The following is a 72,089-nucleotide window of genomic DNA, read 5'->3' as shown; positions in this document are numbered from 1 at the left end:
GAAAGAGTTATGAAATCTGAATGCAGACTAAAAGCATACTATTTGACATTTTTTTTTAGGGTTTTGCAAGGCAAAAGTGTTAAATGGCTTGCCCGAGGCCACACGGCTAGGTAATTATTAAGTGTCTGAGACCGGATTTGAACCCAGGTACTCCTGACTCCAGGGCCAGTGCTTTATCCACTACGCCACCTAGCCACCCCGCTATTTGACATTTTTAAATTTTGTTTTATGCTTTGTTTTTTTCCCCTCATTGATTTTTTTTCCTTTTGTACTGATTATTTCACAACATGACTATTATGGAAATATGTTTAACATAGTTATACATGTCTAACCTATAACAGATTACTCTGTCAAGGGGAGGATGAAAAGAAAGGAAAGTGAAGAAGGGAGAAAAACATGGAACTCAAAATCTTGCAAAAAAAAGAATGTTGAGAACTATCTTTGCTCGTACTTGGAAAAATAAATTTTAAAAATAAATCTTGTTGATTAACCTTTTAAACTGAGTTTCCTCTCCTTTGACTGCTACTATTTTAGGAGGCAATACTCTTTATAATTTGTTACCATCTGTAAGATTTCACAAATGAGCTTCTATTCAAAACCAGATTTGACCTTGGCTATTGTCATTTTTCTGCTTTGCAAGTTGTATTTTCTGTCTAAGGTCTTTAGGATCTCTTTGTTAAGGCATTTGATTTTTAAATGCTAAATTTGTCAAATCTCTTTATGAAATTATTGTAGCATGTGTGTGTCCTTTATTCTATCTATAGACTATTTTTTCATAAATCAATAACTTATCTAAATTGGTCAGTATGAAGTTTTTTTAACACTATATTTTTTCTCATTTTTATTCTCTTTTAGCTCTTTTATTTTTGTTCAACAATTAAGATTTCTACTCACCAGACAGCTGACTCAGAAATTACTCCCACCTTAATAATGAGCCACTTCCTGTCTGTTAAAAAAAGAATTAATATCATGTTTGCTGATGCTATTCAGCTATTGTGAGTTTTGTATACACCACCTCCCAGTTCTCTCCTCAAAGGAAATATTTGTTATGTATAGACACAAGGCTTCTGTGTAGTCTATAAGTTTTTGGACTTTCTCATTCATAACCCCAGAACCATATTTTCCAACAAATTTTCCACCATTCTCACCTACTCCTACCTTTGCATTGAAGGCATCAAATCTCAAAGTATATATTGATAGGGGGTGGCTAGGTGGTGCAGTTCATAAAGCACCAGCCCTGAAGTCAGGAGTACCTGGGTTCAAATACAGTCTCAGACACTTAATAATTTCCTAGCTGTGTGGCCTTGGGCAAGCCACTTAACCTCATTTGACTTGCAAAAAAAAAAAAACCTTAAAAAAAGCATATATTGATATAATTTAGAATGTCTTATCAAGTTATTCTTGGAATTTTGCTTTATCATCTTCTATGGTAGATTTTGATGCATAGTTCTTTTCAAGATGCCTTTTTGCAAATATTTATAATGAGCACTACAACTTAAATGCCATAAAATGCCATAAAATGATGTTTCTTATTGCTTTTGGACTCATGATAAAGTCAGCCCCTATTATTTCCTTCTCCAAATAGAACAAATAAGTCAGCCTTCCAGTTGGCTACAACTTTCTTTTGTTGTATGATTTCATTTATGTTGAGTATGTCAAGCTTGGTATAGTTCATTTCCCCTAGTAGCATGTCCACATAATGGTCATTGGTCAAAGATCTCTCATTTAGATTGCCAAAAGGTAAACTAAGGTCATATTTTAGGTATGCTAAAAACTATTAGTCTTAATGCTATCCTTTTAATTTTCTTGCAACTATAGAATAATCACTGCTGAAGTAGAAAGATTGTAGGCTATTTTTTCTTTGTTTCATTTGTTACCATGAATGAAGAATTCATCACCAAAAGCCCAGGGGGAAAAATGGTGATTAGCCTCTCAGAGTTTAGATAGGTTGATCCTCAAAAAACAGAATTGGGACCTATTGCTGAGAACATAATGATAGAAAAGGGCATTTATTTTTTGACATGATCTGAAATTTTCCATATCTTTAGGTGACAAAGATGAAGATGTGGAGTGAAATAGATTTGGAGTTAACACAAAAGGCAATTGTCAGAGGCTGGTTGTCATAAGCAGCTATGATTTATTTTAAAAATCAAAATAAGAAAATGATCAGTATTGAAGAGAATGTGGGAAAACTGGAATACTATGCATTGTTGGTGAAATTGTGAACTGATCCAACCATTCTGGAGAGTAATTTGGAACTAAGCCCAAAGGGTAATAAAACTGCATACCCTTTGTTCTAGCAATAGCACCTCTTGGTCTATATCCCAAAAAGATGTACAAAAATATTTATAGCAGCTCTTTTTGTTGTGGCAAAAATTGGAAATTGAATGGATGTCCATTAATTAGGGAATGCCTGAACAAGTAATAATATATGAACATGGTGGAGTACTATTGTTTTGAAAGAAATCATGAGTGGGCAGACTTCAGAAAAGCCTGAAGAGATTATATGAATTGATGCTAAATGAAGTTAACAGAAGCAGGAAAAGACTGTACACATTAGCAGCAATGTTGTGTGATGATCAACTATGAAAAACGCAGCTCCTCTCAGTAGTTCAGTGATCAAGAACAATCCTGAGAGACCTATTATGGAAAATGCCATCCACATCTAGAAAAAACTATGGAGTCTGAATGCAGAGCAAAACATACTTTTTAAAACTTTTTATTTTTTTCTTTCTCATGGTTTCCCCCCTTAGTTCTAATTTTTTCAATATATGACTAATATGGAAATAAATTAAACATGATTGTATATGTACAATCTATATCAGATTTTTCACTACTGCAGAAAGGTAGGAGGGAAAAGAGTGTGGTGGAATAAAGTGGAACTTGGAGCAGCTAGATGGTGCAGTGGATGGAGCACTGTTCCTGAAGTCTGGAGGATCTGAGTTCAGATTTAACTCATACCCTTGATACTTACCAGTTATGCATCCTTGGGCAAGTCTCTTAACCCCATTGCCTCACCAAAACCAGAAACAAGCAAACAAAAATGAAAAATGGGGAACTCAAAAGCTTGCAAAAGGATGAATGTTGGAAATTATCTTTGCAAGTAATTGGAAAATAAAAAATTTAAAAATTTAAAAAAAGAATCAGTGCTTTTCTTCTCTCTCTCTCTCTCTCTCTCTCTCTCTCTCTCTCTCTCTCTCTCTCACACACACACACACACACACACAGAAATATTCTGTATTTCTCTCTCCTTTTCTTTTGTTCTCTGTATTTGTCTCTCTCTCTCTCTCTCCCTTTTTGCAAAGCAAATGGGGTTAAGTGGCTTGCCCAAGGCCACACAGCTAGGTAATTATTAAGTGTCTGAGGTTGCATTTGAACTCAGGTACTACCTGACTCCAGGGTCGGTGCTCTATCCACTGCACCATCTAGCCACCCCTCTCTTTTTCTTTTATTCTCTGTATTTGTCTCCCATTCTTTTCTTCATTCTCTATCTCTCTGCCTCTCTCTATCTCAGTATGTCTTTCTCTCTAGCTCCGTCTCTGTGTCTCTCTTGCTGTCACTGTCAGCAATACTCTTCTGAATTTGGACTTTCTTGATGCATAGATGCAACACCAAAATGAACACTTCTTAGTACATGGGCTAAGGGAATTGTCCCCAAGAATTCAGCTCATGGAAACATCAAGTAATAAATCAAGTAATAAATTTATAAGGAAATCAGTTATAAATTATTAGGAAACCCTTCATCACAATTCATACAATGGGATAAGAGAAGCTGAAGGTAATGAGCTGATTTCCTGACCCCTGACTTTGCTTTTAGGGGAGGCACTTAAAGATATTTATCTTCCAAGGTATTTGAGTTCCTCAGTCTATGGACCTACTCTAAGAAGCATGGCACAGAAAACAATGGAAGAGTCTGAGTGTGTGTTCAAATGTGCTGGTCCTTCCTGTTACATTTCACTTTTGTTTTCCAAAGTATTAATTATAATTTTATTTCAGTGCCTATTTAATAAATTGTTTGGGGCCACACTGAAGGGGCAAAATAAGGAAACTCAGTTAGAAAATGAGGTACAAGAGGTAGCTAGGTGACAGTGGATAGAGCACCGACCCTGGAGTCAGGAGGACCTGAGTTTAAATTCAGTCTCAGACAATTGCCTTGCAAATCCCTCCTCCAGAAAAAAAAAAAAAAAAAGAAAATGAGATAGATATTGGAATATCTGCAACCCTAGACAGGAACTTTGGGAGGCAATTAGGAGGAATAGCAGTTGGGAAGACTGGTACTATCTGATCTTGTTAGTATGTAGAGTCACCATCTTCTGGCTTATCTAAATGTAACATTCCAAGGACTATCACAGCTATATTCATATCATCCAACTATAAGAGGAAGAACTATCTATTCTTGTGTGTATATGTGTATGTGAAGTGGAAGAGGAAGAAAAAGAAAGGGAGGAAAAAACATCAAGGGACCAAGGGAGAAAGGCTATTCTTTCTCTCTTCTGCTACTAAATCAACATGGTATTCAAGCTAGGGGTCAGTAAAAAATTTGTTAAGGTCTTGTCCATTGGATAAACATTGGAGTCCACGTATTTCAATGGTTGGGGCACTAAACCAATGAATCCTCTGTAATCTATAGTCACTAATTCCCAACACAAAAGATACCTACTAGAAAGACTGGCAAAGTGGTACTATATTATTATTCATTGTGTCCAAGAAAGGAAGGAGGGAAGGAAGGAAGGAAGGAAGGAAGGAACGAAGGAACGAAGGAACGAAGGAAATAAGAATTTATTAAGTATTTACTATGTTCCACACACTGGACTAAGGACTAGGAATCAAAATATAAGCAAAAACAAAAACAGTCTTTATCCTCAGGGTCCCCAGAACAGAAGTATGGTTTTAAAGTTCAAAAAGTCAGAAATAGGCCTGAGAGAAAAATGAAAGGGATGCCTCAATATCCACCAGATAGAAGAATAGAAGGAAGGAGTCCTATAAAAATTCCTATTTTCAAAGTGATTTTTTCTCTTCTATTTTCATTTCATGCCTGCTCAGCTTTCTCTGAAATCCCTAGTCTCCTGGGCAGCTTCCTGGTTGATGCTATCTATAACCTCTTGAACTCACATATAAAATTTGAGTTCATACTGTTCCAAAGAGAACATGATATGCTCCCTGGTCAAAGACTTCACCTCTCCCCAAATGTATAAGTTTTTCCTCGTGCTTCTCAAAGAAAATTACAGAATCATAAATTTCAGTCAGAAAAGGGATCATGAAAGTTAATGAGTCAATGGGGCAGCTAGGTGGCAGAGTGGATAAAGCACCAGCCCTGGAGTCAGGAGTACCTGGGTTCAAATCTGGTCTCAGACATTTGATAATTATCTAGCTGTGGCCTTGGGCAAGCCACTTAACCCCATTTGCCTTGCAAAAAAAAAAAACCTAAAAAAAGAAAGAAAGAAAGATAATGAGTCAACTCCTTGCCCCAGGATCACACAGTATCTGTGTAGAGTATGAACTCTGCCCTTCTAGACTTAGGACCAAGTATTCCATCAATTCTGAATCACATATGCATGATCCCTTCAAATGGCTCAGTCCTGACAGAAGATCAGAAATAAAAGAGTGTTTCAATACAAACAAATCATTCTAAGTCTCTGACCTTTATTGTTTCTTTTTGTGAGAGAGAGTTGTATTAGAACTTTCTTAAGGCAACTTCCAGGTCCAAATATTGTGACCTAACTTCTGGATAACTGAATGCAAAATGACCGACAAAATGACCACATCTCAGGGTTAGAAGGAATCTCAGAGGTTATCTGACCCAGCCTATATCTAAAAGAACATCATTAATAGAATCCTGGTCAAGTTGGTGGAGAGAAGGCAGAAAGTTACCTGAGCTTTCCCCAGTTTCCTTTAAAATCAATGTTAAATCAGGTCTTTTCTAAAGGAATTCCAGAATGGCAGAATACACAAAAATATGGAATGAAACAATTTTGTAGTTCAAGATAACTTAGAAGGTCTTCAGGAAAAGTTCTGTCTCCCTTGGATAAAAGGGGAGCACAGCCCAGTACAAGTGGTGACCAGGTAAGCCAGAGGGAGGTTCTTAGTTATGAGCACAGATCAGCAACAAGACCCTATAGTCCTGGTTCAGGAGAGCAGTGGCACAAACAGGCCAGTTATGAGGTCTTCAACCCCAGGAAGCAAGCAAACTGCCAGCCCCAGAAAGTGGGACCCAATAGGTGTGATTAGATTGAATCATCTTAGTGCTGTGGGCAGATTGCCAGTCTTCAGACACCCCAACACAGAAAGTCAGTGACCAGACCCATAGCCTCCAGTGCAAGAAGCTTCGGACAATGATCTCAGTACCCCAAGAGTAAAAAAGCTCAGCTTTTAAAATAGGCAAAAACACAAAAAACAGCCCTGACCATAGAAAGCTACTATGATGACAGAGAAGATCAAAACCCAAACTCAGAAGAGGACAGTAATGTCAGAATGCCTACATGTGAAATGCTTCAAAGGGAAATATGAATTGGTCTCAGATCCAAAAAGTCCTCTTGGAAGAACTCAAAAATAATTTTTTTTAAATTAAGTGAGTGAAATAAAAGAAAAATTGGGGAAAGAAATGAGAGTTATGCAAAAGAATTGTGAAAAAAAGAGAATCAACAATTTAGAAAAGAAATCACAAAAACTGACTAAAGAAAATGACTCCTTTAAAAGTAGAACTGGCCAAATAGAAAAAGAGATACAAAAGCTAACTCAAGAAAACAAGTCCTTAAAAATTAGGATTGGGCAAGTGGTAGAAACTAATGACTCTATGAGGCATCAAGAATCAGACAAATAAAATCAAAAGAATAAAAATACAAAATAAAATGTAAAAATACCTCATTGGAAAAACAACTTTAGCTGGAAAATATATCCAGGAAAAATATTTACAAAATTATTGAACTACCTGAAAGCCATAATTTAAAAAAAAAGAGCCTGTTAGCATTTTTCAAGAAATTAGCAAGGAAAACTGCTGATACCCTAGAACCTGAGGGTAAAATAGTCATTGAAAGAATCTACCAATCACCTCCTAAAAGAGATCCCAAAATAATAAGTCCAATGAATATTGTAAACAAATCCCAGAATTTTCATATTAAGGAAAAAACACTGCACACAACCAGAAAGAAACAAATGAAATATCATCCACAGTCAGGATTTCACAGGATTTAGTATCTTCTATATTAAAGGATCAGAGGACTTAGAATAAGATTTTCTGCAAGACAAAGGAGCTTGGATTCCAACCAAGATTCAACTGCCCAAAAAATTGAATATAATCTTTCAAGGCAAAAGATGGATATTCAATGAAATAAGGGACTTTCAAAATTTCCTGATTGAAAAAAAAACAGAACTGAACAGAACTGTAACAGAGAGGAATAGGAAATTTAATATTCAAATTCATGATTAAAGAGAAGCATAAAAAGGTAAATAAGGGGAAAGCATTGTGTTCAATAAGGTTAAACTATTTACATCCCTATATGGGAAGTTGATACCTGTAACTCTTAAGAACTGTAACTCTATTAGGACAGTTAGAAGGAATATACTTAGAATGTGTGGGTATAAGCTGACTTTGATGTGATGATTAAAAAAAATAATTTAGGAGTAAAAAAGATTCTATGGGAGAAGAGGAAAGGGGGAAGCAGAATGGGGTAAATTATATCACAAGAATATGCATGAAAGACCTTTATAGTAGAGGGAAAGAAACAAGAGAGAAAACATTCTTAAACCTTACTCTCATTGGAATTTGACTCAAAGAGGAAATAACATACACAGGGGTTAAAAAAAATCTATCTTACCCTACAGAGAAGTTGGAAGGGAAAGGGAAAAGAAAAGATGGATTGGGGGGGGAGACTGATAGAAGGGAGGGCAGATTGAGGGAGATGTTAAGGGTAGGAAAGGGAGAGGGGAGGGGGGGGGAGGGAAGGGGAGAAGGAGGGAATAAATAGGAAGAAAATAGGATAATTTTATAAACAGTGATTATAATGGCTAATGTGAATGGGATGAACTCTCCCATTAAATAGAAGTGGATAGCAGAGTGGATTAAAAACCAGAATCCTACAATATGTTGTTTATAAGAAACATATTGAAGCAAAAAGAGACACTCAATAAAGGTAAAAAGGCTAGAGCAGAATATAATATGATCCATCTGTAGTAAAAATAAAAAATAAGGGGTAGTAATCTTGATCTCAGACAAAGAAAAAGCAAAAACAGATCTGATTAAAAGAGACTAGGAAAGAAACTATATCTTGCTAAAAGGTATAATAGATAATGAAGTAATATCAACACTAAACATATATGTACCAAGTGATATAGATCCAAATTCACATGGCAGATGATATGATGGTAAACATAAAGAATCCTAAAGAAGCAACCAAAAAACTTCTTGAAATAACTAACAACTTTAGCAAAATCATAGGATATAAAATAAATCCATATAAACTATCAACATTTCTATATATTACCTAAATTAATTTCCTTGTTCAATGCCATACCAGTAAACTACCAAAAAAATTTCATGGCGTTAGGGAAAAAAATCATAACAAAATTTACTTGGAAGAACAAAAGGTCAAGAATATAAGGGAATTAATTTTTTAAAAATTCAAAGGAAGGTGGCCAAGCTGTACCAGATCTAAAACTATATTATAAAGCAGCAATCATCAAAACTATTTGGAACTGGCCAAGAAATAAAATGATGGATCAGTAGAATACATTAGGTACACAAGACACAGTTTTAAATGACCATAGTATTCTACTACTTGATACACCCAAAGACTCCACTTTCTGGGATGTACAGATAAGCAGAAGAATTTTTAAAGGAATGATGGAATATCTTCTTTGCTTATTGAAAAAAGCAAATGGTATGAAATGTGACTCCTGGTTTCATATACTACAATCCTTTATTGTTTTCAGTTGTATATCTAAAAATTGTTGGGGAGGGGGTGATACTTAAATTCAGATACTTAAAAAAGAAAAATGAAATAATGAAAAAAACTAGACATTTTGAGATTTGTGATTTTAGTCTAGTCCAACAACTAGGTGAGAACTTTAGGAAATACAATGGGAAATCTGGAAGGTTGTGAGCTGTATTGTCTAATAAAATAGAGAGAAGCAGTGGCAGATAAGACTAGTTCAAAGAAAGCTTTGTGAGACACCCAAGAAGCAAAACCATTTCTCAAGGACATTCAAGGATAAAAATAGGTCAGTAAAAAGGAGAAAAAAAAATTGAAAAGATCCACAAGGATTTTTTTTCACAACCAAGGACTGTAGAACCACACACTTAGATTCTAAAATCATAGTCCTGGGTGTGCTTGTGGAGGAGGTAAAAATAGCCCTTAAGAAAATAAAGCTAGAGAAAATAACTAGATTAGATCAATAATATGTAAGAAATTGAAGGCAAAGCAATTTTAAGAATATCAAAGGATAAAGTCACATATCACAAATGTAGAAAAAGTATTGATATTTTAAAAAATTGAGAACTACTGATTTATGTACTTTTCTATCGACATAAATATTTTATCAGAATCATCTATACATATATTGAGCACATACTTAATGAGGTTATCAATGGAAATCAATACAGATTCAACACCTATGCAAGTGGTCCAAAAAAGGAATGGAGTCCCCTTGTGAAGCAAAGAATTTATCTTCATTAAAAAATGTTTAAACAGGAGTTATTTGATGATTCATCAGAAAGGTTGCTAATTAAAGTTTCATGCTACAGGTTCAGTTTTCATTTTAGAAGAGGACCAAGGACATCATGGGATAGTAGGATCTTGACTCATGAGTGAATTGGATTTAAGTGACACAAAGTTAAACAATCAGCCTCACTTCTCTTCTAGTCACCCAAGTCCAGTAGCAAAAAAAAAAAAAAAGTTAAGATGACTGGTGATGACCCAAAATGGAGTGGATGACCTTGGCATCTTCAATATCTGACCAAACTTTTAAGTATTCCACATCACCTGCTTCATGACCATTGGAACAAATTGTTCTCATCTGCTCGATCCCCCCCAGGGAAGATTTCACATGCTTAGGATAGGCATTCTCTAACTCACCAACAGGTTTGAGGCCCATCAGTCATTTTCAACCTGGTTTAGCCTGCCTGCCAAGATGATTTTACTGAAGTGTGACCTCTGCGCGTGCTACTGCTTCTTGAAGCCATGGGTGAGAGTTGGATGAAAGATAGACACTAAAGGTGGATGAACTGTCCTGAAAAGGGCTCAGTAAGCCTTCAAATAAGAAATACAAATCTTCCCTGAATACCCCATACAGGTAGAGGGGTTAGCTAAGAAGACCTCCACTGTACCTTCTGACTCTAAAATTTTTAAAATTTTATTTCTGGTAATTCTGTTCAAAGGTGACTATTCCTTCCCCTTTCCTCCAGAATCAGAAAGACAAGAGAGGGAATCAAGACAACTCCTGCTCCACACTGTATTTTCTGAGTTCATGCCATTTATAATAGAAGAGTTAGTGTTTGTGAAGTTGGAGGGCTAACTGTCAAGTTAAATCATTCCTTTTGAGGGGTAAAGGACACAGCAGTAATATTGGCTTCTATGAATTTTTTTCCCCTTTCCCTCCAGGGAGGAAGAAGTGCTTACTGGCTAATGACGTAGGAATGTGGGTGGATAGACAGGAAATGGAACAGATCTGCCAGTGGTTTCCATGGCAATCTATTCTCATCAGAGATGGCAATGGAGCCACAACATTCAGTCTCTACCATCTTAGTAATCAACATAATACCTGAGGAAGTGGCAGTCAGATTTTCAAAGTGGTTGTGATTTCTGAAGTCAAAAAGAACTAATGGATCTTGTCAAACCTATACAGTTAATCAAAAAACATTCACTAATAACCTAGCATGTACCACTGGGCTAAATGCTGAGAATAAAAAAGAAAGGTCAAGGACAGTGTCTTCTTTCAAGGAACTCAGAAAACAAATCTGTGTTGAAGGTAGTCCAATGTTAAAAGCACTAAAGCAATGATTTTTTTTTTTGCAAGGTAGAGTTAAGTGACTTGTCCAGGGTTACATAGCTAATAGGTGTTAGTATTAAGTGTCTGAGGCCATCTCTATCCACTGTGCCACCTAGTTGTCCCTAAAACAATGTTTTTCTAATATCTCAAAGGATGAAAGGTCCCAAAGGATAGACAAGATCAAGGAAGGCAGTATTATCAACAAATCACTCATGTTTACTTAGCACTCTCAAGGTGTCAGTGGGATTTCCTCACAGTAATTCTGCAAGTTAGATGAAAGAAGAAAGAAGCGCATTTTACAAAAAATAAACCCCAGAGAGGTTAAATAACTTGCCTAACAACCAGTAATTGTCAACACCAATACTGAAACTACAGCAACAACTACAAATATATGTGCCTTCTTTTTGTACATATTATTGTTGAGTCATTTTCAGTCATGTCTGATTCTTTATAAACTCATTTGGAGTTTTCTTGGCAAAGATTTTAAAGTAGTCTGCCCTTTCCTTCTCCAGCTCATTTTACAGATATGTGCAGGGTCAACAGCTAGGAAGTATATGAGACCAGATTCATTCTCTTTTTATTTTTATTTTTTTTAGGTTTTTGCCAGGCAAATGGGGTTAAGTGGCTTGCCCAAGGCCACACAGCTAGGTAATATTAAGTGTCTGAGACCAGATTTGAACCCAGGTACTCCTGACTCCAGGGCTGGTGCTTTATCCACTGCACCACCTAGCCACCCCCAGATTCATTCTCAGGAAGATGAGTCTTTCTGACTCTAGACCCAGTGCTATGATCAATGTATCACCTATCTACCCCATTATTTTATATACTGAATCCCAATATGAAGTGAGATGTCAATTCAACAAGTAATTATATAAATCAGTTAATAACCCAATAGATAGAGTCCTGGGCCTGTGTCCAGGAAGACCAAAGTTCAAATAAACTTTCAGGTTCTTACTAGCTATATGATCCTAGACATAGGGTCTCTGCCTCAGTTTCCTCAACTGTAAAAAGGTAGATACTGTTTTACAGTATCTACCTCAAGGGTCATTATAAGGATCAAATGAGATAATATTTGTAATTTGCTTAGAATAGCATCTGGCACATAGTAGATAACTAATAGATGCTTGTTTCCTTTTCTCACCCTTCTCACAACTATGTGACCCTAGGCAAATCACTTAACTTCTTTCTACCTCAATTTCTCATCTGTAAAATGAAAATAATAATAATAATAATACTGACCACACAGGTTTGTTGTGAGGATAAAATAATATTGTAAAGTGTTTTTGCAAGCACGAAGTGCTAATATTTGTAGTGATGGTGGTGGTGATGATGATGTGGATGAGGAAGATGAGCCTATTTCATTTTTAGCATTCTAGTAGATGCTGGAGAGCAAGAACAAAACAAAACAAGACCACTTCTATTCTTCTGTGGTAGGTACATGTTCATCTGAAACATTTCTATGGATAAGGCCTTGCACAAAATCAAATAAAAGAGGAATTCTTTTTGCAAGAATTCTACAGATGTATCTCTATATAGACTTTATAATGCTGAATATACTATATAATAATGAAATTCAATTTTATGGGATTAGTGACAGTCCAAAGTGATTTTATGATGCCCTGAAAGCAATTTATGGGGCAAGGACAAATGGTGCATCTCAACTACCCAGTGCTGATAGAACCATTTTGATTAGTAATAGGGACACGATTCTAAAAAGATGGGCTGAACATTTCCATAGTGTTCTTAACTGTCATCAAGGGCAGTTAGGTGGCACTGTGGATAGAGCACCGGCCCTGGAGTCAGGAGAACCTGAGTTCAAATCTGACCTCAGACACTTAATAATCACCTAAGGGGTGTGATCTTGGGCAAGTCACTTAACCCCATTGCCTTGGCAAAAGCAAACAAAAAAAGATTGTCATCAATTAATGTTGATTGTATTAACCATTCACCTCAAATTGAAGTCAATCATCCCTAGCTGAAGCTCCAACTGAAGGAGAGGTTTTTGATTGTCATTAGACTCCTTTCAAGTGGCAAAGCACCTGGAGCTGATGCTATTTCAGCTGAACTTTTCAAGGCCATTTGTTAGGCCAAAATAAGCACAAGAAGTTAAGAATCGATCCAATTAATAACAAGAAGACACAGGTGCTCATTTTTTCCTTTTGTTCTGATTCTTCTTTCACAACATGACAAATATGGAAATATGTTTAACATAGTTATACATATATAACCTATATCAGATTACTTATGGTCAATGGGAGAGGAGGGGAGGGAGGGAGAAAAATGTAGAACTCAAAATCTTTTTGTTTTCCAATTATATTCAATAATAGTTTCTACCAATTTTTTCAAGGTTTTGAATTTTTTTGAATTTTTCCCCTTACCCCCCAGTAGAAAGTAATTTGATAGACTTTACATTTGTTGGAACTCAAAATATTACAAAAAATGAAAACTCTTTTTTGTGTGTAGTTGAAAAAATAATAAATAAATTTATGTTTTTAAAAAAGGAAAGAAAACATAGGAGCTCCATGAGCCAGCACCACACCATTCATATGTAGAACATTGCTTATATCAAAAGTAGAAGTTTTGAAAACTGTGGATAAGTTTAGTTACCTTGGCAGTATACTTTCCAGGGAGGTACACATTGATAATGAGGTTGACATGCACATTGTCAGAGCTAGTTCAAAAGAAAGTGTAGGAGAGAAGAGGTATTAGAACCATTGTGCTGACCTCATTGTTTTATGCCTGTGAAACCTGGCTCGTCTAGCAGTGTCATGCCAGGAAACTAAATCGCTTCCATTTAAATTATCTTAAGAAGATTCTGAAGATCATTTGTCAGGAGAAGATACCAGACACCTCTAAGGTCTTTCTACAGGTAAACTGCCAAACATTCAAATGTCACTACAGAGTTCCCAATTCTGATAGATTGGTCATGTTGTTCAAATGTCAAATGCACAATCACCAAAGAGACTAACTCACACAGGGCAAGCTCTCACAGTGCGTTCAGAACAAAAGATAAAAGGACACTCTCAGGGTCTCTCTTAATAACTCTGGAATTGATGGAGCCAAGATGGCAACAGAAGAGCTTCTCTTAGGTGCTCTCTCTCAAAACTTGTAAAATAAGGACTCTAAATTTTCAACAGGAAAGAACCCACAGTGGGATCCAATGAGGTAATTCTCCAGGCCAAGGTAACCTGGAAAATAGCAGAAAGGTTCCACTCCTTGGGGTTAGAGGGGCAGCCCCCAGAGTGAAGGAACTTGAGCCTCCTGGAGGCAGCCCCAGGGCACTGGGAGCTGCAGCTCACAGCAGCCAGGGAAGTTTCCTGACCTACACTCAGGGAGCACTGGGCACAACTTGGAAGATGTGGGGGGCTGTGCCAGAGTAAGCCATGAAAACCAGCCCTCAGGGCACTCAGCAAGCAGCTTGGCCAAGGCAGCCCAGATCCAAGAACCAAAAGCGGACGGAGCCTTAGCAGGAGCCCCCAGGCACCTCAGCCTTGAGTACTCAGCCTAGGTAGGGGAGTAGAGAGTGACTGCCGAGGTCTGTCCTCTGGAACAGGACTCTGGGGCTCTGACCACATTCAGATCCTGATCATAGTCTAGGTCTCCCATAGAACAGCAGGCGCCCCCCACCTTAGCCCCATGGCAGAGGAGTGTGCTTGTGGTCATTCACAGACCAGGAGGAAGGACAGAGCCTCAAACATGAAGATCCTTGGGGGGGGGTCCCAATAATATTCAAAAGCTCAGGAAGCACCCCAAGACCAGGCACATGCTGGGGAAATGAGTAAACAGAGAAAAAAATGAGGAACACCATTGAGAAATACTTTGTCTATGATCCCAAGAAGGATCAAAATACTCAGTCAGAAGATAAGGAAGTCCAAGCTCCTGCATCTAAAGACTCCAAGAAAAATGGAAATTGGGCTCAGGCTATGACAGAGCTCAAACAAGATTTTGAAAATCAAGTAAGGGATATAGATGAAAAATTGGGAAAAGAAATGAGAGATGCAAGAAAAGCATGAAAAAGAAGTCAGCAGCTTAGTGGAGGATACATTAATAATGTATTAAAAACATCATTTGTACAAAAATAAAAATAAATTTAAAAATAATAAAAAAGAACTCTGGAATTTATTGTAAAGCATGGAAGATATAGGCACAGGACCACCCAGCATGACATGCCCTCATCAGAGTGGGGTGCTGTGTTCTATGAGCAAGGCAGAATTGAAGCAGCCCAAAGAAAACACAAGATGTGTAAGTATAGAGAACCCACCCCAGGTTTTCACATGGACTATGTATACCCAAATCTGTGATAAAGCTTTCCAGGGCTCATATTAGTTTGATCAGCCACAGTAAGAAATACTGTAACTTATCTTTAAGATAGTGATGTTGTTTTGGTCTTCTTCAATAAATAATGAAGGATAAGAACTAACCATATAATGCTGATTACATTAAACTCAGAAACTATGGGATTTCTTCAATGAACTCTTTGATCACTCAAGAGAGAAACATCTAGCCATCAATATAAGAAAAACAAAGAATATAGAGTAAATATTATTTTGCATGATTGCTCATGTATAATCTGTACAAAATTGTTTGTCATCCTGGGGTGGGGGGACATGAGAGAGGAAAGGAAAAATTTTGGAATTCAAAATATAAAAATAAAATGTTAAGAATTGTCTTTACATATAATTGGGAAAAGATAAAATATTATTTAAAAATAAAGGATGAATATTGCCAAATTTTGAAATGCATTTGGATGGGTAAAAATACTGAGTTAGTCCATCTTGAGCAAGCATTGCAGATGGACAATAAGCTGAACTCAGAATTGAAGAGAAGATCCATCTGACTGCACTTGATGAATTGTTCAGCCCCTGCAGTAATAGCAAGTTGCCCCCTGTTGTTCAAGAAACCCTTTATCATTATCTTTATCGCCAATATCACTGTTTGGCTAAAAATTTTAGAAGACCCTAATCTCAGAAGACCTAAGCATCAGTAAAAACACACATCCTTTGGCTTATGTAGGCTGAAACACATTACTTATGCTATGTACAGGGGCAGGGATATAAAAGATATCCCTAAGTACAAGTGTGACTGGAAAAGTTGCACTTGTAGATTGGGTGAGATAAAGACCTGCAGACTGGAGGGAGGGGGAAGGGTGGGGAGAGAGAGAGAGAGAGAGAGAGAGAGAGAGAGAGAGAGAGAGAGAGAGAGAGCGAGCTGCCCAGTAATCTTAAAAGAATAAGAAGACCTTTAGCATATTGGATAGATCTTCTCTCTAAAGGATTTATGAAAAAACATAAATAAAGGACCTTACAGAAAAATCAAGGACAGATGGCTTTCAATCTGTAATGGTATTGGAAATATTGATATAAATGAGTTCATGGTGCCACTGAAATATTGAAATCAGTTGACAAAACCCTGCTCTTTATTAAGAAACTTTCTGGCAGACTAAGAATAGCTTTGGAGTTATAAACTGATGAATGAGTTTGTCAAATGGATAATTTGTACATATGGAAAATCTCTGTGAAACTCTTCCAAATTTGTTGCTATCTTTGCTGCCTCTGCTTGGCATCTCCCACTTATTTTCCAACTCCCTACAGTATGGATTTTGACCTCTTCACTCTACCAAAACTGTTCCCTTAGAGGTTGGAGATATCTCTTAAAAGCTAAATATCCTTATGCCTTCCCATTCTTTATCCTCCTTGACCTTTTGGAATCTTTTCATTCCAATAAACATTCTCTTTTCCCTTGAATTCTGCGATATTTAATCTCCCCTACCCTTCGATTTCTTCTCAGTCCCCTTTGCTACATCATTATCTGCCTCCAAGGATATACTAGTAAATATTTAACAGCCAGCTCTCTGAAAATTTACAACAGACTTTTAAGTATAATGTATATTCTTAATATTTTGCTATCCCTTTCTTAACTTTAGACAATTAACAATTCAATCATTGATTCTTTAAAAGACCACTGATGTGGTGGCTAGGTGGGGAAGTGGATAGAGCACTGGCCCTGGAGTCAGGAGCACCTGAGTTCAAATCCAGTCTCAGACACTTAATAATTACCTAGCTGTGTGGCCTTGGGCAAGCCACTTAACCTAATTTGCCTTGCAAAAACCTTTAAAAAAAAGACCACTGAAATTCATCAATTTGTGAAAAATTCACACAGGTCTGTGATCAGAAGTGTAAGGAAGGACATTTTAGTTCACAGATTACTGCAAATGACTGAGTAATAAAATAGAGTTGATCAGTTAAATTTCCTATGGAGGTTTAAGAAATACTTTAAAAAGGTAGCCAGGTAGAGAAGACTTGATAGTTGCAATAGCAACTGGGCCAAGTCAGAAGCAGCAAAAAAAAAAAAAAAGCATCCCTGCTGAATCAGTCCCAGAGAAGAAAAAGTAGGACCTTTTTGAAAGAACTGTTGTGGGAGGGATTGAGGTGAAACTGAAGAAGGACCAAGGATTGGCCAACATCTGACACATGTCCACTGCACATGTTTGGAGACATTAACTTGCTCAGGGTTTTAAGATGCCAGCCCAGATAATTTACCGTCCGGATAACAAAATACATGGGCTGGGAATCAACAAAGATATTGGGGTTCATACCAGATGGTCTTTTATAGCAAGGTGTATGTGACTGGGATAAAATAGATATCCTAATTACCTGCCAGTACCCTGTTAGTTAGGACTTGACTTGTTAGTTAAAAAGTCAGTACAGAAGAGAAAGATTATAATATTTGTCTGGATTCTAATATTTGTCCCTAATGTAAAAAGGGGTAAATATTACAATAATTCTCTCTCTACTAAATTCTCCTGTTTCAATATCTTCTCTTATTCTAAATCCAACCCTCCTTCTACTCTACCACTTTATCCACAATCATCCTCAGGAAGCCTGCCTGGCTTAGATTAAGAGTAAATTTTAGCATGGTGCATGATAGAACACCAGCCTTGAAGTCAGGAGGACCTGAGTTCAAATCAGAACTCAGACACTTGATACTTACTAGTTGTGTGACCTTGGCCAAGTCACTTTACCCCATTGCCCCAACCAAAAAAAAAGTAAGTTTTAACAAAGCACAAGGCAAACTCAGTTAACTTAAAGTCAATATGACCTTATCAGCTTGATGTATTATCATTCAGGTCTCTGTTCTCTATGATTCACAATTGAAAATAATGGCCAGAAGAAAGGGGAAGGACTGCCACACTATATACCTCCTGAGTATTGGGACTTATTCACTTCTCTACAGAGCTGCCTACTCTCTCTGGGCACCATGTAATATTGTTCTATGGGCTACTCTATACTGGCCTTGGCTGGCTCAGTCCTTTTGGGATTCTTAACTAGCTTAAAAGATTTTATAATTAGTGATGAATATCACATTCCAGTGAGCACCAAGAGCCAAGGAGACCCTCCTGAGTGGAAACTCAAAAGGCACAATATAATCAAATGCCAAGTCCTATGGTATATTCTCTATAAGTGCTGTAGATGTTCAAAAGAAAGGGAGCATCAAAAAGTCTACAGACAGCCAAAACAATATTTATGGAGCAGGAAGTTCTTGTACTGGGTCTTGAAGGGTAGATGGATTTGGATAGGCAGAGAGGAGGAGGGTAGAAAGACAACACAATTCAAAGTAAATAGTCATTGTATACAAAGCATTATATTATGTGCAAAAAAGCAATAAAACATGGTCTCTGTTATCAGGGAGTTCAGGGTCTGATAGGAAGATTTGACTATAGAATTTAATAGGATACAGAGTGTCCCAAATGCCTCCATTTAAAACTGCATTGAGACTTTGAGGACATTCTGTATAAGTGCATTACAGAGGAACAAAAGCAAATGCTGTGTAAGTTACAGGGTGGTCTAGGAAAGAAAGCCAATAGGGTCTGGGGACATTACATAAAGCTTCATGGAGTAGGGTAGCACTGGAGTTAGGTTTCAAAGAAACGGAGGGAATAGAGGTAGGGAAGGATTCTAAATATAGTGAACAGACAGGTGGAAAAGTATAATGTATATTCAGTGGTAAAGTATAGTCTTGGCTCAAGTATTGAAAGGAATAAAATATAAAAGACTTGAAAGGTAGGGTGGCACCAGATTGTAGAAAATCTTGAATTCTATGCACAGTTTCAGTAGGTGGATTCAATTAACAGATTTTTTTCACTAAGAAGGGGTAAGAATGGATAAAGAAAACGAGTCAGATCTATGAAAGATGGATGGGAGCAGGAGGGAGTGTAGGAGAGACTTAAAAAGACCTCCTGGGCAAATATTGCAATTATATCACAATTGGTCCTGGTAGGTAGTAATGACAATATGACTGCAATGGGAATAGAGAAGAGGGAATGGATACAAGAGATATTTTAGAGATTCTGGGGCAGAGCCAAGATGGTGGTGTGAAGCTAACATACTCCTAGAGCTTTTCCCTACCAAAGATAAATGAAGCCTCTACTCTGACATTCACATTATAGATCCCACCAAGAAAAAGAGAAGATTCAAAGAAGTTTTCAACTATAGACACCATGGAGAATCTTCAGTGAAGGTCTGTTTCTTTGGGGGGGGAAGGAGAAGAAAAGTCCAGGAGGTGGGAGAGTGGGAAAGCCAGCAGAGGACTTTTAGCCAACCTGCAATCCAGGTCCCCACAGTTTAACAACAGCAGAGGTCCCTGCAGCTAGATAGCAAGACAGCAGGGAAGACCCCAAACCCAAAAAGATCTGAACCCTGAGAACACCTGGATAAAAGACAGGACTTGGTTGAGAACAAACCACTGCTAAGTCAGAACCTGGACATAAAGGAGGGAAAAACCTCTACAAAGGCAAGGCCTGGACTGAATAGGCAACATCTTGGTCAACAAAAAGCCAGGGATCAGACCCCAGCCCCAACCAAAAAAAAAAAATGTTGGATATATACTCCCTACACCCCAGGAAAAGAGCTAAAACCACAAAGATAAACAAAAAAAGCTAAAAGAGCACTCACTAAAGAAAACTACTTTACAAAGATGAAAACAATGCCATGTCTGGAAAAGAAAGTAGTCTATAAATTGGACTCAAATACAAAATCTTATCAAAGAGCTTAAAGAAGAGTTTAAAAATCAAGGAGGAGAGGAAGAAGAAAAATGGAAAAAAGAAATGAAAGTCATGCAGGAAAATTATGAAAAATTGACCAAAGAAATCAACTCCATTAAAAGTAAAAATAATCAATTGGAAAAGGAAACACAGAAGCTAATTGAAGAAAATAAAACCTAAAAATTAGATTTGAACAAATAGAAACCAATGAATCTCCAAGCCTACAAGCTTCCGTTAAACAAAATTAAAAGACTAAAAAAATTGAAGAAAATATAAAATAACTTTTAGGGAAAAGAAATGACCTGGAAAATAGATCCTGGAGAGACAATCTATGAATCACTGGACTACCAGAAAGCCTGGATCAAAAAAAACCTGGAAAACATCATGCAGGAAATTATAAGAGAAAACTGTCCAAATCTACTAGAACAAGATAACAATATAACCATTGAAATAATCCACAGAACCTCTCCAGAAAAAGACCCTAGGATAAAAACTCCAAGGGCTGTAATAGCCAAATTCCAGAACCCTCAAATAAAGGAGAGAATATTATATACAGCAAAAAGAAAACAATTTAAATACAAAGGAAACACAATCAGACTCACACAGGATCTATCAGCCTGAACACTGAAGGATCAGGAGAACTGGAATAACATATTTCAGAGAGCAAAGGACCTGGGTTTACAACTCAGAATGTACTGCCCTTCAAAATTCAGCATATACTGTCAGGGGATAAGATGGATGTCCAATAAAATAGAGGACTTCTAGAATTTCCTTACACAAAGACCAGAACTGAACAGAGAATTCAGTCACCAAATACACAATTCAAGAGTTTCATTAACAAAGTAAATGAGAGGGCAACTAGGTGGCACAGTGGATAAAGCACCAGCCCTGGAGTCAGGAGTACCTGGGTTCAAATCTGGTCTCAGACACTTAATAATTACCTAGCTGTGTGGCCTTGGGCAAGCCACTTAACCCCATTTGCATTGCAAAAACCTAAAAAAAAAAATAAAGTAAATGAAAAGGGGAAAAAAAACAGAACAAATGTTGGTTAAGACCTTCATATACAACCCTAAAAGGGAAGATATATAATTCTTTAGAACTTTACTTCTCTTAGGATAATTAAAGGGTAAAATATAACTGAAGAAAATGAATCTATAAGATATGGGTGTAATTGCATCTTATCTCTCCATTGAAGAGGTCCTGGATAATATCACTATGTTTGAGACAAAAAGCCCTATAGAAAATCAGGGGAGTTAACTTAAACTGAAGTGTTTCATTATCCTTTGACTCACTTTAATCCCATAGTGCTCAGTGCCTTGTCTAATGAGGGCACCATAAACTGCAAGGACCTGAGTCAGTGTCTCTGTAATTTATAGTCATTTATAAAGTTCTCAGGTGAGACCACCAGTCTCCCAGTACTTAAAGATCTTTAAGATTCTTGCAGTTAATTAGATCAGGATTTGACTTAACCCGAGCTTCACTTAACAAGGGGTTAAGTACCCTGAACCTGTGTGAGGGAGGAGAAGTGGGGGTATATGTGAGAGAAAATAGGCCTGGGTAGAAGGGCACAAATAGCTCAAGAAATGATAAGGCTTTGGATGATACTCTAGCTTATGAGGAGGATGGTGTGTACTTGAAAGATACTTAAAAAGGGGGTAAGGTAAGAATGATTATAATTATAATTTGATGTAATTTGAGTCAATGGGCTTATCAAGCAATCAAGCAAAAAAATCTGTGATCACGCCTTGATAATATGAGTTTATCAAGCAATCCAATAATTAAATTATGATTGAAGATACCTGATTAATAGTACTAGAGCAATAAGTAACACCAGAGGAAGAGGCACAAAGATTTATATTCTTAGAGGGAAAGAAGGGAGATTGTGAATGTTGAGCAAATTCTCACTTGGGTTTAAAAATCTAACCTAAACTACAGGGAAGGGGTGGGGGACTGAGAAAGGGAAAGATAAGGGAAGAAGGGACCAATAAAAGGAAAGGTGAATGTATAAGTGAAAATAAACTGAAAGTTAAACTTTTAAAAAGAAAAGTCAAAAGGGAAAGGTAGTAAAATTTTGGTGAGAAGGAATGAGAGAAAAGGAAAGAAAAAAATATAAATCAAGAAAGATAGCATGGAGGGAAATACAGAATTAGTAATTTTAATTAATTATAACTGTGAATGGAATGAACTGTCCCATAAAACAGAAGTGGATAGCAGAATAGATTAAAAACCAGGATCCTACTATATGTTGTTTACAAGAAGCACATTTGAAGCAGAGATATACATGCAGGGTAAAGGTAAAAGGTTGGAGCAAAATATCTTGTGCCTCAGATGAAGTAAAAAAATATATAGGATAGTGATCCTTATTTCAAAAAAAGCAAAAATCAATTTCATTAAAAGGGATAAGGAAGGAAACTATATCTTCTTAAAAGTCACCATTGGTAGCTATGTCATTCCTAAACATGTATGCACCTAGTGGTATAGCATCCAAATTCCTAGAGGAAAAGCTGAGTGAATTACAAGGAGATAGATAGCAAAGCTTTAATAATGGGAGACCTCAATTTCCCTTTTTCAGAACTAGATAAATCTAACAACAAAATAAGACAGAAGTTAAGAAAGTAAATGAAATCTTAGATGTATATAATATAATATAATTTATATTATATTATATTATATTATATTATATTATATTATATTATATTATATTATATTATATTATATATAAATAAATCTTAGATATAATAAGCCTCTGGAGAAAATTTAATGGGGATAGAAAAGAATATACCTTTTTCTTGGCAGTACATGTCATCTACACCAAAATTGACCATGTACTAGGGTAGAAAAATATTATAATCAAATGCAGAAAGGCAGAAATAATAAATACACATTTCTTGGACCATGATGCAATAAAAATTACATGTAATAAAGGATCATGGAAAGATAAACCAAGAACTAATTGGAAATCAAATAACTTCATCTTAAATAATGGGTAGACCAAACAGCAAATAATAGAAATAATCAATAATTATATCCAAGAAAATGACAGCCAAGGCAGTTTTGAGGGGAAACTTTATCTCTCTAAATGCCTAAATGAATAAAATAGAGAAAGAGGAAATCAATGAATTGGGTATGCAACTAAAAAAGAACAAATTAACGATCTCCAATTAAACACCAAATTAGAAATTCTGAAAATCAAGGGAGAGATTAATAAAATTGAAAGAAGAAAAGCATTTATCTCATAAATAAAACTAAAAGTTGGTTTTATGACAAAAGTCAATAAATTAGACAAAACTTTGGTTAATCTGATTTTCAAAGAGAAAGAAAAATAGCCAAATTGCCAGTATCAAAAATGAAAAGGGTGAACTAACCACCACTGAGGAGGAAATTGAAGCGATAATTTGGAACTACTTTGCCAAACTATATGCCATTAAATTGGATAAACTGAGTGAAATGAATGAATATTTACAAGAATACAAACTGCCCAGATTAATAGAAAAGGAATTAAATTACTTAAATAACCCCATTTCAGAAAAAGAAATTGAAGAAACCATCAATAAGGTCCCTAAGAAAAAGTCTACAAGTCCAGATGGATTTACAAGTGAATTCTACCAAACAGCTAAGGAACAACTAATTCCTATTCTACATAAACTATTTAATAAAATAGGAGAGGAAGGAGTTCTTCCAGACTCGTTTTATAACACCAGCATAGTGCTGATACCTAAACCAGGAAGAACCAAAACAGACAAAGAAAATTATAGACCAATTTCTATAATAATATTGATGCAAAAATCTTAAATAAAAATCTTAGCAATGAGAATACAGCAAGTTATTACTAGCATAATACTCCCTGATCAGGTAGGATTTTTACTAGGTAGGTAGGGATGGTTTCACATTAGGAAAACATTCAACATAATTAAATATATCAGTAGAAATCATATGATTATCTCAATAGATGCTGAAAAAGCCTTTGATAAAATACATCATTCTATTAAAAAATACTAGAAAGTTTAGGAATAAATGGAGTTTTTCTTAAAATAATAAACTGTATCAATCTAAAACCATCAACAAATATATGTAATAGGAATAAATTGAGAGCATTTCCAATAAGATCAGGTGGAAAACAAAGGATGTTTATTATCACTATTACTATTCAATATAGTATTAGAAATGCTAGCAGTAGCAATAAGAGAAGAAAAAGAAATTGAAGGAATCAGAATTAGCCATAAGAAAGCAAAACTTTTACTCTTTTCAGATGATATGATGGTATACTTGGAGAACCCAAGAAAATCATCTTAAAAACTCCTTGAAACAATTAACAAATTCAGCAAAGTAGGAGGATATAAAATAAACCCACATAAATCATGAGCATTTCTATATATGAAAAATAAAGCCCAAGAGCAAGAGATAAAAAGAGAAATTCCATTTAAAATAACTGTGGACAACATTAAATACTGGGGAATCTACTTCTCAAGACAAACCCAGAAACTGTATGAACACAATTATAAAGCATTTTTCCACCAAATAAAGTCAATAATTGGAAAAATGTCAAATGCTCATGGTTAGGTTGAGCTAATATAATAAAAATGACAATTCTACCCAAATTAAATAACTTATTCAATGCCATACCAATCAAATTACCACATAATTACTTTACCAAACTAGAAAAAAAAGTAACAAAATTCATCTGGAGCAACAAAAAGGCAAGAATAGCAAGGGAACTATTGAAAAAACGTAAAGGAGGTGGCCTAGCTCTCTCAGATTGAAAACTATACTATAAAGCAGCAGTCATCAAAACTGCCTGGTACTGGTTAAGAAATAGAATAATGGATCAGTGGATTAAGATAGGTTCAAAAGAAGTCACATTAAATCTACTATTTGAGAAACCCAAAGACATCAGCTTCTGGGATAAGAAATCACTATTTGGCAAAAATTTGACAGTTGGGAAAACTGGAAAATAGTTTGCAAAAACTAGAAATAGATCCACATCCCACACCCTTTACCAAAATAAGGTCAAAATAGGTACAGGATTTAGACATAAAGAGCAATACCATAGATAAATTAACAAACTGAGAAATACTCTATCAGATCTATGGAAAGAGGATAAATTTATGACCAAACAAGAATTAGAGCACATTATAAAATGAAAAATGAATGATTTTGACTATATTAAATTAAAAAGTTTTTACATGAGGGTGGCTAAGTGGCATAGTGGATAGAGCACTGACCCTGGAGTCAAGAGTACCCGAGTTCAAATCCGGCCTCAGACTCTTAATAATTACCTAGCTGTGTGGCCTTGGGAAAGCCACTTAACCCCATTTTCGTGTAAAAAAACCTAAAAATAAAAAGTTTTTGTATATTGCCAAAATTAGAAGAAAGGCAGAAAACTGGGAAACAATCTTCACAACTAGATGTTCTGATAAGGACACATTTCTAAAATATAAAAGAGAATTGCATCAAATTTATAAGGTCACAAATCATTCCCCAATTAACAAATGGTCAAAGGATATGGTTTTCAAATGAAGAAATTAAAGCTATATATAATCATACTCCCAATCATTATTGATTAGAGAAATGCAAATTAAAACAACAATAAGGTATCATCTCACACCTACCAGATTGGCCAAGATGAGAGAAAGGGAAAATGATCAATGTTGAAGAGGTTGTGGGAGGATTGGAACATTGATGCATTGTGGTGGAGTTGTGAATGGATACAAAATGGAGTGCAAAATGGAGTGCAAAATGGAACTATGTCCAAAGAGCAATAAAGTTGTTCATACCCTTTGACCCAGCAATTCCAATTCTAGGTCTATATCCAGAAAAAATTATTTAAAAAAGAAAAAGAAAAAGTCATACATGTTCCAAAATATTCATAGCAGCTCTTTTTGTAGTGGCAAAGAATTGGAAATTGAGAGGATGCCTACAATTGGGGTGGGTAATTGTTTAGCCATGCTATACAAGTTATAGTACATAAACACTATGGAATACTATTGTTCTATAAGAAACCATAAATAATTGGTCTCTAGAGAAACATGGAACAACATATAGGATCTGATGCTGAGCAAAGGGAGAAGAACCAAGAGAACAATGCACACATCATCCACAACATTGTGAGATGAACAACCCTGATGCAAGCAGCTCTTCTCAGCAATTCAGAGAGTTCAGACAACTGTATTAGACTAGCTATAGTGTATATTATCTCCATCCAGAGGAAGAAAAACAAAACATACATACCCCACAAAAACCTCAACCCTTCAGAATCTGATGAACACTATAAAAATTATTTCTTATGTATCTCTTTCCCTTAATCCTAATTCTTTATAATGAAAATCACTAATCTGTAAATATGTTTAGCAAAATATGTATGTACAATGCTAACCTGACTATTCATCACTGAAGGGAGGAGGGTAGAAAGGGAGGGTGGAAGCAAATTTTGTAACTTAAAAATATAACATGTGCATATGGATGAAAATAAATAAATTAATATTTAGAAAGAGATATTTTGAAGGTAGACTCAACAGAATTTTGTTTCTTTTTGGAGAAGTCATCTGGCTTTTCTGCCAAAACCTATACCAAATGCTGACCAACTGCCAACCACAGGACAGACAAATAAACCTAGCTAAAGCAGCAAGGTTTTCTGAAGAGATGGTTTGTCATATGTGGGGGGAAGGGGGTGTCAAACTACTCTGTTGCTTTTCTATTTATATCCCTAGCACTTAGTGCAAGACTTTGTGCATGAAAATCACTTAATGAATTCTTTTTCATCCATTCATTTATTCATAACATAAACAGGCTAGATAAGAGACAGGAAGCACATGGTATCATGTATAGCAGATAAGAATAAGATAAAATCCAGATTGGCAGAGTGTGCATATCCAAGACTTGTAAGAAATAAGTTTGGAACTGATTTCTCACCTGGCTATACTGCTTTGGAGCTTCTCTCACTGACTTCTCTATCTCTCTCTCCCCCTTCCTCCCAAATCTCTTTATTCTTCTCTAGAAGATCCTGAATAGTTTGTAGGAAAAAGTAAAAGAGGATTAGTATTTTATCTTTCCCCTGACCTGAGTTATATTTCCAAAGGACAACCCAACAAACGACTAAAAATCAACACAACTACATCTGAATTCAGTATCTTGCCATCTGAATTTAATATCCTTTTTCAAAAACTCATCCAAATGCCTAATTACTCTCTTTTAATTCTAAATCTCTGCCTCAGGTCTTGATGTTGAAAAATGGTGAGATTTGTAGGTGTGATAACTAACTCATGGGATTAATTTAAGATTCAAAATAAAACAGGATAATGATGGCAGCCTTCATAAAATTAAATTTTATAATATCAGGAATTATTGTTTAACATATTACATAATTAGTATCACACTGAATTGTGTCTTCATTACCTAGAATATAATGTGCTATTTAGAAGTGTTTTTTGAAGTATTGTCAGTGAGGTGTGAAGTTTTTGCCTAGTTAGTTCAGTCTTCTGTGAACACCACTCTGAACTAGTTCCAAAGCAGGCCAGAATAACAAAGGTGTGAACAACTAGGCAAGTTAACACCTTCTTGGTATGAATTCAGAGAGGTAAAATCTGAGGGCCAGTGGGAATATAAAAAGGAACACAGATTTGGGAGCAGAATTTTGGGAGCTCAGATCTGGAGCTATAACCTCTGAAGGAAACTTCCTACATCAGAGTGAATCAAGTCCTAGAAACATGGATGTCAATGATATGATTGAAAACTTCAGGACAGAACTCACCTGTTCTATTTGTTTGGATTACTTCACCAAGCCAGTTACTATTGACTGTGGACACAGCTTTTGCAAAGAGTGTTTCTTCCAGAATTGTGAAGAAATCCATGCATCATGGACCTGCCCAATGTGCAGAGGAACCATTCAGCCTAGAGACTTGGAGTCTAATAAGTCCCTGGAGGATCTGGTGATCTTTTTAAAACAGTTCAGACCACATTTACTGCAAAACATCAGTTATGCAACTATCTGTGACCAACACCTAGCAATTCAGAAGCTGTTCTGCGAAGATGACCAAAAGCCACTCTGTGTGTCTTGTTTACTCTCCCAAGAACATAAAGCTCACAGTGTGTATCCCATAGAAGATTCTGCCAAGCACTGCCAGGTAAAACTCCAGGAAGTCCTTAGTAATTTGCTGGGGAAAATGAAAGAGGCTCAATTTTTATTAGATCAGGAGAGAAGGAGAGTGACACAATGTAAGAAGGAAGCACAGATACTGAAGCAGGTTATCATACCAGAATACATCAAAATGAACCCTTTCTTGACAAAGAAAAACAAAGTAGATTCACAAAAGTTAGTTAAGGAAAAAAGAAAGAATATGAAGAAATTAATGGGGACTGAGACCAGATTTTCTCAATATATACAAAATCTAAAAAAGATTATTGATGAACTAGAGAAGAATTTTGAGAAGCCAGTCATGGAAATGCTCCTGAATGTAAGAAGCATATTGGAAAGGAGTGAGATTCTGTTGCTTCAATGTCCAGAAGCTGCTGCTTTAGATTGGACTAATTGTGGAATGAGGGAAATTCTATTAACCTTCCAAAGGAATATTACTCTGGATCCTGAGACAGCAAATTCCAGTCTCATCCTCTCTGAAGATCTAAAGAGTGTTAAGCTTGCAAGTGCCCAAGTTGAACATGCTATGTTTGTGTTGGGTGCTCAGAGCTTCACCTCAGGAAGCCACTACTGGGAAGTAGAGGTGGGAGGCAAGAGTGAGTGGGAAGTGGGGATCTCTAAGAAATCAGCAAACAAGAAGGGAAAGTTACCTGGGGATGTACTCTCCCTCATGTGCCTTAAAATGGGAAAGGATTTCATTCTCTGGATCCCCCACATCTTGGAAGGCATTCATGCAATAGAACCTGTGTACAAGCTAGGCATTTTCCTCCATTATGACTCTGGACATATATCATTTTACAATGTGACAGATAACTCCCTTATCTATAGTTTACCACCTGTTATCTTCCAAGGTCCTCTCTGGCCCTTCTTTTCTCTTGGCCTTCCAAATGAAGGGAACAATTCCAGTTCTCTTACTATCTGTCCACTGAATACTCATTGCTGAAGAAGCCAATGCCCTTCAGCCTTCTCTAGGGCCTGGGGGATCAAAACAGATAGAGGATCCATCATTTTTATAATTACTAAATGAGAATCTCAGTGACAAAAGGAGTAGCAAGAGAATGGCAGCAACAACATGACCAAAAAGGATAATGATCATTGTTGGAAGGGTTGTGGGAAATCTGGGACACTATTACACTTGTTGGTGTTGCTGTGAACTCATCCACCCTTTCTGGAGAGAAATTTGGAACTATGCCCAAAGAGCAACAAAAATGTGCATGCCCTTTGATCTAGCAATACCACTACTGGATCTATACCCCAAAGAGATGATGAAAAAGGGTAAAAAACATCACTTGTACAAAAATATTCATAGCAGCCCTGTTTGTAGTGGCAAAGAATTGGAAATCAAGCAAATATCCTTCAATTGAAAGACTGGTGAATTGTCTTCTTTGGGGGGGGGAGTAAGATTAGGGGAAAAATTATAAAACTCAAAATAAATAAAATCTTTAATTTAAAAAAAAGAGAGAATGGCAACAAGAGATGAATGAATATTCAACTAATGAAAGAAAGCAGGCTTACAAAATAAAGCTAAAAAATAGAAAAAATACCTTGCCAATCTTGTCCAAACTGATTCAACATCTCCTAGTCCAATCTCACCATTTTTATCAGACACATTGCTAGCAGTTTCAATGACCAAAACTCAGGAGGCTCTTGCCCAAGAGGAGGTCAGCTCCATGAATGAGTCACCTGGGGATCTTGAAAGATTTACTGATTGAAAGAATTATGGAGTCTGAATGGAGCTCAAAGCATACTATTTTCACTTTTTTTAAAATTGGTTTTGTGTATTTTTTTCTTTCTCATGGTTATTTCTGATTTTCCTTTCACAATTTGGCAAACATGGAAATATGTTCAACAAGATACTACTCACTATGAAGGGAGAGTGGGGAAGGAAGGGAGACAGAAAATGTGGAACTCAAAATATTATAAAAAATGTTGTGGAAAGAATTACAGAAACTAATGTTGAGCTAAGGGAACCAAGAGAACATCGTATACATTAACAGCAATATTGTAAGATGATCAACTTTGATGGAAGCAGCTCCTCTCAGCAGTTCAAAGAGCTAAGACAACGCTAGGAGACTGGTTATGGACAAGGCTATCCCTATTCAGAGGAAGAAAAACAAAGAAACAAAATACAAAGCCCTTCTGAATCTGAATGAACACTATGCTTACTTTTTAAAAATTTCTCTTATGTATTTCTTTCCTATCTCATACTGAAAATGACTAATCTGTAAACTTGTTAAACATAAGTGTGTATGTACAATATTTGCCTGACTGTTCACCACTGAAGGGAGGGGGGGTGGGAAGGGAGGGTGGAAGGAAATTATGTAACTATAAAATATGCATATGCATGTAGGTGAATGTTGAAAAACTTTCATAACGTGTAATTAGAAAAATAAAATATAAATTTTAAAAAAGAAAAGAAATGTTGAAAACTATTTCTACTTGTAACCGGAAAAAAAATTAAAATTAAAAGATTTGATGATTGACCCAGACTAGCTTTGTTATATCTCCTTCCAACTCCTATTGTGCACTTTACCCCCAAAAAAGAAGTGTTTTATCAGTAGAGGGAAAACCATAGAAGAATTAGAAACAAAAAAAGGGCTTTCAGAAGGTGAAAAAAGATAAAGGACTGAGGTCTAATATGGGGAGAATTGTAGAAATGGGGGGGATATAGAGGGAGAAGAGGGCAAAGATGTTATTCCTGAATCAGTTATTTCCCAGACCAGTTCTTAACTTAAATTAGTCTTTCCTTAACCTTCCCAAGCACAAACATAATCTATCCTATAGTGAAGTTCATAAGAACATTTTTGCAGGAAAAAAAGGAAAGAAACAAAATTTGGGATCATAAGACTTAGAACTGTAAGAGAACTTAAGTTTATCTCACACAATTCACTTGATGGGGTGACAAACCCAGAGATAAGGAGAGGAGAAGAGTTGAGAAACTAAAAAAGGATCTACAGGGGATAGAGGGGAAGGATTCTCCTAGACTCACAGAATCCTTAGGCTCACTAAAAGTCATGTCATATGAAGGAAAGATAAATAAAAAAAGAGAAGACAAAGGAGTAGAAGCAGATGAAAAATGCCTAGAAATGTACAAACAACCTTTCCTTATGAAAAGTGCTCCTTGACACTCCTCAATCAATGAAACATCCCCAAAGAAATTCCCTTGTGAGCACTCTAAGTTTTGGGTTCAGTAGCTCTTCCTAGATTGCACTGAAGTCCATAATGGTGCAGATTTACCTTATAGATCCTGATCTCAGGTGACAACCAGATGTGCAACAATATTATCAGATTCTTCACCTCATATATTGTCACTGCAGCAGCTGGTATCCATGCCCAGTCTATTTCCTAGTTCTCCTTATTGCACCTAAAAAGTAACTTTGATGACTCTTCATTTCATCTGGTGTTCCCTTCAAAGCACAATATAAATAATGCTTTCCCACTAAATGTGGCTGCTAACTTCTCTGACTTCTTCCTCACTGATGAGGATTATATGTTCTGTGCCTTCAATTCTGTCATTATTATTTGGCAGGGATTGGTGAGCTGGGACAACAGATCCTTAGTTAAAATGGAGTTCTTTAGGCTAGGCTTCATTGGAAAAGCTCCGCTGCTCCAGTGACCTCTCCCAATTGACCTCCTCGTCTTCTATCATGAGATGCCCTGTGAGTGGCTACTCTCTCACTTCTGAATTCTGATGAACTAGAAGAAGCCATCAGGTTCCATACTTCCTTTTATTAGGAAACTGAAGTCTATTCCTTTGAAGAATCAACTAAAGAAGAGGTTTCAAACACATGTAGGCCGGTGGGGGAACCAGATTAAAATGTAGTTGGGAAATATTTAACAAAATAAATAATAATACAATAAAACCTAGGTAACATTACATTTTAAAACGAAGTCGATTTGTGTTCAACAGGGAGTCTTGTGTAAGGATTAGTGTCCCCTTTCCTACTTGCATTTGACATCACTAATAATGTGAAAATGGATATCTTGATTTGCCTGAGCCACCCCGCCCCAATTAGTCATATAACCAGAACTGTATGAGGACTGGCAGTATTGACTTTGACATATCAATGATCCCTCGTGTTGATTGAGAGTAAAACTTATTGAAAGTGCAAAAAATCAGCAACTCTGAAGTCAATTAAGCTCATACCAACTCTGAACAGATTGGGTGGTTTCTGGATTTTCAAGAGACATCCCCTATCTTCAAAGACATTCCTGCTTGCAGGTTATGAGACTGTAGACATATTCTGTCTGTATTTTGTGGGTTTTGCAAAAAACCTTATCTACAGAGATTCTCCTAACATTGGTTATAGAACTCTCAAAACATCCCATTTCTGGAGAAATTTCCTTATCAAGTCTTGAACTTTGAACTGCTTACCACCGAAGATGCCTTCTGATTTGTTTTTCAAAAAGTCACAGATGGAATTCTTCAGTCCCTGTTCTTGGGAATGGGGCTCATTGACATTCCTTTCTAAACTCATCTTTCCCCCCAAAAAATCCTTACCTTCCTTTGTTTAAAAGATTTATAAATTCTTCCAGTTAATTACCTGTTATCCTGCTCAGCACGTACAATTTTTTTTCTGTCCTGCTTAATAAAAACTTTAATTTCACAGATATTGTCTTCCTCTAGTTTCCTTTCCTATTAGGGAAAAGGGGAAGGTGTTAAATTTTGAGAACTGACCTTTGCATTCTCTAAGCATCTTCCCTTTGGGGGGAAATAGAGATCTAAATTCCATAAAGAGAACATCTGTGTGGGGTGACTAGGTGGTGCAGTGGATAAAGCACGGGCCCTGGAGTCAGGAGTACCTGGGTTCAAGTCCAGTCTCAGACACTTAATAATTACCTAGCTGTGTGGCCTTGGGCAAGCCACTTAATCCCATTTGCCTTGCAAAAACCTTAAAAAGAGAGAGAGAGAACATTTGTGTTCCATCCAATGTGCCACTTAGCTGCCCCTATTATTATTTTTTTAATTTTAATTTTTTCCTTTTTCTTTTATTGCTCATGAGGGTCTATATTTTGGGGGGAGGGGTACTATGTTTACTCTTAAACAAGAACATTTTAATAATGTATAAAAAAATCCATTTGTACAAAAATAAAATAAATTTAAATTTAAAAAAAGAATTTAAAAAAAGAACATCTGCCTCAGTTTACAGATCTAAAAGATGAAAAATTCCAAGAATGGGGCTCTGGTATGCCCAACATATCTCCTGCTGTCATTTATAGTCAAATGAATGTTTATGAAATCATCCTACTCAAAAGGCCTAAACCTAGAGAATGATTTGTGGACCAAGGAGGCAAAGTTCAGGAACCATCTAGTTAAGCCAGGTAAAGTGACCTGGATATAAGGAAAAGCACAAGCAACTACAGGATGGGAATATGGAGCTAGGTTATGATTCTACTATGGATTTCAAAATCTATCATAGGGCCACAAGTAGATGGGGAATTGGATAGGGAGGTGTTAAATAAGAGATGATGAAATGGGAGATACATGTGTTTCTTTGTGGTCATAGCCCCTAAGGCTGAAGAATGGCTTATCATCTGGCTGTTCAGTATCTGGGGTGAATACAACTAATAGTGGGAGATAGTGAGGTGGCAGAAAGCTGGTAAAGGATACAGTATGGCTATTGAATTGATATTGGTGAAATAGTAAAACTTTAAACCCATGTAGAAGTCTTGTAAACAATATATATAGTTTGAATTCTGCTGGATTTTGTTCATTCCATTCATATTCAGTTACAATTATTGATTCTGTTTCCCTTATTAGATCCTATATTCTTCTCTTTCATCTCTTAATTCTTTTTTTTTTTAGATTTTTCAAGGCAATGGGGTTAAGTGGCTTGCCCAAGGCCACACAGCTAGGTAATTATTAAGTGTCTGAGGCCGGATTTGAACCCAGGTACTTCTGACTCCAAGGCCAGTGCTCTATCCACTGTGCCACCTAGCCGCCCCCCTCTTTCATCTCTTTACGAAAAAAGAAGGTAGAGAAAGAGAAAGAATTCAATCTAATACTTTTTTAAAAGCTGAAGAGGTCTATTCCTACTCTTTTTTTTCCTGATTTTTTACCAAACTGAGAAGAATAATTATTTTTCTCATATCAATAACCAATTGTGAAATTAGGACTAAAGTTTTTCTCTTTTCTATTTCCTCATTCAGAAATAAGTCCCTACAGTAAATCCAGCCTTTGAAGGGAAAGACTGATGATAAAATGAAATCTTGGGTGGACACACCCCACTGGGAAAACTTAGATCTGATCAAAAGGTGAAGAAAGAACTAGTGGATTCTGGTGCATCGTATTTTCCCCCTTTTGTTTAATTACCCTAGATAGGATGGTATATGTATATACTAAGTATATACTAAGTCTGAGACTTAGTAATCACTTCTGTCCTCCAATTTTTTTTTTTTTTTAGGTTTTTGCAAGGCAATGGGTTTAAGTGGCTTGCCTAAGGCCACACAGGTAGGTAATTATTAAGTGTCTGAGGTCAAATTTGAACTCAGGTCTTCCTGACTCCAGGGCTGGTGCTCTATCCACTGCGCCACCTAGCGGCCCCGTCCTCCAATCTTTTATTAGAATAAGCCCATCTTTCATTATAATATTCATTCTCTCATTACTTGTTAATCAATCAGAGTTGATTTCTGCCTTCTTCCAAGGGCATATAAGTATCAAATAGGTTTCATGAGGGGTCCATGGCTTATGAGAGATGGTCAAGTGACCATCCTTTTATTAATTATCTGCTGGCATATTAATAAAATAATTACCCCAAAACTATGTCTCTCAAATTTTATGTCACAAAGCCCAGACCCAGATCTCTGATTCTTATATCTTCTTTCAGTTCTTTCTAATTTTATGAACCTCCTCTGAAGATGATGTTAGCTATGCTTGCTACTATTCTATTCCTAGTTCTAAACTCCCTCTTAACCCCAATACATATTCATTATTATTTCATGTATTTCTATATTAAACTCTTTGTGTAATTGTATATGTGTTAAACACTTCATTGTGAGTTTTTGATAACAGTGAGGATTATGAGATAACCCAGTCCTTCCCCAGGTTTGCATGTACTGCAATTATTCAAAATAAAAAATTTCTTCCCCATCATCCTTATTTCTCCCTTAGTCAGTTCCTTTCCCCCAATCTTTTCTTTTCTCTTAAAGTCAACAAAACAGAGCAAAAAACATACTCAGTCCTGTGTTTGTACATCTTTTAACTTTTTCTGAGGTCCTTCAAAAGAATGAGATTGTGAAAGTATAAATTCTTCTATTAGAATGTAAACACTTCATCATCATTTAGCAGTTTTCAATAAGTCAAACATAAATACCTTTCTAGGTTTGTCTTGATTCCTGTCTTTGCATTTCAAAATTTAAACAGTCTTTTCATCAGAAATGCATGAAACCCCCTTTATTTGACTAAAGTTTCATTTTTTTCCTCTGGGATTATACTTAGTTTTAAGGGGTAAATCATTCTTGATTTTAAAGACTTTATCTTTTGCCTTTGGGAATATTTTATTCCAAGATTTTCTCTCCTCTGTAGAAATTTCAATATAGTGTTATGAGATCCTGATAGTGATTCCTTATAACTTGAAATCTTTCTCACTGGTTGCTTGTAATATTTTTTCTTTTACTTGAAAGATCTGGAATTTAGAATGATTTGGGGGTACTTTTGGTTTGATGTGTCTTTCAAGAAGTGCTTAGTAGAACCTTTCTATTTTTAATATGACACTCATTATAATAGATCTGGAAAATATTTTTAATGATTTCTTGAAATATTATATTCAAATTTTTAATGGGTCATGGTTTTCAGGGACTCTAATAATTTAAAAATTATCTCTTCACTACTTGTTTCCAAATCAGTTTTTTTAAATTGCAGGTACATTATGCTTTCTTCTATTATTTAAGCTTTCAATTTTGCTATTTCTTATTGTCTCATGGATTCATTGAGATCTGATTATCCATTTGATTTTTCAAGAAGATCATTACTGGAGTAAGATCTTTTACTTTCTGTTCCAAGTTATGCATTGTACTTCCAACTTTTACTCCAGAATTCTTAGTCCAATTTGAATGTCATTTTTAAAATATCCTTTTTTCATTTCTTTCAGCCATTCTTATAGACCTTATGGCTGTCATTTCCCCCATCTTTGACTCTACTTGTTCTCGCAGCATTCATCTGAAATTATCTCTTTTTTAATTCATAGTATTTCTTCATTGTGAATAATGATTTTTTTTCACTATTTCTTCATATTTTTCCTGGTATGAAATTTTTTTCAGCTTCTTTAGGCTTCAGATAATTCACCAGAATTTGGGCTTGGCTCTGGTCATGTGTATGTGTGTATGTTGCTGTGCATGTATACATGTTTGTGTGTATTGTGTATTTTGTGTATGTTTGTGTATGTGGGTATTGTGTATGTTGTGTGTTTGTGTGTGTGTTTATTCCTAAATGTTCTTCTGTAAAAGCTAACCAATGCTATTTGGTTATATGACAGCAAAGTTCTAAAAAAAATTATTAATTATTTATTCTGTCCTAGGTACTGTGTCAAATGTTAGGGATACAAATCCAAGGGGGGTCGGGGGGGACAGTCTCTGCTCTCTAGAAGCTTATATTCTAGTTGGAGGAAGACAATATGTAATAGAGAACTGAAAAGGAAAGGAACTTGGGTACACTAGTCACTGACAGCTAACCCAAGAAGCGCACAGCAGAATGAGGTTTGAGCTGATGGTTGAAGAAAAGAGATGTTCCAAGCTCTTAGAACCTTGAAGGAGAGATGTAGCCTGCCTCATTTTGGAAAATCAATTTGAGAATATTTGATATATTAGTAAGCAATTTAATTGGTTAAGCCAAAATGTCAGTTAGTACAGAATTTTCATATCTTTTTCCCTCAGTCTTCTCAATAACATAAGAGATGTGGTCAATGCTGAATGAAAAAAAAAATCAGAAATGTAGCTATGGGGAGTTTGAAAGGAACTTGGCTAAAGAATAACAAAAGAAAATGAGAGATGGGTTTCGAGACCCACATAAAATCAACTAGATCACACCAGAAGTGTTAGTCCTCTGAATACCCTATATTCTCCTTCACATAGAGCAACAAAGTTTTGAATATAGGAAAATTAAGTTAACAGTGGTGCCACTAACAAGCTTACAATGAAGTTACTTCATACAGTTTCATTGTCTTTATAATCAAGAAGTCCACCCTGACATCTAACTTCAAGATGACTTGTTACTATTTCCTCAGGGAACAAAGTTCCTGCTGTGAGTGAAGAGCAATTTTCTATTTGTCACCTGAAATAAATGGAGTAATTCAATAACTAAGACTGACAAATGACCAGATATTTCACAAATTTTATCTCATGTGATCTCCACAACAGCCCTAGGTGGTAGGTGTTTTTATTATCCTCCTATGTGACTTGCCCAGGATCACACAGCTACTAGGAGTCTGAGGCCAGATTTCAAGGTTGGTCTTTCTGTCTCCAGTTGGCAGTTGCTTGAATCAAACTTCTGCTCAATCCCAGAAGACAGCCCATGTAAGGAGAAACTTAAAACCGTCCAAAAGTAGAAAGGACTTTCTTCAAAGGGGAAGAATTTCCCCTTTTTCTCCATCTTCCTAGCCTGAATCAGCACTTGGCTATGATAGAGAGAGGATTTGCCTTTAGGTCTGCTCGGCCCCTGAGGTCCCTTCCTGCTACTAAGAAACTATTCTGTGATCCTCTCCCTCGAGTCCCCTCCTTTCTCCCTCTTTACCTTTCCCCACCTTCTCCCACCTGGCAGAGAAGTAAGAGATTGGGGAATAGGATTAGGGATTGGGGTGTTAGGGGAAAAACAGATGGTTACAAGGACAACCCTAAAAAATGCTGCATCCTTCTCCTGTCTTCTTTCCTTTCCCTTCTTCCACTTCTCTCCCTTTTCTTCTGTTACCTTCTCTTCTTTCCTCCTTCCCTCTTTTCCTTTTCTCTACTCCTCTCTCCTTTCCTGCCTCCATTTTCCTCCTCTTTCCCTCCTCTCTTTTCCTCTCCTCCCCTCCTTTCCCTTAATCTTTCCTTTCTCCTCCCCTTTACTCTTCCCTTTCCCTTCTCCCCTCCTTTCTTCTTTTTTCTTCTCATCCCTTCCCTGTCTGGTCCCAGCCTGCCCCGCCCCGCCCCACCCCGCAGCGCATTGTGGGATCGGGCCTGGGAGGCTTAGGAAGCGGACTCCGCACTTGACCATGGGGATCCAGCCGGTGAGGACCTCCGACTCTTCCTGCCTTACCCCCCCACCCGGCTCTGCACTTGCAGATTTCACAATATCAGGACTCTGAGACCCCTGTTCCCCCCACCCCGGGGCTCACTCTATAACCCCCCCCCCCTGTTGTACTCCTCAGCCCTGCTCTGCATCCCACCTGGATCCCACCCCTCACTCCACCTGCACCCAAACCTAGCCCTTGGATCCCTTGAGCAAGTTTCCCTGCTTGGTTCGATTCCTGTTTTTAAGACAGCCCTGTCACTTGGAGATCCACTCACCCCAGTCCCTAGGATCTTCTCCAGGCTCCAGCAGCCTTTCCTTTCCCAGGCATCACCCCAGTACTGTGGGACCTGGACCCTTAGCTAGTGGCTATCCGTGCTCACGGTCAACCTCCCTCTGCCTTCTCTCCCCCACAGAGCACTGCCTTGCTGGCCTCCCTAGGAGTGGGACTTCTGTCCCTCTTAGGAGTGGCCTTGGGATCTTACCTGATTCGGAGGTCTCGAAGGGCCCCTGTCACTCTTCTGGACCCCAATGAGAAGTACTTGCTGAGGCTGCTGGATAAGACGGCAAGTTACGTGTGGGGATATATGTATGTGTGTGTGTATATGTTGGGAGTAGGAGGGGGAGAGGAGGTTAGAAAAGGGAACAAGGGTTAGCCATGTAGTGAGAGATACTCTTTTAATTCATTTTAGACTGTCAGTCACAATACCAAGAAATTCCGTTTTGCCCTGCCTTCAATCCATCATATACTGGGACTACCTATAGGTAAGAAGAGTCTCTGGTGGGCAGAGGACTAGTAACAGCACTGTTATTTGATCCCTGTAGATAAAAAATAGGAGCCCTTTCCTCCCCCCTCCCCCTATCTCCTATTACTCTATTTCTTCCTCTTTCCCTTGGATCCTATAGTTCTTTTCCCTTCATATTTTTTTCCTAGTCTGATAAATGTCCCATTTCTAGGCATGTTGTCTCCACTTTTTGCCTACCCTTGCCAGTCATAATCCCCTTCCACCCCCAGGACTTGATATCATTGTTGCTGATACTTGCCTGTGTAGGGGGGCATTCACTTTGCACCATCTCTTTCTCCCTCAATCCTTTACTGGGACCCTAGGACAAACTGATCAGAGTTCTTCCAATTTTGTCTGCTGAAATTTAGGGATCTGAGGAGCAAGAAGGGTTCTCAAGTACTGCCATGCAAAACTTTGCTATATCCAGAATGAGCCCATAGAGACTCTCTTCTTTTGCTCCATGACTCATTCTGACCTGGAATACAGAGAATTGGTGGGCTCAGAGTCAAAATTTGCTTTAAAACTCACTGGACTAGAAAACAGGAAGGGCTGGGAGAACTTCCTGGCTCGCCCTCACACCCTGTTTCCTACATGATCACCAGGAAAGCATGTCTATCTCTCTGCCCGCATTGATGGCAGCTTGGTGGTCCGGCCCTACACGCCTGTCACCAGTGATGAGAACAAGGGTTATGTGGATCTTGTCATCAAGGTATGAGATAGGGTCTCAAATATTCCTTTCCTCCCCCTTCCAACGTTTTCCTGGGATTTCTGGGAATCCATTGGGTTTATTAAGGACTGTTAGCCTTTGGGGAATTGGAGAAAAAGAGTATATGCAATCTTTGCCTTGAATTCAAGCTCAGTCAAGCAGCTGACTCAGCCACCAATAACATCTGTAGTTTCTGAAGTATGAATAAAATCTATGAGGAAAAGACCAGAACTGGGATTGGGAGAGATAGGGTTTTACAGCTGGTAGAAATGGTCATATACCATTCTCTTCTCTCTTCAGGTCTACCTGAAAGGAGTACACCCCAAATTCCCTGAGGGAGGAAAGATGTCCCAGTACCTAGACAGCCTAAAGATTGGAGATGTGGTGGAATTTCGGGGGCCAAGTGGAATGCTCACGTATAATGGAAAAGGTATCAGCTCTACTTCTTCTTAACCCAACTACCTAGTTTTTTTTTTAGGTCCTGAGGTCTTCCAGTCATTGCAGGCATTATGAATGTATTTGTTTTAAGCATACCTTTCTGTATGACCTTTATTCTTTGTCCATATCTAAAGCTGGGGCTCCTTTTACACCTAAGAATAGCTCTGATGATATGAGACATATTATCCAGTCTCATCTGCCATAGGGAACAGTCATTGCTAAATCCATTAGTTGCAACAGACATAGATATGACCAGGACAAACATTTAGCTTCTTTCTCTGCTCCCCAAAAGAGCATTCTTAGCCCATTTTCATAGCGAGCTGAAGATAGATTTCATTGCAATTCCTCCCTATCCTGTCCTCACTGGAACAGCTGGGCCCATTAGTCTAGCCCCCTGAGCCCTACTGGTGTCACTAGGGAATGTTGAGTCACACCTGGCCCTGTGCCTGTCTGTCTCACCAGGGAGGTATCTCACTGCCTAAGATTGCTCATGACTCATGATGTAGCCTTAGAACAACACCTCTCTTCTCTGAGAGTTCTGGGATCTGGCAAGAATGAGAGACAGGTGGCCCAACCCTACTTGTATTTCCAGGATATATTACCATCAATAGCCAGATCAGCTTGAATCTCCCAACTAGTCGGGAATAAATATTCCACTGCATCAGGATTCATAATTAAGGGTGATAACTACTTAATAAAGTACCCATGAGATTTCTCCTACATTTTCAGTTCCTTACATTGACTTCCCGTTTATCCTCTCTGTCCTTGACTTCTCTCAGGGAAATTTGACATTCATCCCAGCAAGAAATCTCCAGCAGAACACCGAATGGCAAAGAAATTGGGAATGATTGCTGGAGGGACGGGTGTGTGTCACCCTTGTGTCTGCCCCCAATGCTGCTGGCCGTTGGCATGGAGCTGGTAGAAAGTCACACTTGGAAGGGTTATATGTTCATAGCTGGACTGGTAATGATGGGTTGCTAGAGTTCCTGAGTCTGTTAAAAATTTTAAAAAGATTGAAATCAGGGGGTGTTCTCAACATTCTTAAATTCAGACCTTTTTGAATTGGAATGGGAAAGACATAAAGCAGAATGTCTGTACAGGGAGATGCATCTGCAGCCTCTCACTATATCATTAGATATTTGCTAACAGCTGCTTCTTTCAACACTAGTCCTAGACTGTGGAAATTTTTTTTTGAGAAAGTCTTAGATTGTTTCCTTAAATGAATATTATCATCTGAATTTATATGAATCTGCATGATGTCACTAGATCTATCCAAACCACTCACTAAATTGAGACTTCAGATTTTCTGGGAGTGAATTGTAATTCCTGTCTAGAAATAGAGGAATCCTAGAAAACTAAAGAAGAGAATGAATCAAAATACTAGAGAATGGGAAACAGAAGTAATGAAATATGAAGTAGATAATAGATAGGATTGAAGAGGAACAGGGTTAGCCAGGCTTTTGGCAGGAGCAGCTATTCCTGTCACACAACAACAAGGGGGGGGGTGCTCTTTATTCAGGGATCACCCCAATGCTGCAGCTCATCCGAGCCATCTTAAAGGACCCTGAAGATCCAACCCAGTGCTTTCTGCTGTTTGCCAACCAGGTTGGTTGGATTTGCAATGTACCAAGACTGCAGAATGACTGATGACTGTGAAGCATGCTAGGACTGGGGACTGTTTGAAAATCCATCCCAACAAAATTCTGAGCTTTGAGTCTTTGAGCTCTGAAGAGAAGAACATAAATTGGTTTCTGGAAAGTGGGGAGAATGGAGGACCAGATTCAAATCCCAAATCTGATACTTCCTATATGACCCTGAGCAAATCCCACCTCTGACTTTCAGTTCCTTCAGTTGTGAATTGGGGGTGGGGTGCTTGGAGGGTCTCTTCCATCTTTGATACTGGGATCTTTCCATTTACCTTCTGCTCAACTCTTCAAAATTTTTTCCCCTTGAATTCAGAGCTTTTTTTAGAATAATCTTTCCCCACTTTTTAAGGGAGAATTATAAGGGTTGACAATTGTGATGTTGCTTTAGAGATGAGGCTTTTGCTTGGGTTAGCTTGGTAGGGGGAGGGATGTTAGGTGATTCTCAAGGGCTTACTTTCTCTTTCCCTGGCATTTCAGACTGAGAAAGACATAATCCTACGAGAAGTTCTGGAGGAATTGCAGGCCCGACATCCTGAACGATTTAAGCTCTGGTTCACCTTGGATCACCCTCCAGCAGGTAACTCAACTTCCCTGTCCTTTGTCATACCTATCATTCCTCCCCCCACACACATACACACATTTTTCCCCTCCCCTGGCATCTGAGTCCCAGCCTTCTCTATTATGTTTTTTGGTTTAAATGGAAAAAGCCTTTAGTGGAGTACCCACTTCCTATGTCTGAATGGGTTGAGACCACCCCAAAGATCCATTTAATTTCTTTTCCTGATCCCAAGAACCACCTTGGCAAGGGTGGTACTGTCAGTGCGGTTGTACTTGTAGCCACCTCCTCCATTGCTTAACAATATTTAATAATATATTACCTTTGGTGCCATCTGGCACACCCTGGGTCAGAGTGGGAGTTTCAAGATTGGTTTCCTCTTCTTCCCCCGCTGCAGGCTGGACCTATGGCAAGGGCTTTGTGACAGCTGAGATGATCCAGGAGCACTTGCCTGCCCCAGGGGATGATGTGTTGCTACTGCTGTGTGGACCACCTCCCATGATACAGCTGGCCTGCCACCCCAACTTGGATAAGCTGGGGTATTCACAGAAGATGCGTTTCACCTATTGATGCCTTTAACCTTCTCTAGCTTTGCTCAGTCTAACAACCCCCATCCATCTCCCTATCAGATGCTCACAGTGCAAGCCCCTTGCTATTGACTTGCCATCACTATCCTGTTTTGTCAACCTCTACCAGGCCTTAGACTGGGTGTTTCCTATAGAATCAGCCTTCCTTTGGTTCTAGAGAGAGGCACTCAGCTGGCTCTGGGCAGACTCAGACACTGCCCCCCTCTCAATTCCCAGGCTGGAAGCACTTTCTACTTGGGAGAAGGGGGTCAAGGATTGGCTTTACCTTCACTGTCCAGAGTGGAAAAAAGTGTGTGTGTGGGGGGACATGAAGGGAAGGCCACAATCTGATAATTGAAGTTTTTGCTTCAGAAGGGCAAGATTTTGTTTGTGTGTGTGTGTGTTCAGGAGAGCACATTAAAATGGAGAAGGCAGTACTGCTGGTGAGATGGGGCCAGGCAGGAATGGTGCTCTCTGCAGATTCCTCTTAGTCCTCATAGTAAGGAGTCTGAGATCTATCTTCTGTGTCATTCTTCTGTTCCAAGACTCCTATTTCCTTCTCCTCTTACTGATGGAAGATATTGCCTGCCTAGGATCTTCTTAGACTTTGATTTTGTGTCAGGAACCTCCGGCTGTGGAAATAAATGGGGCCAAGGCCCCCACGTGGCTTCTATGGTATATTTGTGTGTCTGGGGTGGCTTTTGAGGCTTCAGCTACCAGAGGGGAGCTGTCACAGCATAGTATTCTTCGCCAGCCTGCTATGTGAGGGCTGCTGGTGCAGCTCTGAGCATGTGTTGAAGTGTGCAGCGCCACACACACCACCCACTGTTTTCCACTTTAAGTGGCTGCCTCAAGAAAGGGAGAGGGTCCCTAGCTTGGGGAAGGGGAAAGAGAAGGGGGAGGTGGGGAGATGTAGCTGGAGGAGTTATAGAGCAGTCAGAGAGAAAGGACCCTTTGTGAGGTCTGAGGACAAGAATATATACCATTAATATATGTACTTTATATACATTATATAGTTCCTCAGAAAGGAGAGTTTCCCTGCCTTGGAGTCTTTAAAGCAAAGGCTGGTGGGGTATGTTGAGATTTTTGTTCAGGTACAAGTTGGACTAGATTCTAGGTGCCTAAGCTGGAGGCTCTGAGGAAAAAGAGGGAGTGGATGGGGTGGCTAGGTGGTGCAATGGATAGACTACTGGCTTTGGAGTCAGGAGGACCTGAGTTCAAATCCAGCCTCAGGTGCTTAATAATGACCTAGATGTGTGGCCTTGAGCAAGCCGCTTAACCCCATTTGCCTTGCAAAAAAAAATACCTTAAAAAACAAAGAAAAAGACGGAGTGGAAAAAGATGAGGAGACGGAAATAGGAGGGGGAAGGGAAGAAGAGAAGGAGGTAGTCTTTTCTTTGGAGAGGACTGATGGAAGGATGAAGAGAAGGGAGGAAGGTGAAAAGAAGAAAGAGGGAATAGAAGTGAGGTGAAGAAGGATGGGGAAGAAGATGGGAGGGAAGAAAAGGAGAAAAAAGAGGAAGGCAAGGAAAGAGGGAAAGAGAAAGGGAGAAGGGAGGGGAGAAAAAAGAAAGGGGAAGAGGAAGAAAGAAGGGAGGAGGGGAAGGAGCAAAGAAGAAGGGAGAAGGAAAGAGAGAAAAGAAGAGAAGAAAAGGGAGAGGGGAGGAGATGGAAAAGGAAGAGAGAAGGGAAGGAGGAAAGAGGAGAAAGGGACAAAGGAGAAGAAAGGGCAGAAAAAAGGAAGAAAGGAAGGAGGAAAGGGGGAGGAGGAGAGAGATAGGAAGGGAAGGAGGAAAGCAGAGGAGGAGGGAAGGAGGAAAGCAGAGGGAGGGGGGAAGAAAGGAAGGAGAGAGGAGGGACCCAGGCGGGGGGAGGGGCGGAGGAGGGACAGGGGCGGGGCGGGGCGGAGGAGGGAGGGGGAGGGGCGGAGAGGAGGCGGGGCGGAGGCGAGGAGGAGGGAGGGGGAGGGGCGGGAGGAGGCGGGGCGGAGGCGAGGAGGAGGGAGGGGGAGGGGCGGAGAGGAGGCGGGGCCGAGGCGAGGAGGAGGAAGGGGGAGGGGCGGAGAGGAGGCGGGGCCGGGGAGGGGCGGAGAGAGGAGGCGGGGCCGAGGCGAGGGGGAGGGGCGGGGAGGAGGCGGGGCCGAGGCGAGGAGGGAGGGGCGGGAGGAGGCGGGGCCGAGGCGAGGAGGAGGGAGGGGCGGGGGAGGGGCGGGCCCGCGGAGCGGAGGAGGAGGGGAGGCGCGGAGCTCGGCCCCAGAAGCCGCCGCCGCCGCCGCCGCCGCCGCCGCTCCCGCTCCCGCCGCCTCGCCTCGCCTCGCCTCGCCCGGCCCGGCCCGGCCGTCTCCCGCCGCCGGGCGGAGGTGACGCGGCGCCCTCGCGCTCCTTCCGGGGCCGGCGCCTCCGCGTCCCCGGGGGCTGGAGGCTGCTCCGCCGCTGGGGCCGGGGCCGAGGCCGAGGCCGGCGTCCGCGCCCGCGCCGGGGATGTAGCGCCGGGGGAGGCCGCCGCCGCCGCCGCCGGAGCTCGGCCCGTAAGTGCGCCCGGGGCCCCGGCCCCAGGCCCCGCTGCCCCGACTCCCCGGCCCCGGCCCCGCTGCCCCGACTCCCCGGCCCCGGCCCCGCTGCCCCGACTCCCCGGCCCCGGCCCCGCTGCCCCGACTCCCCGGCCCCGGCCCCGCTGCCCCGACTCCCCGGCCCCGCTGCCCCGACTCCCCGGCCCCGGCCCGCGGGGCCCGTTCCCGCGGGAGCCATCCCCGCGTCAGCCTCGGAGGAGGGGGCGCGGGCCGCGGGGTCGGCGGGGGCTCCGCGGCCCTCCGGCACCCCGCCTCCGGGCCCGGCCGCGGGCCCACGCAGCCGCCGCAGGTTTAATCCATTTCCTCAACTCTGGGCAATGGGGGCATTTCCATGGGGGGGGCTGGGAGAATGAGCAAAACAACTGTTTCTTCCTATAAAGGACTTAAGAGCGGTATTTCTGTCCCCCAAAGAGTGTAGTGACGGTGGGTTAGAGCCCAAGTTTTGGTTGGAAATTCTTGAAGGGAGACCCCCCCCCCCCCCGTTGAATCTTTTTTTTTAGTTTTTTCCAAGGCAGTGGGGTTAAGTGTCTTGCCCAAGGCCACACAGCTGGGTCATTGTTAAGCGTCTGAGGCCGGATTTGAACCCAGGTCCTCCTGACTCCAGGGCCGGTGCGCTATGCACTGGACCACCCAGCCGCCCCCCAGATTTGAATCTTAAGACTGGAGACTACCTTCCGGAACTCTGTGGTTCCCAGGGTTCGCAAAATATTGTACATTCAGCCTAGGAGACCATTCCTCTTCAAAAGTATTAAGATGATTCCAACAAGTAACAGGAATTAGTGTTGCCATCCATTAGACTTTCGGTGGTCCAACATTAAATACAAACTTCTGAGTCTAACGACCAAGAATACTCCCTAATTTTGCTTCACGGTCCGCTTGGTGCCTCTGAGAATTTCTTACCCTTTCCCGGCACTTCATCTGCATAGAATATCCTACCCTTCCCATTTCTCCATTTGCAAAAAAGTTTATAAAGTCTCTTTATAAAAAATCCTGCAAAAGCATTTTCTAGACTGGCATCCTTATGAACAGCTTATAGACAACCTTCATCTCAGCTTAAGGTGTGCATTTTCTGTGAAGCCTTCCTCACCCTGTCTGGAAATTTTCTAGGTATTCCTCTAAAGCCTTTTAGCTCTTAGTGATTGGACTAGTTTTTTGTCTGGTTTCTTGTTTATGATTATTGGTATCAGTATCTTTTTTCCTCATCTAAGTTTGTAAATCCCCAAAAGACAAGAACTATATCTTATACATCCCTTATTTCCTGTATCTAATAGCATAAATATTTTTGATGGAAGCTTAAATTTGCTCCATCATTCAGACATAATAACTTGGTGCTTTGCTCCTCCTGTAGGACATGTTGGAGAAAGTTTTCTTTGTTGACTCCTTCAAAATAAAGCCACTTTGAATATTTTCATAATCCTGTTAGTAACTGGTTACCATAAGCTACTTGGAAGATTTGAACAGCTCTCCGGCTGCAATGCCAACAGAAAATACCCTCTAGCACCTTAGATATTTAAAGTTGTAGGTATGGTATGGAAATGTGAAAGTATTCTGATTCACAGATCCTTGAGATTTTTGAGTCATTTCACACCCCAAAGAACTTAAGTGATCAAATGTACCCAGCAAAGGTACATTATTTCTCTGATATTCTTCCTTACTTACCTGACAAAAATAAGACCGAAACTTTTCCTTGTTATCACACTCAAAGTGGATACCTCAAGAATTTCTTGAAGATTCTGAAGTAGAGTGAAAGAGTTCTGGTTTCAGAGTCTGAGAACCTGAGTTCAAATCCTGCCTCTACCATACTACCTGTGTAGGATCTTAGGCAAGGCAGGTCATGATCTGTAAAGTCCCTTCCAGGTCTAAAGCTATGATTTTTGTAAATTATCAAATATTATATATCTAAATTGTGCTTAACAAAATCTTTTGTGTGCAGCCATTTAATGTTTTTGCTTCTGTTCAAGATAGCTGAATATACTGTCCAACTTGATTAATAATAATTAGGAAATTAAGATGACTGTTTGAAAGCTAGGTATCACAAGCTTCAAGCCAACAAATGATGCTTTCCAGGTTCAGAGATTGGTAAGAAAGTAGATTTTAATGCAAATACTTTGCCTCTTAATCTTTACTTTTTTAGATTTTTTATCCACTTCAAGAGCAAACCTGCCTTATAATGAGTTTAAGAATCTAGTCTCCTGAGTTTCATTACCCCACAAAGTTATGGTATCTGTATTTTGTCAGTGCCATTTGACAGTAAGAGATGAATACAGAGACCTGAGAATTACTGAAAATAATCCCTTCTGTTGCTTTATCCCTAAAAAATGAAATTTCCCTTCCATCCCTTCATGGAAGAATATCAGTCACAGAATTTTCAAGCTGAAAGGGACCTCAGCAGCTTTCTAGGTCAACTGGACAGGAAGAGAATTCTTTCTATTGCCTACCCCAAAGTCCACCAGCCTTTGTTTAAAGGCAGCCAATGAAAGGGAATCTACTAACTTCTCAGGCACACACTCTGCCATCATGGAATCACTCTTTGCTACATTTCTCCTTGCATAAGATGCTACCGTGTATAAGATGCACCTTAATTTTGGGGTCCAAATTTGAAAAAGAATGATTTACATAAAGTTGTTGAACTCAAGCATTATTCATCATGAAATTCAAGGACCTTCTGCTCATAATTTTCAGGCATCTTTTGGGCAAGTCTGGTGTGTGGATGCATACTTATGTCCATTTCATTTCATGAACCCGAAGCATCTTTGTGTTCTCCTTGGAAATAAGTTACTTCTTTTTCATCAGCAATTCTTCTGGCCTCCTGTTGAACCATCTTTGTGGACACAGGAATTCCAATGGCCCTTTGCTCTTCAATTCCTTCTCTAAATTAGGCCATTTTGCTGCCTTGCCTCTCATGGCTTTCTTCTGCCAAGACGTTTTCAGTAGGGTTTCTTCATCCCTTAGCCAGTCTTGAATTGTTTTCTCAGTTGGAGGAGGATCAAACTTACATTCAGTAACATGATTTCCATTTACTTTTGCAAATTGGATCACTTTGAACTTGAATTCAGCACTGTATGAAAATCTTTTCTGAGCCATTTCTAGGCAGAAGGTGGCAAAAGGTAACCTAATGTACCAGTAACAAATTCGAAACAATGAGCACAGAGACAAGAAGTGCAAAAAAAAGGGAAATACAAGTTAAAAAAATCTACAATCACTGTATAAGATGCTCCCAGTTTTTAGACCCAAAATTTTTTGAAAAAGCATGCCATAAATGGGGAGATATAGAAATTAGGAGTTTGAACCAGTCATCAAACCTGACTTTACCTCTTTGCAACTTCTATCCCATGGTGCCAAGTTCTTTCTGGACTAAGGAAAGCAAGTCTGATCCTTTTAGCTATATTCAAATGACAGACCTTGAGCTCAACACAGCTATCATGCCCCTTCTAAAAGTCTTCCCTTTTCCAGCCTAGCCATCCCCAGTTCTTTCAGCTGATTCTTATATACCCCTTCACCTTCCCAGGCTTTGTCCTCTGAACTATCTCCTCCCTTAAACACAATATTTTAGATGTGGTTTGATCAGGCCCAACTAGAACAGGACTGTTCCACCTTTCTGGAAAACTATTCCTTAATGCAGCTCAATATTCTGCTTGCTTTTTTAGCTATTTTGCCACACTTTTGATTCATAATAAGCCTACAATCTACCAAAGCTCTCAAATCTTTCTGAAATAACCTGCTATCTCTAACCATAACTACCACATCTTATACTTATAAAGTTGATTTTTCCCCAGCTCAAATATATTTATTGATATTTGTCTCTATTAAATGTCATCGTATTTGATTTAGTCCAATGATATAGCTTGTCAAAACCTGTTGTCCACCATATTAACCATTCCTCCCATATTTATATCATCTGAAAGTTTGGTTATGATACTCTTTTCCTTATCTAAACCATTGATAAAAATGTTGAGTAGCACAGACTCCCAGACAGATATACCCTACTAGAGGCCTTCCAAGTAGATACTGGACCATTAATATTTGTTGGTTGGTTTTTTTTTTGTTGTTTTTTTTTGAGACTTAATCTTCCTATCTTGGCCAAGCTGAAAGTGCAACAACCATTCATGGAACAGGACTCCTTTACATAATTATCAGCATGGAACTTTGACCTCTTTCCATTTTGCCAACTTGTGCTGGTTTACCCTTCTTAGGCACCCTGGTGGCTTTCTGTCCAGGCTTGCCATATTGGTGCTAGTCTTAGGGCACTAATTGACTTTGTTGTTGCTGCATCTCAGAACTACTGAACTGAAGCAATCCAGCAGTTTCAACCTCCCCAAAAACAATGACCACAGCTGTGCACCACCTCTGTCTGACTTGCACCATATGTTATATATGCTTCCAACTCCTAAATCTACCATTTGTGAGTCTTTGGTTAATTATATTTCCTCTAACCCATATTATTCCATCTTTTCTGTAAGAAAACATGAGAAGATTATTCACATGCTTTGATAAAATCTAAATAAATCTTTAGTATGTCCCTGATCTACCAGTTTAGAAATCTTGTCCAAAAAAAAGGAAATTAGCTAAGTCTTGTATGATCTGGCCATTTGTGATCATGATTCTTTTTTCTGGGTTTTTATTATTTAGATCTAGATTATCTGATCTAGACTTTTCCAGGAGATTTGAAGTCAAACTTATTGGTTTATAATTAGAAATTTCTTCTTTTCCTCTTGAAAAGCAGTTAATTGACATGGTGATTAGAAGTCTTGTGTTCAAATGCTGACCTAGCATTATGATTTTAGATGACTCATTTAATCTCTTCCCCTCATCTGTAAAATGTTCCTCTCAGGATTGTTATAAAGATAAAATGAGATAATATTTATGAAATGCTTTAAAAAGCATTCTCTTTTTTTCTTTCTCTTTCTTCTCCTTCACGTTTGGTGGGAAATACTTTTTCATTCATTCTGAAGACAATTCATCTTATTCCTTTTCCTCTTCCTCATGAGGCAGCTGCTGGCCAAGGGTTAGAGCATAGATCTGACTTCAAATCCAGCCTTAGACATTTATTGACTGTGTGACCTTGGCCAAGTCACTTAACCTCTGTCTATCTCAGTTTCCTCCTCTAAAATGGGGATTGTATTTGTTAAGTACTCAGTACAGGGCCTGGCAAATATTCCTTCCTGCTTGAAATTGTTTCCCTTTGTTTTTCAGAATTTCATTCTTGAGATCTTCCTATCTCTCTTGACTTGCCTTTTAACCTGTTTCATTTAAGTCCAAAGGAACCCAGCAGGTGTGGTACATGCAGGACAGTAGAAAACACTGACTTTGGAGCCTTTGACCTTGGATTAACTCCAGATCTGCTTTTATCACTTTCTCTCTGGGTGCCCTTGGGCAAATCACTTAACTATTCTGGACCTCAAGTTCTTCATCTATAAAATTGTGAGAGGCATTAAAACTCAGTTGTCTCTGATGTTCTGTCCAACCTTAAATTAATGATCCCCTGTGATCTCCGTATCACAGATTTGGTAGGTAGAAGAAGAACCTGGCTCAGCTGGTTTATGTCCTTAGGAAAGGAAGGTTCTATTCTATTCTGGAGAATAAATGTCCTGCCTCAGAAAGCTTTATGGATTAAATAACCTGGAAAGCTTCTTTGACCCAAGAGAGGCTATCTAGCTCTTCATCTGACGTCAATTAGGAATCTAATCATTGATAAATCTTAACTGAAACAAATTACAAAGAAGTTCGAATTGGATAGAATTTTAGAGAAGTAATCAATGATAGATCTCTGGAGAAATTTGAATGGGAATAGAAAGAAATATACCTTTTTCTCAGCTATATGTGGCACCCTCATAAGTATATATGTATATATACCCTCACATGTATAAAGGTATAAAACTTAACAAGCAAATGCAGAAATATTGAATCATTCTTTTCTGACCATAATGCAATTAAAAATACATTCAATAAAGGGCCATAGAAACAGATTAAAAATTAGTTGGAAATTTAAAAAATCTAATCCTAAAGAACGAGTGAGTCAAAGAACAAATCATACAAACAATAATTTCATTAAAGAGAATGACACAATACAAAATTTATAGGAGGCAGCAAAGCAGTACTTTTGGGAAAATGTATGTCCCTCAACATGCTTGCATAAATAAAATGGAGAAAGAACATATCAATGAATTGGGAATGCAACTAAAAAAACAGAAAGAACAAATTAAAAATCTGCACTTAAACATCAAATTGGAAATCTTGAAAATCAGTGGAGAGATTAATAAAATTAAAATTTGAGAAAAATTGAACTAATTAAAAAAAGAAATTGGTCTTATTTAAAAAACAATAAAGTAATAAAACCATTGATTAATTTTATTTTAAAAATGAAAGAAAACCAAATTGCTAGTGTCAGAAATGAAAAGGATGTTTTCACCACCAGTGAAAATTAAGAAAATTATTATGAGTGATTTTGCCCAATTATATGTCCATAAATTGTAATATAGGTGAAATGGATGAATATTTACAAAAATATAAATGCCCAGATTGACAAAAGAAGGAATAGAATATTTAGATAACCCTGTCTTGGAAAGCAAACAAGACATTAATGAGTTCCCTAGAAAAAAATCCCCAGGACCAAATGAATTCATGAGTGAATTCTACCAAACATTTAAAGAACCATTAATTCTAATGCTACTTAAAATATTTGGGGAAATAGGGCAAAGAAGGAATCCTACCAGATTATTTTAACAATATAAATATGGTGTTGATCCCTAAGCCAGGAAGAACAAAAACAAAAAAAAAACTATAAACCAATTTCCCTAATGAATATTGATGCAAGAATTTAAACACTAGCAAGTTGATTTTAGCAATATATCACAAAAATCTTAAACTATGACCAGATGGAAGTTATACTAGGAATACATGACTGCTTCAGTATTAAAAAACTATCAGCATAACTGACCATATCAATTACAAAAATGAAAACCACATGTTTAGCAGATGCAGAAAAGACTTGACAAAATACAATACTTACAAAAACATTAGAAAACATAAGAATAAATGCAGTTTTCTTATAAATTGATAAGTGGTATGTATCTAAATCCATCAATAGCTGTCATCTATAATGGGAACAAGTAAGATTGGAAGTGAAGCTAGGATGCCCATTATTATTATTCAATATTATACTAGAAATGCTAGCTATTACAATAAAACAAGAAAAAGAAATTGAAGGAATTAGAAGTCAAAAAGGAAACATTACTATTTATTTTTTCAGATTATATACTTAGAGAATCAACTAAAAAAACTAGTTAAAATAATTAACAACTTTAGCAAAATTGCAGGCTAAAAAAGATAAATCATTAGCATTTCAGTATATTGCCAACAAAGCATAGTAGCAAGAGATAGATATTAAAATTTAAAATAACTATAAATAATATAAAATATTTGAGAGTCTTTCTGCCCAAACAAATCCAGGAACTATATTTACACAGTCACAAAACACTTTTCTCACAAATAGTTATATCCAAACAATTGGGAAGTATCAGTTGTTCATGGATAGGCTGAGCCAATATAAAAATGACAGTTCTACCTAAATTATTCTCCTTGTTCAGTGATACACCAAATTACAAAACATTGTAGAGCTAAAAAAAATAATAAATTCATCTGGAAAAACAAAAGGCTAAGAATATCAAAAGAATCAAATTTTAAAATGTGAAGAAAGATGACCTAGATCTCAAATATATATTATAGAGCAGTTATCATCAAAGCAACCTGGTATTGTCAGGAGGCTGAGATACTAACAGAAAAAAAATTGTAATTTATTTGTTTTTGTTAAGATCTCTGATGGTCTGGAGTTTTCTAGTCAAGCCTCGTATAAATTTGCTTAGCCTAAGTGGAATAGATTAGATATGCATTACATTGTAACAAATAACTATGATGATATCTGTGTTTGATAAACCCAAAGATCTAAGCTTTTGGGACAAAAACTCACTATTTGACAAAAACTATGGGAAAACTGAAAAACTGACAAACTAGGTCTAGAGCAACATCTCACACTATATACCAAGATAAGGTCAAGTATAAGGACATCATGAGACATAAAAGGTGATAACAAGCAATTTAGAGGAGCATATAAGGATAAAGGAAGAATTCAGGACCTAAACAAAAATATAGAGAATATTAAAGAATGTAAAATGCTTAATTTTGATTATATTAAATTTAAAAGATTTGCCCAAACAAAACCAATGAACCAAAAAATTAGAAGGAAAGCAGAAAGCTAGGAAAAAAATTTTTTATGGTACCTCTGGATAAAGGCCTCATTTCTCAAATATATAGAGAACTAAGTCAAATTCATATGAATGCATTATTTCCCGTGATCAAATGATATGAACAGATGGTTTCAGAAGAAAGCTATCTATAGTCATGAAAAAATGCTCTAAATCACTATTGATTAGAAAAATGCACATTAAAATAACTCTTGAGGTATTAGATTGACTAGAAATGACAGTAGGAAAATGGGGACACTAGTGTTCTGTTGGTGGAATTGTGAACTGATTCAGCCATTCTGGATAATAGTGTGAAACTATACTTAACTGGTTATAAAACTATACCCTTTTACCAGCAATATCATGACGAAATCTGTATCACAGGGAGATCAAAGAAAAAAGGAAAAGGATCTGTATATACAAAGGCACTTATAGTAGCTCTTTTTTGTGGTGGCAACAATTGTAAATTTTTGAAGTGATTCCCATCAATTAGGGAATGGCAAAACAAGTTTTGGTATTTAACTGTGATAGAGTATTATTGTGCTATAAGAAATGACAAGCAGAATGCTTTCAGAAAAACCTGGAAAGATTTCCTTGAACTGATGCAAAGTGAAGTGATTAGAACCAGAACATTATACACACTAACAGCAATAGTGTTCAGTGATCAACTGCTTTAGCTATTCTCAGCACTTCAATAATTCAAGGATTTCAAAGGACTAAAGATGAAAAATACTACCCATCTCTAGAGAAAAAACTGATGAAGTCTGAATGCAGACTGAAAGATGGTTTTATATATATATATATATATATATTTAATTGTTTTTTTAATTTTACAATTTCCCCATCTCACTTCCCTCTCCCATCCCCCACAGAAGGCATTCTGATAGTCTTTACATTGTTTCCATGCTACACACTGACCAAACTTGAATGTGTTGAGAAAAATCATATCCTTAAGGAAAAAATAAAATATAAGTGATAGCAAAATTACCTTTTTTTTTTTTAATTAAAGGTAATAGTCTTTGGTCTTTGTTTAAACTCCAAGCTTCTTTCTTTGGATACAGATGGTATTCTCCATTGTAGATACCTTAAAATTGTCCCTGGTTGTTGCACTGATGAAATGAGCAAATTCATTATGATCATCAATCCCATGTTGCTATTAGGGTGTACAATGTTCTTCTGGTTAAATGGTTGCTGTTAGGGTGTACAATGGTTCTTCTGAATGTTTTTTTTAAAACTTTTTTTGTTCTGGTTTTTTGGTATTTTCTTTTGCAACATGACTAATATGGAACTATGTTTTGCATGACTGCACATCTATAATCTATATAAAATTGCTTGCCTTCTCAAGGCTGGAAGAGTGGAAGGAGGATGGGAGAGAAATTTTTTTTTAAAGAATGTTGAAAAAATTTACATATAATTGAAAGAAAAAATAAAAATAAGAAGGAATTTAATCATTTCTCTGACTTGACAGAAGTTTTTCTTATACTTAACTGAGCAGTCTTTATGCCTTCTTAACTACTTTCTCAAGATTTAGGTCTCTCCACTTAGAAAGCTTTTGACTAAAGAAGCTTGAATTTAGTAAATCCCATAAAAAATGTAGCCCTAAGGCAAGACACTGAATTTAGATCAATTGAATAAAAAAAAAAAGAAAAGGTCACCTTGTTTAAATGCACTAATTTAGGGGAAAGGGAAAACTATTTCCCTAATTCTAATCTCAGGTCTCCCTGCTACTTTTTAAAGACTGGGGCTATTTCCTTGGCGATAGAAATCAAAATTTAACTTGCTTATCACTTTTTATAGTCTATTCAAAATTTAGTGAGTAACCCACTCTAGTGGTGTGCAGTGTTTAGGTGTTGTATTTGGTCTTCTTGTTACATGTTCTCCCTGTCCTGTCTCTTTTGCCTCCCTGTGGAATACCAAACTGGACTCTGGATTTTGTATTCAGGGATTAAATGACCTCCATTGCATGTACATGTATGTGTGATGACACATCTGATACGTTAATGACTTGGAGAGTTTACAAAACCACAGGGCCCAGCCCATTTGGGAAGAGGAGAACAAGAAAAAAAGAGAAACTAAGAAAGGAGAAGAGAGTGAGCAAAAATTGGGATTAGAAGAGTCAAGATAATAGATTAAGATAAAGAAAGAGCTAGACGTGAATGACTAGGAAGAATTAACCAAAAAAATTAATCTATTAACACAACTAGACTTTACTCTGTTCACCTGTAAAATTTGTACCTGTTATTTACTTGTTGCCTCTTATAGTGAAGTAATTGCGCTCAAAAGCAGGACTTACATGTGCAGAAAATTCTTCCATGTACTTCCTTGTATTGTAAGTCTCTCTGCTTTATCTTCTTTACTCTATGGTATACTTCTGAAGGACAGAAAATATCTTGTAAATCTCTGTCTTCTATGGAAATTAATGTGCTAGTAAAAGAGTTGACTGGGTGGGAACAGAGATAAGAACTCCTTTTTTTGTGCAGGATGTCCTCAGTGTTGGTGCAGCTTGAAGCTTTAATTACATAAAACTGCATTAGGACTTTTTGGGACATCTTTATAAGTACTTTATTTGAAATAGACCTATGTAGTGAAAGTAGTGTTTTCGTGCTTATTTTACAAATGAAGAAACAAGGTAGTGTGGAGTAAACTTTGATCTAATTGGGAAAGCACTAGATTTAGAGTTTACAAACTTTGATTCAAGCTTTGATTCAAAGCCTGGCCATGCCCCTGTGTGACCTTGGGCAAATCACTTGACTTCTTCATTTGTAAAATGATCTTTAAGGTCTCTAAATTGAGAGCCTAGATTCAGAGGTTAAATGACTTGTCCATTGTAGTACCTAGAGGTACTATGAACTCTATTTCCTCTATTAGAGCCCCCAAAGCCTCCCTCAACCCATTGGGAAATGGCAAGTGAAACAAAGCATAGCCAACCCACTTGCTGGGTGCATGTTTGAAGTATGCTCTCTTTGATAATTATATGCTAAGAACAAAGTATCACAATCCTAGAAAACAAGAACAAATTTCAGCCTATTTCTGAGACTACTGGTGTTGATGACTGTTCTTGAGATTTCTCTGAAAAGCCTGGAACTCATTTTTTTATTGTTTTGGGTATCAGTAGTTTTTTGTTTTGTTTTAAGCATGTTAGTTTTTTCTTTATTATTTTAATTTGAGGAAGTTTCTATTTTGTTACATATTGGTCCCAAGAAAGATTTCTCAATGTTTCCTCCTTACATTGGTTGTACTTAGGAGGTTTTTCAGGGACCTCCCATTTCCTGTTCTCCCAGAGTGCCTCTCTTCTTGCTAGTGTTTCTTGTTTTGCACATATAAATTCAGTTCAGCAAGGAATGAGTGTCAATATTACCAGAAATTGGTCTTCTGTATAGAAACTGTTATTTTTGGTCACTTTACTTCCATTTTCACAGCCAATCTGCATGTCCATTCATGCAATTACGACTTTTGTTTTATTTGTAATCCAGGGAATTTTGAAATGATTGTAGAATTTTTCCTGGAAAAAAAAGTAAGATTTAGATTACCTGGTTTTAATAAAGGACCTCTCTGTTCCTTCCTGGTGTCCAAAGAAGTTGTCTTAGAAGTGGTCAAATGAAGCTTTTGAAAAGCTGGTTGGGCCACTGTGGGTGGCAGAGCTTTCAGGGTGATGCTGCCCACTTGACTCCAACTTCCTGCTTGCAATAAATTTTTGCTTGCTTATGGGTATGGGAGGCAGCGGGAGGCAGCAGGAGGGTGATTGTTTTTCTGGATTACTTTTTTTTGTGATTGCCAAATCTAAATTATAATCCTGTAATAGCCAACCTCCTAGACCTCACTTAGAGATAAACTATTCTGGGCTGTCAGCCATCAAACTGTACTTTTTATATGTAAAACAGGTGTGACTGGTCATTTACACATAAAAAAAAAAAACTGAATACATCTCATTTTTTACTTCCTTTCCTAGCTTTGGTTGTTTTGGCTTCAACTTTTTTGTTCCTTATTCTCAAAACAACCGCATGGCCTTCTTGAGTGTTGAGAAAGAATTCTCTCCCTGGAAGAAATGGGGGTGGGGGGGCGGGGAGAAGCTAGCTGTACTTCTATGGTGACAGCTCAGTACCCTAAGCATAGATTATAATCTGTCTTTGTGGATTTGTGGAGCTCTGATCATGGGTAAAATTACAGTGGGAGGATTTAAGATAGAATTCAAAGCTCATGACTCTTCTCTCTTTCTACCTAGAGGTCAGGCTGGTTCTTCTCCCACCTTTGTGCTAGTTTTGAAGAGGAACTGGCCTTTGGGGGCAAAGTGAGGGTTCCGCTGTATATGCCACTGCCTTCTATTCCATATTAAACATATAATGACAGTGTAAAAAACTGAAATGCTAACATCTTTTGTGTTTGTGTGCTTATTCCTAGAGTCTACCATCAAAGGGAGATCTCTGGAAGCTCCAACTTTCAACCATACTGAAGCTGTTAGTTGTGGGGGTACCAACCAGATGTCTTCCTGCAAAGGATCTGTGGTGGGTCAGGGCAATGGGGCACCAGCCAGTAACCGAGAAGCAGACACAATGGAGCTTGCTGAGCTAGGACCCCTACTAATAGAGAAGGGTAAACGAAAGACTCCCAATTCCACCAAAGTAAGTAATTTGCCTCTACTTTGTTGCCTTGGGTGTAAGAACTCGTGTCAGATTCTACTGTAAAAATTTGCGACTGTATTTCAAGGGGAGAAACTAAAAAGAAAATGCAGTTGACATGACTTAGCTTTGAATAGTAGGAGAAGCCCTGTCTCATTCATGAAACTGGGAAAAAGGTATTACCCCTTTTGGAGTCTATTTGTTTGCCTGGATTAAAGACTTCTTTGATCACTAGCAATCATTGCTGCTTCAAATTGTGTAGTCAGTTCTGGGCGCATTGTTACCTTTGAAATTGATGTGCACATCTGAGAAGGGATTTCTTCAAAGATTAGCCTCCATTTGATTGCTTCTGTCCATGCCATATCAAATAAGATGTTCCCAGAGCCAAAAAAATCTAGGGTTGGCTTGAGTTAGTGTATGCAGAATTGTTAACAAAGCACAGCTCCTCAAAGGAAAGGTCTTTTAAAGGGAATCTTTTTTTTGGAGTTAAGAATCTTGGAATAAGGGGTGGCTAGGTGGCACAGTGGATAAAGCACCCCTCCCTGGAGTCAGGAGTACCTGGACTCAAATCCGGTCTCAGACACTTGATAATTACCTAGCTATGTGGCCTTGGGCAAGCCACTTAACTCCATTTGCCTTGCAAAAACCTTAAAAAAAAAAGAATCTTGGAATAAGGAGGCAGCAATTACTGCATTTGGGAGAAGAGTGGAGAACCTATCCAAGCTTCTTAGACATTTTGAAGCCCCTTGTGGCAGCTAGGTGGTGCAGTGGCCCTGGAGTCAGGGGTACCTGAGTTCAAATCTGGCCTCAGACATTTAATAATTACCTAGCTGTGTGGCCTTGGGCAAGCCACTTAACCTCATTGCCTTGCAAAAAAAAATAAAACTTAAAAAAAAGACATTTTGAAGCTGTTGAACCTTTTTCAGAATAATGCCTTAAATGTGTAATATAAATCATATAGAATTGTAGTGGAAACCATAATATTGAAGTAAAGATGCCATTCATTCCCCACCCAGACCCTCTGAAATCTTTCCATGAACCTCAAGTTAAGAACCTCTGCTCTAGAAAGTAGAAGGAATTATCCAGGCTTAGAATAAGAAAGAGTTGCCCCAATTCCCTAGTGCCTTAAAGGACAAAGGTGGGCAAACTCCATCTCAATACAGTCTTCAGTTTTCTGTTTACTAATAAATACCTTAAGCTCAGAAGGGATTAGGCTTTTAGAGAAGAGGCCACATGACCCTGTGGGATGGGGAGGATGTGCAGAGATTTAAGCTTCTCTGATCCTGTGTAATGTAAATTAATGTAATGTACCAGTGAGAAACTAGATATATCGAGCATATTCAAAGTGATGTGCTATAAACTATGGATATTTTGTTTTTAAAATAATTAAATAAAAGCAATATACACATGAACCTTGGGTTTTCCTTACTACAGGTTGAAGAAGAGCAAACATGTCCAGTACCCCAAGAAGAAGAGGAGGAGGTGCGGGTACTAACCTTGCCCCTACAAGCCCACCATGCCATGGAGAAGATGGAGGAGTTTGTATATAAGGTACTGAGTATGGGTGCTTGAGCTGAAGTTGAGTAGGATGGGGGAATGAGGCAGCAGATTTGAGTGGTGGCCAGCCCCAATTCCAAGCATATGATGATCAGAATTGTTCTGCCTGTGTGTGTGTGTGTGTGTGTGTGTGTGTGTGTGTGTGTTGTTGAGGTCGTGAGGGTATTGTTTTTCTTTTTTCCCTTTTAAATAATAGAAGTAAATCAAGGGCAAGGTTGAGGTTAGTCACCAAGTTATTCAGCTGCACCCTGTGCCTGTGGAAAGGACATTTTGAAGAGACACAGGCTCTTCTCAGTAAGAGCTGTCTATAGCATATCCAGATTAGCATGTAACAAAGCATGGAAATCCAGAGAGAGAAAATGTATTTATTTATTTTTAAAGAGACTCCGCAAAATTGTGAGTCAGGGCTCTGCCAGCTTCATTCAAATTCTACCATGAATCCTGCCCACAGAGAGGCATTGGTCTACAGGAACTTGCCTAGAAGTATGTCTATTTCAGGTATGGGAAGGACGTTGGCGGGTCATCCCGTATGATGTGCTCCCTGACTGGTTAAAGGACAATGACTACCTTCTACATGGTCACAGACCACCCATGCCTTCCTTCCGTGCCTGCTTTAAGAGCATCTTCCGTATCCACACTGAGACTGGCAATATTTGGACCCATTTGCTTGGTAAGTGGTAGAATCAGAGGTTGGAAGGTATGACAGTTGAACCTCCTATCTATAGAACAGTGGATTCAGAGAGCAGTAGAAGTCAAGGCAGCCTGCATTTATGAAATACCTTCCAAGAGTCATTCTCTGTGCTAAGCACTGGGGGTACAATAATTAGCAAAAACAGCCCCTGCCATTGTGGGAGGAGTTCTCAGTCTGATAGGGGAGAATAGCTAACAAACAACTGTACAAATAAGCTAGAAACAAGGTGCACTGGAGGTAGGTGGTCCTGCCATACTATGAAAAGTGGAATTTTAGATGAGATTTGATGGGAACTGGGAGGGAGACAGGAAGGAATTCTGGGCATAGGGGAAGCCAAGTGAAAACTCAGAGCTGGAGCTGAAATGTCCTTGTGCAAGGAACATTAAGGAAGCCAGCATCTCTGGATCACAAAGTATGTGGAAAAGAGTTCGGGAAGATTAGGAAGGAACACAGTTGTTAAAGACTTTAAAAGCCAAACAGAAGATTTTTATATTTTGATGCTGGAGACAATTGGGAGAGTTGCTGGATTTTATTGAATTGGAGAGGGGGGTGGTCTGACTTGGTCAGATTTCTGCCTAGAGAAGCACTTTAAGAGCTAAATGGAAGATGAACTGGATTAAGGAAACAAACTAAAAGGCTATTGAAATAGTTCAGAAGGAAGTGGCCAGGGTGTCAAAGAATAGAAGCACAAGTATGTCTACAAGAAACCTTATGAAAGTAGGACTGATAGGACTGAACAACAGACTGGATGTATTTGAGTTTGGGTGGTGAGGGTGATGGTGCCCTGAAAAGTAAGAAGATGATAAGGCAGATGAACCTCAGAAAGGTTCATAGACCTGCCTGAGACTGCCCAACCAGGATACCAATTCCAGTCTTCGATCCTGCTGTATCACTCTTCACTGATTCAAATCCCAAGTGTATAGGGCACCTGAAATGAATTAAATAGAAGAGTCTCTTCCCAGAGTGAGAACAAGTTAAGGGCTTCACTTTAGTAGGCTGCCCCTAATTAGTTGACCTCCTCAGCCTTTTATAGCAGGGATAAGAAGTGGAGGAGACAGTTTTGACCAAATGATCTCTTGAGGGTTCAAAAATGTTGAAATGTATGCCCTTTCTTCTAATCCTTTATCCCCATGTTTTAAAACAGAAGGTTTAAGCAAAGTAGCTCCATTTGAAATAGTACCCTTTTCACAGAATATTAACACAATTTTTACCTTAAATCATTTTCTTTCAGACCTTTTCTTTTTAGGGTTGAACAGCAATAGAAACATGCTTCGTACCTATAAGACTTATGTTTTTCTTCATTGGTTGTTTTTCCACAGGTTTTGTGCTGTTTCTCTTTTTGGGAATCTTGACCATGCTCAGACCAAATATGTACTTCATGGCTCCTCTACAGGAGAAAGTGGTCTTTGGGATGTTTTTTCTGGGTGCTGTGCTCTGCCTCAGCTTCTCCTGGCTCTTTCACACTGTCTATTGTCATTCTGAAAAAGTCTCTCGGACATTTTCCAAGTGAGTCAAAAAAACCATCATTAAAAAGAGACCCCTAAACTTCTCTCCTCACAGATATGACCAAACCAACTGCCTAGTTAATGAGCATCACATATTCTTTTTTCCTGATGGCAAAATTTGCTAAAGGCTGTAGGGTAATGACATTTTCTCTAGCACAAAATTTATTGTAGCCCTGTCAAAATGGTGCTTTATCATGGAGTTTTCTTCCTGCAGAGCGTGAGGTGTGATCCATTCCTGTATCATTCAGGCAGCTTGTCCAGGCCTTGTGCCCAATAATAATTTAATCTCTGTTGAGCTAACCCTGAGCTGGGTGTGGTCATTTATGTGCTTCTTCAAAGTTTATCTCCCCTGCTCTTGCATTCCTAGAAGCCCTGTGTCTTGTCAGTTCACGAACATACACTTTTTAATTCTCAAGTGTGATTTAAAAAAAAATCTTGTTTTTAGAGCTAAAGGCCTACAGAAGTTAGGTGTTGTTTTCAAAGGGCTTGTAAAAAAGGTACCTAGATCCAACTGAGTTTTGGCAGTGCCCATATGTTTGTAGCATCCTCTGGGTGGATAAGAAAGAACATTAGCTAAAATCTGAGGATAAAACATTTAACTTTTGGAATCTGGGTCCTTTTCAATGTGAGAGAGAAACATTATATACTTTTTGGAATTCTAGGGAATAAGGGTAGATTGTATAAGATTGGAAAAAAGGATAAGGCTAACCCAAAGGGGATATAGGCTATAGAAGAAATCTGGAAACAAATAGAAAGTATGTCATATTGCAGTTTAGACACTTACATTTCTCCCTTTAATTTATCTTGTCTTTCTGACATGTTTTTAGATTGGACTATTCAGGGATTGCTCTACTGATCATGGGGAGCTTTGTTCCCTGGCTCTACTACTCGTTCTACTGCTCTCCACAGCCACGGCTCATCTACCTCTCCATTGTCTGTGTCCTGGGCATCTCTGCCATCATTGTGGCCCAGTGGGACCGTTTTGCCACACCCAAACACCGGCAAACAAGAGCAGGTGAGACAAATATGTTGTAAACCTCAGGAGGACCTAAGAATTCACTTGGAACTCTAGGAGCTTCAGTTTTAGATCCTTCTCTCTTAGATTTAGGGATCCCAGGTGAGCTCTGGATCTACTTCTAGAACTTCTAACTTAAAATGAGTTTTCAAGACAAAGTTCAGTACTCCTTTGAAATCTGATAACAGACCAGTGGCCATCACTCAAGGTAAAAGAAAGAAAGAAGTTTTGGGATCCAGGGGATTTTTCAACTCAAAAATAGGAAATTGTACCTTTTGGAATGGTAGGGTGCTCTATTAGATTGTGTAAGATTGGCTATGGTACAAATCTGGAAACAAAGGAAATATAACAGGTCATGTGGCAAAAAGAGATATACCCAGTTCTCTAGTCTTTCATACTTGTTTCTGTTGTTCAGTTTCGTCCAACTCTTTTTGATCCCAGAGACTGCACTGCCCATAGAGTTTTCATTAAGGCAAGCAGAGGTTAAGTGACTTGTCCAAGGTCACAGAGGGAGTGTTTGAGGCTGGATTTGAGCTCAGATCTTCCTAACTCTAGGCCCAGTGCTCTATCCACTGAACCACCCAGCTGCTTCCTGTTTTTAGACATGTCAGATTGAACTATTCAGGGATTTTTCTACTGATCATGGGAAGCTAATAAAAATAGCTTAGAAGGATAAATGTGGTTTCTTTAACATTCTCGATTTAAAGTTGTAAGGGAAAAAAGCCATCCCAGAAGGCTAAAAGGTTAGTAAAATTAATGTGCCCAGAGCTGAGGCACAGCATGTTTAAAAAGCTTGGCTATAATCTGGGTTCCGTGAACAAAAATGTTTGAAAGCAAACATTGGTAACTAGTGGTGTGACAACTCCATAGCTAAATACCTTTGTGTCTTATCATTATCAAGCATTACACTGGCAATTATCATCAATCAGCTATATGATTAGGCTTCTTAAATTAACTTCTGGGCATTAACTCTCCTCCTTATTTCTGTTTGTACTCCTTTGTTTGAAGATATGTAGCCATCCAGTATATCAAACCCTTAAAGTTGCTTCTTTTTCTAGAGTGAGTGAAACACTAGGCACAGTTTTCTTGTCCTGGATTTGGCAGCCAAATGACCTACTACTAACTAAGCCAGCCAAATTTCGGCCATGAAATCTATGTCCTATATTTAATAATTGGAGAGTGACTTTGGGTACAACACCTAATATTTACATCCTGAGTTTCTGAACAGGACAGAGAGAAGACAAAAATATTTCTCCTAGGAAGGTAAAGAAGAGTGTGTGTGTGTCCTTGTAATTCCTTGAAAAATAGAGTCCTGTATGAGATATAAACTGGATAATTTTGATTACATTAAATTAAAAAGTGTATACAAATAAAACCAATATAACCAAGATTTGAAAGAAAGCAGAAAATTGGCAATGAAATTTTATACCAAGGTTCTCAGACAAGGTCTCCTATCTCAAATATGTAGAGAATTTTGTCAAATTTATAAGAATTATAATTCATTCCCTAATTGAAAAATGGTCAAAGGATATGAACAGGCAGTTTTTCGAAGAAGAAATCAAAATTATATATATATTCATATAAAAATGTTCTAAATCATTATTTTTTTTTGTTTTTGCAAGGCAATGGGGTTAAGTGACTTGCTCAAGGTCATATAGCTAGATAATTATTGTGTCTGAGACTGGATTGAACCCAGGTCCTCCTGACTTCAGTGTCCGCATTCTCTCCACTGTGCCATCTAGCCACTCTTTAAATCATTATTGTTTAGAGAAATGCAGCTTAAAACAATTTTGACATATTTTTTTCAAACCTATTAGATTAGGTAAAATGAGAGAAGAGAAAATGACAAATGTTGGAGGGATATGGAGAAATTGGGACAATACTATCCTGTTGGTGGAACTGTGAACTGATCCAACCATTTTGGAGAGAAATCTGAAATTATACTCAAAGAATTAAAAAACTCTTTGACCCAGCAATATCATTATTAGGTCCGTTTCCCCAGGTGATGGTGGGGGAGGCTGGGAAAGAACTTATATGTTCTAAAAAAAATTATAGCAGCTCTGTGATAGAAAAGAACTGGAAGTTGAGGGGATATCCATCAATTAAGGAATAGCTAAACAACTGCTTTATTTTTGAGATGAAATGTTACTGTGCTGTAAGAAATAATGAACTGGTTGATTTTAGGAAAACATGGAAAAACTTGCATTAAGTTATATAAAGTGAAAGCAGCAGAATCAAGAGAATACGATACATACAATAATAGCATTGTTTGAAAAATAATTGTGAATAAGTTATTTTGAGGAGACCTGTAAAGAAAGATGCTATCCATCTATAGAGAAAGCACTGCTAAATATAAGTATGCATTGTATAGTTTTACATGTATTTATAAATCTGGGTCAGATAGAGGCCTTCTCTAATACAGTGTGGGGAAGGAGAGAGACAGGAGGGAGGGAGACAATTTGGAACTTTAAATGTAACAAAACAATTTTTTAAAGGTAACAAAAAATAAAATTAATTTAAAAAAAAGCTATCTAGATTTTCCCCATCCAGATTTATTTTGAATATAACTCTTTTCTGCTCACATCGTGTGTGAAATGTAGCACCCAATATGTATAATCTGCTCTATCTATAAATTGATATTCATAGATTGCCACTATAAGGTACCAAGTGAAAATCCTTGCACCTAAATACATATTTTGTTGGTAAAATTGTATTTATCTTATCTGATTCCTTCTTCCTTCAGGAGTGTTCCTGGGACTTGGTTTGAGTGGAGTCGTGCCCACCATGCACTTCACTATTGCAGAAGGCTTTGTCAAGGCCACAACAGTGGGCCAGATGGGCTGGTTCTTCCTCATGGCTGTGATGTACATCACTGGAGCTGGGCTATATGCTGCCCGAATCCCTGAGCGCTTCTTTCCTGGCAAATTTGATATATGGGTAAGGACTGATCCTTCTAATGATTGACTCAAAGCTAAGTAAAGTGTCTTGAGAGATAAAGGTAATCAGTTCTTTAATCAAAAACATTTTTTACATTTAAACTGTTTGTGCCTTTAACCTAAAAGCCTATCTCTACTTTCTGCAGTTCCAGTCACATCAGATTTTCCATGTCCTGGTGGTGGCGGCAGCCTTTGTCCACTTTTATGGCGTCTCCAACCTTCAGGAATTCCGTTATGGCCTTGAAGGCGGCTGCACTGATGACTCTCTTCTCTGAGTCCACCCACTACAGGGATAGAGGAGCTTCCCAAGTGCTTTTTAAAAACTATTTCTTTGCTGAAGCGAAAGGAAGACATGAGTTGTCTGTTTCTGGAAGAAACCTCTTAGTAAATTCCATACCAACTGAGCCTCAGCCCACTCTTACACCCAATGGGCTGTCAACTCTCAATTTTCATAGCTAGAACTGGAGTGGATGGCCTGTCTGAGTCATTCCTCTTCCTCCTCAGAACAGCAACCAGTCGCCTCATATAGACAGTGTTTTGAAACTCACGTTGAAATTCCCTTCCACCTTTCTTTCTCCAGTCATTTTGGACATAACTAAAGAACTGGGTCCCTTCAGAAATTGTTTCTGGAAGAAAGTGGTCCCTCATTCCTACTTTGTAACCTGGCTTAGAGCTGTCCAGTCTTTTCATAGCACACTTTTGAAAACAACTGTAACTTGGTCCCAACTTTCTTGGGCCCAGATCTGCAGTAGGAACAAAGCCACCCACTTTTACCAAGCCGGCTAATCATGGAAGTGTGTCCAGGCTTCATCTAACTTGTTTTAATTCCCTACCACCTCCACTATATCCCCCCAGCAGAGTAATGTAAAATTAAAGTGAAAGAAAATATTTAATATTTAATACTAAGCTTTAAAAGGGAGCCCTGTTATCATTGCTGTGTATCAGTGTAAAAAGACTATGATCATATAACGAGGACAATGGTATCTTAGGGGGAGTTTAGGGCCGTTAAAAATCTTAATTCCTAGGGTTGTCTAATAAAGAGGTCATTCCATGCTTTCCTGTGAATTCTTGAAAAGCTCTCACTGCATCTGTTGACTAGATAGTACAAAAGTAGTTGAAGGTGCTTCAGGGCTTATATTGTTGCTGTGGAAATGAGCCAATTCCTTTCAGAAGACAGAATCATAGACTGTGTTCTCTAAAGGGACTTTAACAATCTAGTCCAGGAGTCAGCAGAATGAAACCCATCCTGAGCCTCTTCCTGGTGAGCTAAGAATGGTTTTTACATTTTAAATACAATAAAACTTTTAAAATCTAAAAACCATTTTCTCTGAGGTACAAAATACAAAAAGCAAAAAAACTGAGTCACTGAGATCATACAACTGAATTAGGACTAGACCTGAAGTGTTGACTTTACCTTTCTACCTTATTAAAAACCTGATGTTTATGGTAACAATTCCATTTTCAGTGCCGTGTGAGAAAAATATGCATATTTAGAATCCTAGGATAATATGAAAAACTTTGCTCTGACTCCCAATTTCGATCTCTTTCCATAGTAGAACTTTGATCAAAGGGTCTATTTAGTAAAGATGAGATTTGCCTCTTTGCCTTATCCCAAACCAGGTAGCAGGTAGAAGCAGACGAAGGAACCTGCATAGCCTTTGGAAGAGGATCAGTATTGCTCTGTTCACTTTTTAAATTGCTACCTTTCAATAAGAATGTAAATTTGTCCTGGAATCATGTTGCTGTTAAAATATCTTAAGACTCTTAAACTATTCATAGGTGGATAAGATCTTCACAATATTCCCTAGGGAAGGCATAATTGACTTCTGTCCAGCAGACTTGGGAAAACAAAAACATTCCAGTCAGTTGATCTACTCTTTTGAGGTCTTCATTACTTTTGTAGTAGATTACTTGACCTCCTGTAGCCTTCCAGCTGACTTGAACACTCAGGTACTTAATTACTTAGGTATCTAGATTATCAGTACCAGAAGCAATTTCTAAGTCCCTAGCCTGGCTAGTGATGGAACCTCCCAATAGAATCTAAAGAGGTAAATCAACGGTTCAAGTTTCAATTCAACAAAATATAGTAATATTCTACTGTGAAGAATTGGGGGCCAGTAAATCTTATGTAAGGATCCCTTAAGACTACATATTGACTTAAAATACCACACATTTAATATATTTTTTATTAAAATAGCAACATATTAAAATCAGATAATACATTTTAAAATGATTCTGCTGCAGTGCTAGGTCTTGAAACAAGTGAGATAAGACATCCCTGTCCTCAAACTTAATTTCTTGGATGCACCATACAACTATAAAGCAAAATACATAAATGTTTGAGAAGTTTAAGCAAAGTGGTATTAAAGGAGAAAATCATTTCATAGCAATTGGAAGAAAGGGAGAAGGCTGAAGATCAGGATAGCTTCCTGACTGGCATTTGAGTTTGGCTTAAAAAGATGAATAGAAACCTAATAGGAAGGCATTGGTTACTGCTGAAGCAAAGGCAGAGCAAGGAAAGAAGGCTTGAGAGATAGTATATTAGGCATGGTGAGTAATCAATTTGGGGATACTTGATGATGGAAGGCCTTGAACATAAGAGATCTGATTAATAAATGTGACATAAGAGCAGGATGGCAATTCAAACAACTGCTTAATTTGTATTCTATGGGTTTGGGATTTAAACCCCACCTCTTTACAACTACCTATGTTAATTGTGGGCAAATCACTTACTCTTTCTGGGTCTTGGTTTCCTCATCTGTAATGAGACTGAACTAGTTAACTTACAAGGGCCCAGTTCAAATCTATATCCAAATTTATGTTAGCAGGCATCCAGAATGGACTAGAAGGGGGTGAGAAGAAAACATGTGAAGATCTATAGTCTATTTCTCATAAAAAATTCTGTGATTCTAATTATTACAGTAGTATAGGCAGGGTCTAGAGAATTGGGAATGTGGTATTTTAATATATACCACAGAAGGGACTCCAGGAGGGTATTTTTCCTTTCTATTAAAGACTGCAGAAGTCAATGAGATTGGGAACTGAAAAGTCAACTTTGGTGACTGAGCTGCTTTCAGCAGTAATGGAACTAGGCTTGAGCAAAGAATAGGACTGCTAGTGAGGAGGAGGCAGCATACAGTGTTTCAACAAGACTGAAGTAGAAGAAAATAAGGTGATAGTAGCTTACTGGAGAACTGTTATGTTCAGAGCATAAGGCCATGAAAAGGCAGCATGAAGACTAAGGTTGAAGGTTATTTTATGATGGTCTCCAATGATGTGGAGCATCCAGGAGAGAATTGGGTGAAGGTAACTCAGGGCTGAGATGAGCCTTGACCTTCAGAAAGACAGGAACATATATAAGACTTCATCTCTGTGGCTTAGACTATAGACCCAAGCTGTGCCACTCAATGTTACACACTTAAGAGTCTCAAATTTCTTTCAATTCTGAGTCACTGGAGGTCAAATCAACAGGCATTGAGTACCTGATGTGCCAGGCAGTGTGTGCTAAAAGCCATGGAATCAGCAAAGCAAGAAAAAAAAAGTCTTCTCAAGTTGCTAATGGGAAAGATAACATGCAAATAGTAGGGAGCAAACATGCTATATACTAGCTAATTTGGAAATAATTGCAAAAGAAAGGTACTAGCATTAAAAGGAACTGGGAACAGCTTCTTGTAGGAAAGTGAGAATTTAGGACTTACTTTAAGGAAGCCAAGAGACAGACAAGGAGAGAAAATATTTAGGGTGTCATGTAGGGAACCACCAGGAAGTCACTGGGTTGCATTTGGAAGAGAGTAAGGTATAAGAAACTTGCTAAGGTAAGGGGCCAAGATTTTAAATTTGATCTTGGAGTTAACAGGGGAGCCACTGGAGTTACTTGAATTGAGAGAGTAGCATGGACCTTTAGAAAAACGGATTTGAGGGGCGGCTAGGTGGTGCAGTGGATAGAGCACTGGCCCTGGAGTTAGGAGTACCTGGGTTCAGATGTGGCCTCAGACACTTATTACCTAGCTGTGTGGCCTTGGGCAAGCCACTTAACCCCATTTGCCTTCAAAAAAACCGAATTTGTAGCTCAGTAGAGGATGGATAGGAAAGACTTGAGGCTGGGAGACCAAACAGAAGGCTATGGCAAAAGTTTAGACATGATTGGGTAACAGACAACACAGGGCAGTGGTAATGTGAGAAGAGAGAAGGGGCCATATGTTAAAGATATTGTGAAGATAGAATTGACAGGACTTGGCAAAATATTGGATTAGAAAAGGAAGAATATAAAGGCAGGATGGCAACTAGGTTACAAGATTAGGTGATTGAAAGGACAGTGGTATCCCAGCAGTACTAGGGAAGTTAGGAAGAAAAGAGAGCTTGAGGAGGAAGAGAAGTGAAGTTTTGCACTGTTGAGTTTAAACTATCAATGGGATATCAACCAAACAGCCAGAGGGAAGCTTGAAAAAAAATGTTGAAATACACTCTCCATAGTTTAAAACTCCCTAACTTCAACAACCAGAATTGGCCAAAAACCAAAATATATACATATGATTTGAGAGTGATTTGGAAGGAAGAAGTGAGGGACAAGAATGGACAAGTTCTGCAAAACTCTGGTTCCTTCCCTTTAACTTTCATGAATGATTTAACAGAGAAGGGGCCTCAAAGGAAGAAAGAATTTAATTAAGTATTAATAATGGATAAAATAATGAATTGAGTAAACTTTCATAATGAGTCAGGGCTACTACATATGACTACTACTTATTTACTAAGCATCTGCTAAGAAACAAGAATCTTCATCATACAGCTGAATACAAAAACAGAAAAAATAGGAGCCCTATTATGGAGCTGACTAGTGAACTCCAGGGTGTAACTCCAAGAGGACTAGAGTGCTAGAACTGGAGGGATGGGGAAAGGGATTGTATAGGAGTTAGTAAGTAGTGTGTGGGCTATAGTTTGAAGGAAGTTAAAGGTTCAGATAGAGGGGACAAGTGGAGAAGGGGACAAAATGATGTTCCATCAGACCAGTTTAAAAGAGCATGAAGTCATTTGTGAATATAAAATAAGAATGATGCAATGGACAGAGCGCTGGCCCTGTTTGAGGAAAACGTAAGTTTAATCCAGGCTAGCTCTGTAAACGTGGGGCAAGTCATGGAACCAGTTGGCCTCAGCTTCCTCTACTTATAAAATGAGGATATCAGTAACACCTACCTCCCTTGTTATGATGATTAAATACTTGTGAAATAATTATAGTGTGGAGGGGGTGGCTAGGTGGCTAGGTGGCTAGGTGTCGCAGTGGATAAGAGCACCGGCCTTGGAGTCAGGAGTACCTGAGTTCAAATTTGGCCTCAGGCACTTAATGATTCCCTAGCTCTGTGGCCTTGGGCAAGCCACTTAACCTCATTGCCTTGCAAAAATCTAAACTATATATATATATATATATATATATATAGTGTGGACAATATAAAAATGTGAGTTATTATTACTTTAAAAACCTGTAAAGGTAGATGGAAGCAAGAATGTGGAAGGCTTTACATACCAGTATGAGAAGTTTGTACTCTAGGGGTGGTAGGAAGCTGCTGAAAACTTGAGGTGGGGTTGTAACATGGACAGATCTGTTGGAATTAAATCAGTTGGGCACCTATGTGAAGGTTGGTTTGGGGAGGTAAGAGCCTGAAAGAGGCCAATTAGGAGACTACAACATAGGCCCTATGCATAGTCCTGGCTGAGAGGGGATCATGTCCTGAATTAAATCAGAGCGGTATTTGTAGAAAAACAAAGGATGCAGATGTGAAAAAATCTGTTTATGGGGTGGTGCTGAAGGAAGAGAAGAGTCGAGGATGACAACTTTGGGTAAATGAAATGACTGTGCCTTCCAGGGACGAGGGAAGGGCAGGTTAGGGGGCGTGGGAATTCCATTTAGGCC

At 38.4% G+C, this 72,089-nt stretch overlaps 2 protein-coding genes, 1 long non-coding RNA gene and 1 pseudogene across 3 annotated transcripts; 3 read left to right on the top strand and 1 right to left on the bottom strand.

Moving 5' to 3' along the window:
* The first annotated feature begins 27,726 nt into the window (after positions 1 to 27,726).
* On the top strand, positions 27,727 to 29,097 carry LOC141511926 (putative E3 ubiquitin-protein ligase TRIML1 pseudogene; annotated as a pseudogene).
* A 9,203-nt stretch (positions 29,098 to 38,300) lies between these two features.
* On the top strand, positions 38,301 to 43,722 carry CYB5R1 (cytochrome b5 reductase 1). Its single transcript, XM_074222395.1, has 9 exons — positions 38,301 to 38,356; positions 38,775 to 38,924; positions 39,051 to 39,123; positions 39,746 to 39,852; positions 40,150 to 40,279; positions 41,067 to 41,150; positions 41,807 to 41,892; positions 42,411 to 42,510; positions 42,887 to 43,722. Exons 1-9 carry the CDS (start codon positions 38,342 to 38,344, stop codon positions 43,057 to 43,059), a joined length of 918 nt encoding a protein of 305 aa, XP_074078496.1. The 5' UTR covers positions 38,301 to 38,341; the 3' UTR covers positions 43,060 to 43,722.
* On the bottom strand, positions 39,257 to 42,898 carry LOC141512985 (uncharacterized). Its single transcript, XR_012475654.1, has 3 exons — positions 42,812 to 42,898; positions 41,025 to 41,279; positions 39,257 to 39,618 (listed from the first exon to the last, which is right to left on the bottom strand). It is a non-coding gene; the product is annotated as an uncharacterized LOC141512985 (long non-coding RNA).
* A 1,709-nt stretch (positions 43,723 to 45,431) lies between the features above and the next one.
* ADIPOR1 (adiponectin receptor 1) lies at positions 45,432 to 67,237 on the top strand. Its single transcript, XM_074222394.1, has 8 exons — positions 45,432 to 45,582; positions 58,263 to 58,483; positions 59,915 to 60,031; positions 60,536 to 60,707; positions 62,048 to 62,234; positions 63,061 to 63,248; positions 65,992 to 66,185; positions 66,331 to 67,237. The coding sequence occupies exons 2-8, from the start codon at positions 58,343 to 58,345 to the stop codon at positions 66,457 to 66,459; spliced, it is 1,128 nt and encodes a 375-aa protein (XP_074078495.1). The 5' UTR covers positions 45,432 to 45,582; positions 58,263 to 58,342; the 3' UTR covers positions 66,460 to 67,237.
* Positions 67,238 to 72,089: the final 4,852 nt, after the last annotated feature.

Source organism: Macrotis lagotis, chromosome 2 (assembly GCF_037893015.1).
Source record: "Macrotis lagotis isolate mMagLag1 chromosome 2, bilby.v1.9.chrom.fasta, whole genome shotgun sequence".
Lineage (NCBI taxonomy): Eukaryota > Metazoa > Chordata > Mammalia > Peramelemorphia > Peramelidae > Macrotis > Macrotis lagotis.
The sequence above is the reverse complement of the archived record's forward strand: the minus strand, read 5'-3'. Positions and strand labels throughout refer to the sequence as shown.

What these genes read in the sequence shown, in the direction of transcription:
- CYB5R1 (XM_074222395.1), top strand. An exon ending in TATACTGGGACTACCTATAG is followed by an intron (nt 39,124 to 39,745) that starts GTAAGAAGAGTC and finishes CATGATCACCAG; the next exon opens with GAAAGCATGTCTATCTCTCT. An exon ending in ATGTGGATCTTGTCATCAAG is followed by an intron (nt 39,853 to 40,149) that starts GTATGAGATAGG and finishes TTCTCTCTTCAG; the next exon opens with GTCTACCTGAAAGGAGTACA.
- ADIPOR1 (XM_074222394.1), top strand. Translation starts at nt 58,343, where the DNA reads ATGTCTTCCTGCAAAGGATCTGTGGTGGGTCAGGGCAATGGGGCACCA. An exon ending in GTCTCTCGGACATTTTCCAA is followed by an intron (nt 62,235 to 63,060) that starts GTGAGTCAAAAA and finishes ACATGTTTTTAG; the next exon opens with ATTGGACTATTCAGGGATTG. An exon ending in CTGGCAAATTTGATATATGG is followed by an intron (nt 66,186 to 66,330) that starts GTAAGGACTGAT and finishes TACTTTCTGCAG; the next exon opens with TTCCAGTCACATCAGATTTT.